General features: G+C 34.8%; 4 protein-coding genes and 1 non-coding gene across 7 annotated transcripts in view; 2 read left to right on the top strand and 3 right to left on the bottom strand.

Annotated features, from left to right (window-relative positions):
• The window catches only part of IYO (RPAP1-like, carboxy-terminal protein), a 10,387-nt gene extending 3,495 nt beyond the window's left edge, over positions 1-6,892 (bottom strand). The window contains exons 1-8 of one of the 2 annotated variants that reach the window (XM_012219106.4): positions 6,551-6,892; positions 4,983-6,108; positions 3,875-4,002; positions 3,375-3,562; positions 3,157-3,262; positions 2,817-3,077; positions 1,746-1,934; positions 1-1,609 (exon numbers count right to left, since the gene is read on the bottom strand). The exon at positions 1-1,609 is cut by the window's left edge and continues 710 nt beyond it. In XM_012219106.4, the coding sequence (XP_012074496.1) occupies positions 1-1,609; positions 1,746-1,934; positions 2,817-3,077; positions 3,157-3,262; positions 3,375-3,562; positions 3,875-4,002; positions 4,983-6,108; positions 6,551-6,778 (3,835 nt within the window). In that variant the 5' untranslated portion in view covers positions 6,779-6,892. Of the gene's footprint in view, positions 1,610-1,745; positions 1,935-2,816; positions 3,078-3,156; positions 3,263-3,374; positions 3,563-3,874; positions 4,003-4,982; positions 6,109-6,550 lie in introns of those variants that run through there. The other variant, XM_020680031.3, reaches the window with a different exon arrangement.
• Positions 6,893-10,771: 3,879 nt separating this feature from the next.
• On the top strand, positions 10,772-13,007 carry LOC149496117 (uncharacterized). Its single transcript, XM_089721280.1, has 5 exons — positions 10,772-10,804; positions 10,907-11,522; positions 11,650-11,930; positions 12,101-12,283; positions 12,591-13,007. The coding sequence occupies exons 1-5, from the start codon at positions 10,772-10,774 to the stop codon at positions 13,005-13,007; spliced, it is 1,530 nt and encodes a 509-aa protein (XP_089577406.1).
• A 3,601-nt stretch (positions 13,008-16,608) lies between these two features.
• LOC149496116 (uncharacterized) lies at positions 16,609-17,911 on the top strand. Its single transcript, XM_089721087.1, has 2 exons — positions 16,609-17,629; positions 17,865-17,911. The coding sequence occupies exons 1-2, from the start codon at positions 17,119-17,121 to the stop codon at positions 17,909-17,911; spliced, it is 558 nt and encodes a 185-aa protein (XP_089577213.1). The 5' UTR covers positions 16,609-17,118.
• A 5,560-nt stretch (positions 17,912-23,471) lies between these two features.
• On the bottom strand, positions 23,472-35,836 carry LOC105635958 (PH, RCC1 and FYVE domains-containing protein 1). Of its 2 annotated transcripts, XM_012219108.4 has the most exons (10): positions 35,698-35,836; positions 34,985-35,250; positions 32,768-32,854; positions 32,281-32,370; positions 31,325-31,405; positions 30,937-31,131; positions 28,715-30,847; positions 27,247-27,393; positions 24,467-24,843; positions 23,472-24,047 (listed from the first exon to the last, which is right to left on the bottom strand). In XM_012219108.4, exons 2-10 carry the CDS (start codon positions 35,051-35,053, stop codon positions 23,915-23,917), a joined length of 3,312 nt encoding a protein of 1,103 aa, XP_012074498.1. In that variant the 5' UTR covers positions 35,054-35,250; positions 35,698-35,836; the 3' UTR covers positions 23,472-23,914. The 2 variants fall into 2 exon arrangements, with proteins under 2 accessions (XP_012074498.1, XP_012074497.1); XM_012219107.4 differs by lacking the exon at positions 35,698-35,836 and having other exon boundaries at positions 34,985-35,564.
• Positions 35,837-53,477: 17,641 nt separating this feature from the next.
• On the bottom strand, positions 53,478-53,584 carry LOC119369838 (small nucleolar RNA R71). Its single transcript, XR_005177410.1, has one exon. It is a non-coding gene; the product is annotated as a small nucleolar RNA R71 (small nucleolar RNA).
• Positions 53,585-72,089: the final 18,505 nt, after the last annotated feature.

Genomic DNA, 72,089 nt, shown 5'->3' with positions numbered 1-72,089 from the left:
AGGAATGATCTTGATTTGTCATATTTGATGTATCCAAGTCCTCATGTATGGTGGCCAGAGAAACCCTTCCCTTTTTAAGACTTTTGTTCCCAGAAGAAATATTTTCATCTGTGGCTTTCAATTTCTTTTTGACAGACAACCATCTGTTTTTAAAGTGAGAAGCTAATATCTCACGGAGGTGCAAATAGTCCTCCTTTTTATATTCCCATCTAAATGGTTTCATCCTCAGATTGGATGGAAGAAAACGCTGCACACAGAAATCAAGATACTTGAGAACAGGTACTTGAAGCAAAATGTCTAACACATTCTCCATCACAATCCTATCCCTTGGCCCAACAATTAAGCATGCTCCCAACAAAGAATTAACTCTATGCATAGCAAAAGCCATCTCTTCATCTCTTGATAATTCTGTGATAGACACCATCTGAATAATTTCAAGCATGTAAATTAGTAATCTGGCGTCTGTTTGAGCCAACAAAACAGTCATTGACCAAAATCCTCCACCAGAGGCACCCCAGCCAACCCCCAGCCCTGGAGCAGGTCCTCCTCTACCAAAAACCTCAATGGACTGCACGGCATGCCACTCTGATCCCACGAACTTCATGAAAACATTGAGCACACATCTCCATTCAATCATAGAACTCTTCAATATTCCATCCTCAAGTATTTTCCCTTCTCTTGAGAAATTATAACCTTTGGATGGATGGCTATGGATTTCATTCATAGCCATGGTGATCAAGTTATCAATCGAAGTAATAACCCGGAGAAGTCCATGAAGGCAACACACAGAAGCTAATGATGATTCAAATTTACTATTCTGTCTCAAATGACAAAGTTCCTTAACAAATTTTCCGTCTCCTTGATCCTCTGTGCCATTGGAACTTAAAAACAGGTTTTTAATAATTTCAAGTCCTATCTTAGGAACAAACTCTGGCAACCATGGTACCTGCTTGCTACTTCCTTGGGGACTCATGGTTTTCTCTGCATTCACTCTTTCAAGCAATGTGGAAAGCATATGCATGACAGCTGAAAACACCCACAAGAATGAGCTATCTGACAAATCTTGGAAAGCAAGGCCACTCCTAATTCCATTTTCGCTCTCAAAGTGTTTAGAAACATAAGGGTCATTCCTAGATGCTATCCACTTCAAAGCCAAATCAACCATTGGAGTAACAAAACTCCAAGACCAGGTTTCTAGTTCTTCACCAGCAAAATCTGAGATTTGATTGCTTAGATGCTTTTGTGAATAGAAACTTGGAAGCCTTCTAGCCAAGGCCTCCAAAACAAGATATGCCTCCCGAGAGACACAAAAAAAATCACTAAGAACATTGTTCTCCAGAAGTTTGTTGAATGTAGGAGGATTCAACCACAAGCACAGGGCCGGAAAGATATCTGAAAAGTATGATACACAGAACCCATAATCAATGCAGGCCCTCCAAAAACGTAGTTGTTCAACCATTAAAGCAGATAAAAGTTTACAGCTTTCCTTTCCAGACTTCACCCAATGGTCAAGGGAGGAAGTGTACCGAAACAAATGCTGAATCATAGCCTGAAAAGACCCATTGTTTATGAATACCGAGCAATTGTTCCTGTCAGATTGAGCCAATACCTGTTTTACACAAAAGTAGAACACCAACATAAATTTTTCTTGGATAGAGTGCCAGAGCAGTTGACTAATGAAAAATAATAAGGAATAAATACCATTAGAAAGCAGTCTGGAAATATATGAGAAACTACCAGCTTACCTTCAAAAGTTTAACAGACTTTATCTTAATAGGATGAATTTCTGTAGCGTTAGCCATAGTGAATTTCCGAACAACTGTATCAACAAGTCCATGGCACTTCATAATTGCATTTGCACAAGTTGGGGAATGCCTTGTGATTGCGATAAGTATAGAAATTATGTATTCTTCTAAAGTTGCATTGTGGTCAGCCTGGAACCAAAGATATGAACATATATTAGAAAACTACAAATCCAACTGCAATAAGCACAATATCAGAACCCTTTCTAAGTGGAAATACGGGAACCCTTCCTTTTGGAACTAAAACATGTTTGCAATCATATCATACTTATCCAAAGTGATAAGGATGACAATATCATTTCATTCTTAGGTGAGTCATTACTGTCTCCTATAAATATCAACAAATTGAGATATCCAAGAAGCTGTTGCTTCCTCATTTTCTCCCCTAAATGATACAAAGAAAGACATGTCTAAAAAGTACATTGGAAGAACTTTTTTATAATATCTGTGCATCAATAATACCACATTCACATCCACCAAGTCCTCATGCAAATCCCCCAAAATAATTCACCTTTAACTATTTATCAAAAAATGGAAAGATGACACCAATTATATATTATTGTGATTATATATGAATCGAATTCTATAATCAAAATAAATGAACACTAAGATATCCATTTCTCCAAATTATATGTATTATGACCTCGAGTGAGTTACCCATCCCGGTGCCTACATCTTCAGAGTTTCCACACCTGATGCTCATACCATATTTTACGCGCATTCTTACGAGAGCCAACACGCCCAGAATACTACAATTATTCTTTTAATCTTTTTTCAAGTTGCAATTTTCCAAAATTATTTTGGCAATCTCATTCAAGTTTAACATCAATTGGCATGCAAGACCTGTATTGAAATGCATAAAAGGGGAGAAGTGAAGAAATTGTGCATCCAAATAAGTGTTAAGTTTTGTTTCAGATATCTCGGATGTTATTCAGGGATTATGAGAAAATCTCAAAACCCTTGCAGTTTACATGAGCAGATTTTCTTTCTTCAAGTCAATGCGATCATGCTTACCTCCAAAAGATACAGCATTCTTGGAAGGATTCCCATCCTAACCAAACCAGCAGCAAAATCTTGACTAGCAACAACAAGATCGTCCTGAATTGTATGTTCCCCTTCAGTCTCATCATCAATTACATCCTTGGTGGAAGTTAGAATGTTGGAAGGCTTTGCATTGTACTTCCAAAAGCCACCACGAAGGAAACCAACATTGGGCTCTGGTTTGCTTCTAAATACAGGGCCAGTGAAAATAACTTTCTCATAGACTGCTATTCTCTGGAAGTACAAGAAGTCAGACTAAATGCCAATTAATGCTATGATACAAGGAAAAGACTTCAGAAAAAAAAAACTTTACCTCTGAGATATCAAAGAAGTTTTCATTCAAATCACAACTCAGTGCACAATGGATAACTCTTGCACAAGCTAAAACGACAGAACTATGATTATCGTCGAGACACATCCTAAAAATCAACAGAGCATATGGTTAATTACACCTTTGATGTAAATAAAGGGAAAAAATCAGTCATGACCAAGAGGCAATGAGAATTGGCATTAGCAGTATTCAGAATTCACCTTAATGATAAAACAAGCTCAGGTTCAGGTCCAAGTGCATAAGCCCAAATAGCTTCCCAATCATTCAACTTGTCAACTAGATTAGCATTTTTTAGTGTACACCCAACTTGATTTTGTTGAATGTTGTATATTGCTTTATCAAGCACAGATGCAAGGAGATGCAATGCAAGGGCCCGTTGTCCTGGAATCTGTAACGAACAAAATGAGTACACAAGAGGACAACAAATATATAGCAAAAACAATAAACATTATGAGAGAGCTACGCTAAGACCTATTGCAAACAAAGGTAGGGTAGGTACAGAAAAAGAGGGAACAATTATTTCTTTACAACTCATGTCATCAAAAGGATCAGACAGAAGAAAAATATAGTTTATATTCTGTTTAACCAACAAAATATCCAACAACATAAATATATATCTCAATTTATGTGTAGAACCCAATCAAAATTTTATTTTACTTGATTGAAAGTAATTGAGGAACAAGGTACTATATTAACTTACTACACTTCTAGTGAGTTGAACAGCTTCTTTGATAGTGTAACCCACTGCAGCAGGGTCACCCTCAGTCCGCAGAAAGTCACGTTCAGAAACACTTACAGTACTATCCTTATTGCCGATGGATATATCACCTGAAACACAAACAAAAAAAGAGTCACATCTCTTGTCCCCCCTTGCATGACGTGATTGTGTCTAAAGTGCACAGCAAACAATAATGTTGGGTTTATAACCCACAGGACCAGGGGAGGTTATGATCAAATTAGCAGTTTAGGCTTTGTACAAAATTATTCCCCCTTTGGGCTCATCTTCACCAATGGGCTAAGCAATTTGATTGAGAACCAATTGACTTGTAAGTCTAATGCAAATAATAATAATGTGTAAGAAATTCAACAACTTTTGCTCAAGATGAAATGAGAATTTTGACAATGCTGTGAAACTTTGAAAAAAAAAAAAAAAAAAGGAAACCAAATAGTCATTATCACTTGGAAGCAAACACATTTTTGCATTCTTTTACAAACAGGCAGAAATGCAAGGAAAAGAACTGTCATATTACATCCTAAAAGCCAACAAATTGCAAGATTTTTCCAAAACATACAGCAATTCAGAAAGCACATAAAGAACTGTACTTCTAAACTCTCAATAAGCACTGTTCATTTAATTTGGGCAAGTATCATAAAAGTAAAGCCATAACAACTCCTCATACCACCTTTTGCTGCATATTAGTTCCTTCAGTAATAACAAAACTAAATTGAATACAAAAGAATTACATTACTTAAGGTTTTACCCTTAAAAAGAGCTTGATTAAATACATAAAATTGCATGTTCATTTCTGATTCTCATTCACTCGAAAAAGTGTCACTAGGTCAATGCTCAGTTATAAATACAACAAAGACACAAATCTATAAATGCATGACCAAATCTGACATTCAAGCGCCAAAAAACCTAATGACAGAAAAGAATTTGCCCATACAAGAAAGTTTTTATTTTTTTTCCTGGGCAAACAAGAAAGTTGGAATTTTAAAAATAAAACCAAAGAGTGAAAAAGCCCAACTAGAAACTATCATGGAAATAAGAACATACAAAAAAGCAACAGAATCACTTGAATGCTTACCAGTTTCTGTTTCAGCCGCAATAACATTCCCCTCTATAGAGAATCTTAATATCCGAACAGCCTCAACTCTGTCGCTCCAACTATTCCACATGGTGCCATCACTTAGACCTAAATCCTGCACTGAACCATTATTTGATCCATTCTTTTTATCCATTGACGTACTTATTTTCACAGTATCAGAATTATCATTCTTCACATGTGAAGAAACATTTGAGTATTTGGTTGTTTGATCTTCACGTAGAGTAGTACCAAGTTCACCATTAATGGCTTTATCTGACCTTGAGAGATTTCGTGGCTTCATTTTTTCTTGGCCCCGCTTTTTAAATAAGTTTATCAATGCAGGGTCCAGCTTCCCCATTATCTCAGCCTGTGCTTCTGCAATCTCTTCAGGTGACATACTCTTCAACCGCGCATGATTCTCAGCATCAATTTCACTTTCAAGAGACATGAATTCTTGTTCAATTCCAAAATTTTTTAAACTAGAACTAGAAACCATATTTGAAGTTTTACAAGTTCGCTTACTTGGCATCTCTGCTAATACAGGATCCACCTTCTTCATTTTCTCAAGTTGTACTTCAGTGACATCATTAATGGACAAGCTTTTGACAGATCCTTCTTCACTTTTGAAGACACTAGAGTTGGCATCTCTAATTTTCTCCTGAACATGTAATTGATGCGAGTTATTTATTTCCACATCAGCCACTGAAGTGAGAGACCCAACATCCATATCACTTGACATGGATTCCCCAATTTTGATTGGAGGCATAGAAGATTTGGAATCCCGCTCCCCATACATCTCCACTGGACTCTTATCAACAGGAGAGACATCACCTGATATGTTTTTCCTGCCCTGATTATCAACTGCTTCGCTATCTTGGCTTTGTTTTCCCGTCTTCTTCAACTGTCTCCCATTTCCTTCCAACTTATCAGTCTCCAACAGATTGTCACTTGGGATTATATCTCTCCACTGGCTAAGATCCAAGCCCCTTTTCTGCTTCCTCTGCACTGGGTTTGCAAAAGCTGATATCGGGTCAAAATCAGTTGAATCATTATCCCTATCATCCTCATCCCCATCATCTTCATTATTGTCATTAACAACATTTTTGCTACTGGTTGGACCCCAATGCTGTGAAATAGAATCAACACGTTAGTTCATAAACTTATGCTGCTAACCAAATTGTGTTCATCTAAAACAAAGCAAAAAGAAATCATTTACATTGATCATTCTACAGTTAGATGAAATGAAGATAAATTAATTAATTAACATTTGCAAGTCTATGTTCCATTATTACTTGACTTTCACCAGATGCTTGTATATCAATTACATAATTTTACTCTTTTCCAAAAAGTTCTATCAAATTACCGAAAGGCAAAATTTCACATTCATTAAACCCACGTTCTGAAATAGCTGTACATTTTCTAGCAGTCAAACAACAAAGTTACGATTTCTGAAACCAATAAAACTAATGCTAGTGCTTGAAATTTGATATTGACTTCCAATTGAAATGAATAACCCATTGATTATATGACAGTAAAAAGATAGAAAGAGAGAACATATAGTGTCTTACAGGTCCATGGGAGCGGTGCCGAGCCACTGGGAAAGGTAAAACGGTGACTTTAGGCGGCGGAACGGGAGCAACAGGCTTGTTTTGTGGGTTTTCTGAAATACCCTTTTCGATTATACTACCAATTAGACGGGAAGCATCGTCTCCACTGATTTTCAGTGCGTTGGCACCAAAAGACTTTGGTTTTGTGTCGTTTCTTTGAGAAGTAGTTTGTTTCTTCTTCTTCTCCATTTTCTTGCAATAGAAAGAAAACTGTAAGCTTGACTGTGTCGAAGAATGAAACTGAGTGAGAAAGAGAGAGGAGGGAAAGAAAGGAACCGAAAGGGTAGAGTTGTACCGGTCCAAATTACCCCTGAATTTAAGCTTAAGGGTCAATTCTACCGTCATGCTATAACTTTCCTCAATTAAACCCCGGCTTATTTTCACATGTCGTTCCTCAATTTAGAAGGTAATCATTTTATTGTTTTTTATCTTTCAATTTGTCACTTAAAATTGTTTAACTTCTATTCTTGTAACACTAAACTCCATTTAAAACTGTCTAACTTCTATTATTATAATACTAAACTCTCTTTGATCGTTTTCCAATAATGAATAAAGCTGAAAAGCTGACTTGGCTTGAATAAATAAAAAGCTTAGCCACGTAAGCTTTGACTATTGTCCTACCTTTTGATTTTTTTTTTTTTTTTTGTCAACTAATACATGGGTCACCAAAGAATGCTTCATCACTGGTGAACAGAAGGTTATTAATAACGGTTTTGCAGGAGGAAGAAAAAACCCCAATACATCAGCAACAGACTGAGAATCATTAGAAATTAGAGGTCAAAGAGAGATCGAGCGTGATTTTATCCAATGCACTAGCACTAACCTGCATATACCTCTCTGGCAACTCCTAGTAGCCTAATAAACCCACCTTGGACCAACGCATCTGCCATACCAAAACTTGCTACCACACCAATACTAACATCAAAGCCATCATACAACCCGATCCAATCCTTCATATAAAACCACGTCCAATAATTGGAGCAACCAATAAAGACACCATTAAAAGGGACGAGACCCACATTTATTCTAACGCAAGCATAAGATACATGTGCCAGAAAAACAAAAAAAGATAATCACCAACAAACAACAAAGAACCACCAACATTTTAGCAATGGTGAATATGCGATCAATGAGTAAAATAGGTTTATGAAAAATAATCAACGACAGTGCTTGCCTCAGGTCTGGAGTGTTCAGAGAGAGGACAAAAGGTAACTAGGGCAGTGGGTAAGCACAGTTTTGAAGATGAATTAAAGGTGAAAAAAATGGACAAAAAGAATGGAGGTAAGAGGGATTTTGATTTTGTAGTCATCAATTTGCAGAGATAGAGAGTGAGTAGGAGAGAGAGGAGAGTGATGGCAAGTTGGATAGGACTGTGATGGTGGTTAGGTGAGATAAAGATGGAGAGAGATATGAGATAAGGAGAAGAGGGAGAGGAGAGAGAAAGTAAAAGAAAATTTAAGAGAGATATTATGCTGATAAGGGTTATCTATTTTTTTTTTTTTACTCATTCTAGGTGCCACATCATTTGTATTTCATCGAAAAATGATCAAAGGGAGTTTTGTATTATAAAAATTTAAGTTGAGACAATTTTAAGTGACAAATTGAAGATGGGAGACGATAAAGTGATTACCCCCTAAATTGAGACACATGTTTAAAGTTTGTTTGGCAAAATTAACTGTTTTGGTAACTGTTATTAATGAATAAATGGTTGAGGATGATGATTCTGATTCTTCAAAATTAGAAGAAGGCAACTTTGATTCAAATTCGAATGAACAGATCGATGAGACTTGTCCAACAATCCATCTGCCTAAAACTGAGAAATAAAGATTGCAAAGGTCTTGGCTATGCGCTTATAGTCAACCTTTTAGGTAGAATAATGGGCTATAATTATTTGACAAAGAGAATTAAAGAATTATGGCAGTCAAAATCCTCTATTGACATTATTGCTTTGGAAAATAAGTATTACTTAGTTAAATTTAATATTCTAATGATTATGATCTAGTTTTATTTGGAGGAACTTGGATGATAGCTGATCATTACCTTTTCGTTCATTGCTGGTATGGGAATTTTGACCCTATTACTGCCTCGTCGGCATGGTTAACCGTTTTGATTCGTTTTCCTTGCCTCCTTACCGAGTGCTATGACATCAATTTTTAATGAGAGTTACAGCAAAACTTGGTACTCTGATTAGGATTGATACATATAGTAGCCCGGTTAATCGTGGCCGTTATGCTAGAATGTGTGTGGAAATTGATCTCACTAAGCCCCTTATTTTTAGATTTCATCTACATAATAAGATATGTACAGTGAAGTATGAGGGAATTCATCTTGTGTGTTTTCAATATGGTAAGTATGGCCATATCACAAAATAATTGCTCGAATTCCCACAGGAGGAGGTGGTGGCCTCGACGGCTAAAGTCAATGTTGTGTCAACTGGTGTTGTTGAAAATCCTAAACTCAACCAAATTCATAAAAATATGATTATTAATCTGACAATTGTGGAAATCTATGGAGTTTCGATATTGGTAAAGAAGGGTAGGTCGAGGAACAATCGCCAAAACTATAAGAAGCATAATCAGAGTGAAATTCATAATGGGCATCGAGATAGGTTGGATAAGGTAGGAAATAATGTTAGAAATAATGGGTCTCGTTTTGTGATTCTTCCAAAAAATCTACTAATTTGAAAGGGAATGAGGCAAATGAGATTAATTTTAATTTTAATGGGCCTCCAGTAAGGGTCGATCTATGCATATTTGACCAAATGTGATAAGGCTAGTTCATGTTAATAAAGTTTGAATTCTAAGAATAACATTCAACAAAGATCTCAGCGTATTCTAGTTTCCATGTGTGGTAAGGTTCCTATTAGTGCAAATACACAAGTTATATCACCTGCAATAATTCCTCTTGAATCATCTTTTTATTCTCAACAGACAGCTGCTGAGGTTGAGTATATGGTTATTTTAGGGGGCAAATAATGTTGAGGGGATTCGAATAGTGGTTTCTACAATGGAGAGGGTTATGAAGGATCCAAATTCGGATAATAACATTGAAATGCAGTAGGAGAATTTTAGTGATATAAATATACCCCATCAGCAGCCTCGAATATAGGAGATGTGGATTTCTTCTTTTATGGAGGATGATTGATGCTGTGCTAGATACTCTTTTGATGGATATCTCATTCAAAGACATTAAAGGATAGTTTGTTAGTGGATGTTCGAAATTCTTCTACTATAGAGGAAGGAGTTAATTGAGCTTTTTGCTCATTGTTTTCTTATGGCCTCTCGTTATAGGGTTCTCTCTATTTGATTTTATTAGTATGGAATTGCCAATGGGCTATTTTTTCAAATTTTCATTGAGCTTTCTTTGAGTATAACCATTTATTTGGACTTGAGATTTTTTACTTATTGTAGCCTAAAACTAGCGACTCACAAGCTAATTAGGGTCTGCTCTTGTCTTGGTTATGACCATTGGATTCTAGTAGAGGCCTTCAATTGGGTTGCTTAGATCCAAAAATATTTTTAATATCCAGCTACTAAAAACCTACACTCAATTCATTGTGTTGTCTTGTATAGTTTGTTTGTATTTTGTTAGCCTTATGTTAAGTGTAAAGGGTAGAATAGAAATTTACATATATTCCCTAGATATGAATAGAATTGTAACTATTGTTTTTTTGAGATTGAATGAAAATTTTCTCTATTCACACAAAACAACATGGTATCAGAGCATATTGCTGACCTTTCTTCAGATCATGGATAATAGAGAGAGAACCAGTTGGAGAGAAAAAAATCCTAGATTTAGGGTAAACCCATTGCGGCTTTAGGAGGGAAAGTGAAGTGCACCATCCACCCTAGGTGAAAGAAGGCATGTCGATCGGTCTGCCTTAAGATTCCAGCGACCGTCCAACGAGGTACGTGGTCCCACGCGCCACCGAAAGTTTTTGCCCTTAGTCCTACTCGCTGGTGTGTGGCAGCGCGTAACGGCATTTTCGGCCACCACTCTAGCAGCGATATACTCTAGCAGACTCGCCCTAGTCTTGTACCTCCACCTAGCATATTGTTCTGATTTGGTTCTCACTTTTTCAGGGTTGTCTCTCGTATTTTCTCATTATTTCAGACTGTTTTCTTTTTTTTTTTTTTTTGGTTTCAGGCTTGATTTTTGTGTTTTCTCTGGGTTTTTTTGACAATGGGTGATGGTTTAGTGATAGTTGATACTAAGGTTGTCCTTTCACATGACAACCCTTCATTGTAAATTAGCCCAGTAAAGCTCAATGGAACAAATTACCTTGCTTGGTCAAGGTCTTACTTATTGTTTATCAAGGGTAGAGAGTTACAAGGCTATATTACTGGTTCTAAAGTCACACCCGTACCCTTGAGTGACACTTATGATAGATGGTACTTTGAAAACTCATTAGTTATGTCTAGGATAATTAATTCCATGGAACCTAGGATTGTAAATGGGTATTTGTTATTGGATACCGCAACAAAAATTTGGAAAACCGTGACTAAGACTTATTCTCAGCATGGAAATTTTGCTCAAGTGTATAAGCTTCGCAATAAAGTCCATGACTTGAAGCAAGGGGAATTAATAGTTAACCAGTACTATGTTGCTTTGAATGACCTATGGCAACAGCTAGATTATTATGAGATGTATCATCCCAAGTGTGAAGAGGATATGGTTGGATACCAAAAGAAGGTTGAGACTGAGAGAGTCTATGAGCATCTTGCGGGATTGCATACTGAATATGACTCGATTAGGATCCTGATTTTAAGAAGGAGTTCTAAGATTTTATTAGAGGAAATGTACTTTTATGTTCAACAGGAGGAGAGTAGGAGAGGTGTGATGTTATCCGCCGGGTTGTTTGAGAGAGCTGGACTTATAGCTTCTCAATCTTTACAAACTACTTGTGCTTCATCTGAGGAGGATTCTTGGAGATGTAAGCATTATGGAAGTTGGGATACACTAAGGAATCATGCTGGAAGTTACATGGACAACCAATTGGTGGATGTGGTTGTGGCCGTGGGGTAAAAGGCTAAGTTCCTGTTGACATGTTGCACATCAAGCTGAGGTGGTTGCAGTTCCTAAAGTAGTTTCGGCATCCCCAACTGGAGGTTTATCTGCTAAAGAGGTACAAACCATAAGGGGTCTCCTGACAAAGCTTGACTCTTCATCCACTTCAGAAGCTTCCTCTAATTTTGTGCATTCAGATATGGCTCTTCTAACTGATTCTGTTGATGATTCATGGGTTATAGACTCAAGAGCAAACAAACATATGATAGGCTCATCTAGTAAAATTTTAGCGTATCCACCTTGTTCTAGTAAAGAAACTGTTCATATGCAAATGGTTCCTTTACATCTATTTCTATAATAGGTTCTATTTAATGCACTCCTAACATCCATTTAAATTTTGTTCTTCATATTCCCAGCTTCCTAGTAAATCTTTTATTTGTTAGTGCTATTACAAAGGCCTTTAATTGCAAAGTTGAGTTTTTTCCCACTCATTATGTTTTACAGGATAAAAAAACAGGGGAAATGATTGGTTTTGGTAGATTGCATGATGGCCTATATCTCCTTGAAAAGGGTAGCAATTGTCTGGCTCCAAAAGTTTTTCAAGCACAATTAAGTAGTAGTACTAGTCAAATAGTTATTATGTGGTATAGGCAGTTAGGACATCCTTCTTTTATTGTTCTTAAAAAGGTTATATCCTAACTTGTTTAGCCAATCTCATTTAGATTCCCTAGTTTGTGATGCTTATGAGCTTGCTAGACATGTAAGAAACACTTATATTTCCCATAATAAAAGAAGTTCTGTTCCTTTTATGACTATTCATTCTGATGTGTGGAGACCTACTTCTACTGTTTCATTATCTAAATATAGGTGGTTTGTTACCTTCATTGATTGTTGTACTTAATTAACCTGGGTTTATTTGTTGAAGACAAAGAGTAAAGTGTTTTTGTGTTTTCAATCCTTTCATAAAATGATCAGTACATAATTTGGTGTTAAGGTTAAAATTTTGAGAACTGATAATGGAATAGAGTATATGGAGAACATGTTTCAAGCATATCTAGATTCCAAAGGAATCATACATCAGACTAGTTGTGTGAATATGAGTGCTCAAAATGGGGTGCTTGAAAGGAAGAATAGACATTTGCTAGAAGTGACTAGATCTCTCCTGTTCACTATGAATGTGCTTAAAACTTATTGGGTAGATGTTGTTCTTTCTACAGCATATCTGATTAACAAAATGCCTCTTAGAACATTGAACTTTAAAAGTCCTATAGAAGCTCTACAGGGTCATATCTCATACATTGTTCCTCCAAAGGTCTTTGATTGTGTGTGCTTTGTTCATCACAGACATGGAGGAAAATTAGAACCTAGAGCCTTGAAATGTGTGTTTGTTGGTTATTTAGCTACACAATAAGGGTATAAATGTTACCATCTTCCATCTCGAAAATATTATGTGAGTATGGATGTAACCTTTAGAGAGTCTGAACCTTATTTTAGCCCCACTCCTCTTCAAGGGGAGATTAGGATGGAAGAAGAGGAAGTGGGAATAATTCCTATATTTGTATTTGTACCTAAACAATTTATAAACTTTGTTAATATTGATGAAGAAATACAAAATCTAGATGAATCACAACTAAGAGAGGATCATCAAGTTCAAAAAGAAGATAGACTAGATAGGCCAGATTTAAAGAAATACAATAGAAGGGAGAAAACTAGTGTCATTGTGCATGATTCCACTACTCAACCGTCTTCCTTGCAATTAGGTCCGAAAAATCAATATGGTGAGCTTCTTATAACTCCTCTTCTTACTTTTAGTATAACTCCTATAATACATAGTGCTGATTCTAATCATGTTGCTAATCATGTTATTGATGACACCAATATTCCTATTGCACTAAGGAAAGGTGTGAGATCATGTACTAAACATCCTATCTCTTAATTTGTTTTCTGTGCTTCTTTGTCTTCTTCCTATAAAGCCTTTATCTTGTTTGTTTCTTCTATTTCCATTCCACAGAATTGGCAAGAAGCGTATCAGGATCCAAAATGGAAGAAAGCAATAATGGACGAGATGAAAGCTTTGGCAAAAAGTGAAACTTGGGATCTTATTGCTTCTTTAGGAGAAAAGAAACTAGTGGGATGTAAGTGGTGTTTATAGTAAAGCATAGGGCAGATGGCACAATTGAAAGGCACAAGGCTAGGTTGGTAGCAAAAGGATATACACAGACTTATGGTGTTGATTACCAAGAGACCTTTGCTCTAGTTACAAAGATGAACATAATCAAAATCATATTGTCATGTGTTGTTAACCTAAACTGGGAATTACATCAATTTGATGTAAAGAATGCTTTTCTGTATGGAGATTTAGAAGATGAAGTCTACATGGACATTCCTCTGGGGTTTGAGTGTTAGAAAACCAAAGGAAAGATATGCATGTTGAAGAAGGATCTATATGGTCTCAAACAATCACCTAAGGTGGTTTGACAGACTCAATAAGGCCATGATTTCCTTTGGTTACACTCAGAATAATGTTGATCATACCTTGTTTATCAAGCACTGTAATGGTAAGATCACATTACTAGTTGTCTATGTTGATGATATGGTTGTAATAGGAGATGATGAAGTAGAAGTTGCTCACCTGAAGAAACTTCTAGCCCAAGAGTTTGAGATTAAGGATTTAGGGAGTCTGAGATACTTTCTTGGTATTGACGTTGCTAGATCTAATAAAGGGATTTTCATCTCTTAAAGGAAATACGTCCTAGATCTTTTAAAAGAAACTGGTATGCTAGGATATAAGCCAATTGATTCTCCAATTGAGGTCAATCACAGATTGTAAGTAGGAGTTGGGAAGACAGTTGATCTGAGCCAATATCAGAGGTTGGTGGTAGGTTGATTTATCTCTCACATGCTAGACCTGATATTGCATATATTGTTAGCCTTGTTAGTTAGTATAAGCATGACCCCTGTGACTCTCACCTTGAAGCTATCTTTTATATATTAAGGTATTTGAAGTCTACCCTTGGAATGGGCGTACTTTTTTTAAAGCATGGCCATCTCAAAACTGAGGTCTATACTAATGCAGATTGGGCTAGATCTCTAAATGACCGAAGATCGACTTTAGGCTATTACATCTTTATTAGAGGAAATTTGATCACTTGGAGGAGTAAAAAGCAGAAAGTAGTAGCTTTTTCAAGTGCAAAAGCTAATTATAGATCCATGGCACTAAGAGTTTTTGAAATCTTATGGGTGAAAAAGTTAATGGAAGAATTGAAACTTTCAAATTTGAAACCTCAACCTTGTTCTGTGATTACAAGGCTACTGTTAGCATTGCTCAGAATCCGGTTCAACATGATAGAACAAAGCACATAGAGATTGACATGCACTTTATAAAAGAGAAAATCAACCAAAGTGTCTTGAAGCTTACTCATGTGACTTCGAATAATCGACTAGCAGATATTTTCATTAAGAGGCTAAGTAGCAAAGTCTTCCACAACTTAATATGGAAGTTGGGTATTCTTAATATATATGCACCAACTTGAAGGGGAGTGTTGTCTTGTATAGTTTGTTTATATTCTATTAGCCTTATGTTAATTGTAAACGGTAGAATAGAAATTTACATATATTCCCTAGGTATAAATAGAGTTGTAGCTATTATTTATTTGAGATTGAAGGAAAATTTTCTCTATTCATACCAAAAATAACACATTGCCTGTAGGGTGATTACACGGTCAGGCAGTAGATGGAATGTTGCTTTTATGTATGCTAGTCCTCAAACTAATTTGTGGAAATTGCTCTAGTAGATCTTTCTTTGATGTCTATTGATTTAGCATATGAATGGCTTGTTGTTGGGATGGAAGCAATGCAAGTATTTTAGGATACCCGCCCCGCTTTGATCCATTTAAAGGGGATATGAATAGTTATAAATGGGTTTGGGACTGGTATAGATTGTGAAATTACTACCCATAATGGATACAGGTAGAGCACGGGTATAGGTCTTTGGGTGCCCACTATCCGTTATCTGCTATATTAAAATGGTTTGGCAGTAGGTACCCACAGATATCCTATCCATTATTAGTAAAAATTATATTTTAAATAAGTTTGGATTTTGATAGTTTAAGATTCGCGGGTACCCTATTAGTATAAGAGTACTTTAAATAGGTTTTGAACTGGTTCGGATAGTAAAAATTTAAATGGGTTGGATACGAGTACTTAAATGGATATTTAAGCAGATTTGGAACAGAAACAAATAATAAAATTTTAAAAAGATATGGGTAGAGGTAGCTTAAAATGGGTTCCATTCTTAGCTTATTGCAGGTAATTTCAATTCTTTATTTTAACCTACGGAATAAGTTGGATACTCTAATTTTAATTCGGCTGGTAGTAGGGATTTTTTTTATTGGATTTTTCAAAATGGTTTAGTGAATTTGGGCTTTGAGGGCTCTCCTTTTACTTAGTGTAGAGTTGAGGCTGCTCGTTCTCTTAAAATGGCTAGGCTTGATAGAGCGGTTTGCTCTTCTTCTTGGCATATTGCTTTTCTTGACGCCATGGTTTCTCACCTAGCTCGAATGGGGTTGTTAATGATCACAGCAGTAATAAGGTGTCTTTGTGTGATCAAGTTCGTATATCAGGACCTGTTGTGGAAAATATAGAGCAATAAGGTGTTTTTGGAGAGATAAGGTTGGTTAAATATTTTCCTATTCCTCTGCTAAATAAATTTGGTTGTTGGAGTCTTTGCTTAACTTGCTCTTTGACTTAGTTGGTAGTATTTACAGCCACTATATCTGGCTTTGATATATTGATTTAGTTGCTTCCGTTTTTTATAGGGATTTGATAGACTTGGCACTTCTATATAAGAGGAATGTTGTACATGATTTGTTTTTTAAGTGAAATAAAGTTCAAAACCTTAACAGCTACTGTTCTTCATTTCTTATTGTTCATAAATTCAGTTTTTTGTCTTGGTATCAGAGCCTAATCCAGGCTATCAAATGGCTCTTACAGCTCCCTCATCTCTTTCTCTCAATGTTGGCAATTTTGTTACTCTCAAATTAACCCAAACCAATTACCTACTTTGGCGTGAGCAAGTTCTAGCTCTTGCTGAAAGTCAAGAACTTTTGAATCATCTAACTGAAGAACCTCCAATTAATCCAGCTGGTTCTGACAAAGCCACAGATTAAGCTCTCCAAACCTTTGCAACTTGGCAAAAGGCAGATCGTTTGCTTCGAGGGTGGATAATTGGTACTCTCTCCGAAGAATCTCTTGGGCTTGTCATCGGACTCGACACGGCATATGCTGTGTGGGATGCTTTGAAAGATTCGTATGCTCAAGAATCTCAAGAGAGGGAGTTTACTCTTCGACAACAATTGACATATCTTCGCAAAGATGATAATGTCAGCATAAGCAATCATATTCGACAATTCAAGAACATTTGTGACAGTTTGGCTGCCATTGGTCGCCCAATTTCAAAAAAAGAAAAAATCTATAGTCTTTTAACAAGTCTAGGTCCGCAATATGAGACCTTTACAACCACAATGTTGAAACCTCCCAGACCCTCTTATACTGAGTTAATTTCGCAGCTTCAAAACCATGATCAGAGGTGGAATTGGTTTGCAAACTCTGAAAATTCCTCCTTAACAGTTCATACGCCTCATCTGGCATTTTATTCACAACAGAAGAAGGCTTCGCAGTTCGATGGATCTAACACGATATATGATTCTAAGAATTCTCGATCATCTTTTTCTTCTGCAGGTCGTGGATTTCAAGCACAAAATCAAACGAATTTTTCCGGCCAACCACGGCGATCTGCTCCACCAGGAAAAAGACGCATGACTGCGGTAGAACGTGAGCTGTACCAAAATGAAATCTATCAGATTTGCAATAAAAAGGGACATATCGCAAAAATATGTTGGTGGTTTCCTTCCTCATCAACGCAGTCCAGTGCTCTTCCTCAAGCATTAGCAACACTCACATTAGATAATACTGTAACTGATCACGATTGGACGTCTGACACCGGTGCTACAAATCATATGACTGGAAATGAAGGTATAGTGTCAAATTTACATAATTATGCAGGATGTGATTCGGTTATAATAGGTGATGGTTCTTCTATTCCTATAGCTGGTATTGGTAATGTGCAATTTGTAAAAATAATCATGTGCTACCATTATCTGAGGTTTTGTATGTTCCTCACTTAAAAAAGAATTTGCTCTCAGTAAGTAAATTAACCTCATAATTTCCTATAAATTGTGAATTTACTAATAATTCTTTTATTGTGAAGGAGCGGCAGACAGGTGCATTAATCATGCAGGGACCACAGAAGGGTGATTTGTATACAATTTCCAGCAATCCAGAGGCTAATTTTTCATTTCGGTTCAAGTCGTGTTGTGCTGATGTTTGGCACCAACGTCTTGGGCATCCACAAGTTTCTGCTTTACATAATTTGCATAATAAAGGACTTATTACTGTTAATGGTCCATTGAAAATAAATCGAGTGTGTGATAGTTGTCAACTGGGGAAACTCAGTAAATTTCCTTTTCAAAATAGTGTTAATTCTACTACTGCTCCTTTTGAAAAAATTCATTGTAACTTATGGGGTCCAGCTCCTGTGTTATCTATTGAAAAATTTAAATATTATGCTTGTCTTATCGATGATTACACTAAATATGTTTGGTTAATTCCATTGCGTGCAAAGTCTGACTTTTATTCGGCGTTTATTGCTTTTGAGAACTATGTGGAACGACAATATCATGTTGTTATAAAAATATTTCAATCGGATGGAGGAGGTGAATTTGTTAATTCTGCATTGGCTGCTCATTTTCTTAAAACTGGTATAATTCACCATATTTCATGTCCATACACACCAGAACAAACTGGTACAGTTGAACGCAGACATCGTATAATCCGAGAATTAGGAATGTCTATGTTGTTTCACTGTCGTGCTCCATTATCTTTTTGGCTTGATGCTTTTACTACTGCTGTTTTTTTTATTAATCGATTACCATCGTCATCAATTTCTTTTGATTCGCCATTTTTTAAGCTCCATAAGAAACATCCGAATTACTCTATATTACGGGTTTTTGGATGTAAATGTTTTCCTTATACTTGGGACACTAGAAAAAAAAAATTGATCCAAAGTCTGTTCTTTGTGTTTTTTCAGGTTACAGTGATAAATATAAGGGTTACAGGTGCTATCATGTTAAAAATCGCAAATATATTATCTCCAGGCATGTGGTGTTTGATGAGGAGTGCTTTCCCTGCAAATCCATCACTAATGAGGGTATATCTAACCATGCGACACAAGTGATTGATTCCTGGCTACCTTCGTCTGTTGATGAGCCACCACCCACAGAGCAAAGTTCCCCAGAGCCATTATCCCTAATTCCAGTTCCATATCCATTAATTGAGACACCATCCATTGTGGGTCCTACTGTTACGGTATCTGCGTCTGAAACTGACCAATCTTCTCCCTTGATAAATCTGACTTCACCTTTGCCATCCCCAGTTTCTGATTTTAATCCCAATTCGTCGGCTGATGTTCCCTCATCTCCACGAGTGACCCCTGCTGCTTCGATTGACTCTCCACAACAAATACCTTTGTCAGATGCGTTGCCTTCGACTTCACAATCACCTGCTCCTGCTTCATCTTCGCCAATGTCACATCCTGTTTTGTCTAATCCAGTGGCAGAGGAGGTGTCTGATGCAGATTATATTGTTCAAATTGCCCCAAGGCATTCCATGACCACTCGGTCTCAGTCTGGAATCGTTAAACCCAATCCCAGATATGCACTTGTGACTACAATGGATCCCTCGATCCCTAAAGAACCGCGTACAGTTCGGCAAGCTTTGGCGTACTCTGGTTGGAAACAAGCTATGGAGGACGAATTGACTGCTCTTCACGATAATGAAACCTGGACTTTGGTTCCTAGGCAACCAGGGATGAATGTAATAGGTTCCAAATGGGTGTTTAAGGCCAAGCTCAAGTCTGATGGTTCACTTGATCGATTGAAGGCTCGGTTAGTTGCGAAGGGGTATCATCAAGTTGACGGGCAAGATTTCACAGAGACATTTTCACCAGTTGTGAAACCAGGTACTATTCATCTAGTTCTTTCAATTGCTTTGGTTCGACAATGGCAAGTACGCCAACTTGATGTGAAAAATGCGTTTTTACACGGACATATATCTGAGGATCTGTATATGGCTCAACCACCAGGTATGCTTGATTCTCAATATCCATCATATGTGTGTAAACTTCAAAGAGCTTTATACGGTTTGAAACAAGCTCCGCGCGCTTGGTTTGACAGGTTGAGTGAGTTTTTAGTGTCGTTTGGATTTGCCTGTAGCTTAGCCGACCCATCTCTGTTTGTTTTTAATTCATCTCAAGGAACATTTGCACTGTTAATTTATGTTGATGATATGCTTTTAACTGGTTCTTCAACGTCTTTAATTGATGAGTTTGTTGAATTGTTGTGTCGGGAATTTGCCATGAAAGACCTAGGACGTTTGCATCATTTTTTAGGAATTGAGGTTACGCAAACAGCAGATGGTCTAATCCTAAATCAAATGCATTATGCTTTGACGTTACTTGAGCGGTTCGGAATGCTTGATAGTAAACCTATGGCTACACCTTTGGAAATTAAACCGCCTATTGAAAAGGCTGCTGCTTCTGTTGATTCTCATTTGTATCGTAGTATAGTTGTGCTCTTCAGTATTTGACATTAACATGCCCTGATATTGCTTTCAGTGTGAATTTTGTTTCTCAGTTTATGCAGGATCCAACAGTGGTGCACATGAAATTTGTTCATCGAATTCTAAGGTATGTTAAAGGGACTTTATCTTTTGGATTACATTTAACTTCCAATTCTTCCTTGATCTTGCAGGGGTTTGCTGATGCGGATTGGGCTGGTTGTCTAGTCACTAGGCGTTCCACAACCGGTTACTGCACGTTCCTTGGAAAAAATTTAATTTCTTGGTGTGCTAAGAAGCAACACACTGTCTTGCGTTCGAGTACCGAAGCTGAGTATAGAGCAATGGCTCATACTGCTGCAGAGCTCACCTGGCTTACATATATACTCCAAGATTTTTCGGTTTCTATGAAAGTACCTCCTACTCTTTATTGTAATAACATAAGTGCTCTTTATCTTACTATCAATCCCGTATTCCATACCCGAAGTAAGCATATTGAATTAGACTATCACTTTGTTCGAGAGCGAGTTGCGCAAGGTCTTCTGGTAACCAAATATATTCCTACAACTCAACAGGTTGCTGACATCTTCACCAAACCAATACACAAGTCTGCCTTGTCTATTTTTCGCAGCAAAATTTGCCTCCGACCCCGGCCAAGTTTGAGGGGGGATGTTAATGATCACAACAGTAATAAGGTGAGTTTGTGTGATCAAGTTCGTATATCAGGACCTGTTGTGGAAAATATGGAGCAATAAAGTGTTTTTGGAGAGATAAGGTTGGTTAAATATTTTCCTATTCCTCTGCTAAATAAATTTGGTTATTGGAGTCTTTGCTTCACTTGCTCTTTGACTTAGTTGGTAGTATTTACAGCCACTATATCTGGCTTTGATATATTGATTTAGTTGCTTCCGTTTTTTATAGGGATTTGATAGACTTGGCACTTCTATATAAGAGGAATGCTGTACATGATTTGTTTTTTAAGTGAAATAAAGTTCAAAACCTTAACAGCTACTGTTCTTCATTTCTTATTGTTCATAAATTCAGTTTTTTGTCTGGGGTCTGATCATGTTCCTTAGATGACTAATTTGCATAATTATTGGCCTGGTAATCCTTCTATGTTCAGATTCCAAGCGGCATGGTTATCCCATAAAGGAGTTTCGAATATTATTAGAAAAAACTGGAACCTTGTCAACTTGTTGTTAGCTGTTTGATGGAATTGGCAAGTAAGTTGCCATTGGAATAGAATTCCATTTAGTAATATTTTTTATCGAAAAAGGAGACTATGGGGAAAACTGAAAAGTGTTCGAATCAGGCTAGCTGCTTCTCGCACTCCTCATTTAGTAAGACTTGAAATAATATTGGTGGATGATAAAATAATTGAGACCATTGAATTAGCTTATCAACAGTACTTATACATATACTACTAAAAGAGCCTTTCTTTCTAATAATATAACTTTCAGCGAATTATGTGCTTCATGACCTAAGACAATTCTTTCACCAAACTTATCTTTTGAAATAATGTATTATTGACAAGATGAGTATAAATTTTTCTAAAGTAATTAAGCCTAATTTATTCCCTTAACTTATTTACTAGGTTTAAAAAGCTCAGATTTGAGCTTTTGGACCATTCAAGACACCAACTCTCACAAAATGGACAAAATAAACCTAATTAACCCGAAGTCAATGCGCGTGAACTTAACTACCGACATAAGGCGCTTGAATTTACCCATAAAGCGTGTCATCCTCTTCCTTGCTCCTTTTCCTTGCTCTTCATTCTCGTTCCTGTAATTCTGGTTCTGATCTTGTTTGTCAATGTCTTTACACCAAGCTGCTTTACTCCGGCTACCCTCTCACTCCAGTTTTCAATAGCTCTCTTCCTCTTCCTTCTCTTCTTTCTTTTTCCTTTTTTTCTCATTTTTATTTTTCTTTTATCTTCTTCACACGACTCATGATCTACTGTCTTGAGGAAACCAGTAACTCAGCCATCGCTTCGCTTGGTCGCTTGAACATCGTCATGCATCGCCAATGCATCACTGATTAGTTCAAGGCATGAGTATTGTTGTATAACGGTATTTTTGGGTAACATTTTCCATTGATTTTCGAGTAACACTGTTATTAGGTATTGTTGCTACTGGATTTCGATTTGGTTAAGAATTTCCAGTTGTTGAAATCTCAAATTCTCAAATGTATTTTCTTTGAATCTTTTATCTATTTTTTTTTTATTTTTTTTCCAATTGTTATAATCAGTTTCAAATGTAGGTTTGTTAGTTTCTTTATCAAAATTTCTACTGCAATTTTTTTATCAATTATGGTTAATTTTGTAGATGTTGTTTCATTTGCTTCTTCGCTGTACTCATCTGAATTTTTATCTAACGATAGTAGTCTGTGAAATGAAAACTTGCCACATATGTGAATTTGTGTAAAGCTTGCATTTGTTCTTTAAGGAGCCTGTTGAAGTGGTTTTGGTGAATTGCTGGTGCCAGGTTTGATATATATTTTTTTGCCGTTCTTGTTGGTTTAATGGTGGTAATATATATTTTTGCCTTTGATCACGTGAATTGAACGCGCCATAACTACCAGTCAGCAGGGGTTATTTACACCTTTTATTTATAAGTTGACTTATTAAATGGGCCAGAAGCTCAAATATGAGCTTTTTAAACCTACTAAATAAGTTGGACTAAATTGGGATTAATTCCTTTTCTAAACTGGTTAATCTTAAAGGACATTTTCAACCGAATCCTATATATAATATTAAATGATACATACTATATGAACAAAAACCGTTATTTGATGAATATTTCTCCATGATTCGAGTTTAAAAATTTTAAACAGAGTGCTTATGTGAAGCAACCCATAATTTTTATCTTTTTAATTTGTTATTTAAATTTTTCGTTTTCATTTCATAAGTTTTAATTAAAAAATAATTTTGATTTTCAAAACAATACATTAGATTTTGTAAATAATTTCAATTTGGCATTAAATTAATAAATAGTTTTTGAAATAAAATTATTTTATTGTCACTTCACAAAGAATCTTAAATATTAATAATAATAACAAAAAAGAAAAAAAAAAAAAAAAAAAAAAAAACACAGTACCTAAATGTTCATCCATGGCTAGGACATGGTTTGTAAGCTTCAGCTGAAAGGAGATAAATCTGAAGGTGCACTTTTACTATTAACGTACATGGCATTGACAGCTGATATCAACAAGCCTGAACTGAATTTATAAACCAAAGAAGATGAAAAATCTGTAATGCATTCGCTTTATGAATTTACATTGCAGCTGCTTTTAACAAGAGCCAGCAACCTACTAAGAATTTACATTTCTCACCCTCAACCCCCCACACACCGTACATATATATATAGGGAAAAATTTTAAAAAACCATGAAAAACATTAGAGAAAGGAAAAAAGGGTTAAAAAAATGAAAACACAATCAAACTTCTGTGGTTCACTCTCCTTGTATTGCTGTATTTGCTTCCTTAAACTCACTGAAGGATAGAATCCATATCTGATTGGGTTTGGTAAGCCAAACCTGATTGCGAAGATTGCCTTCCCAGTATGAGGAACTGAAAAATTAAAAAGAACATTGCATCTACAGGGATTTCTATATATATATAATAATACTATTTTATTTTTTCCATTTGCTAGTGAGCCAAATCCTCACTTCCCACACCAACACTTGACTTGTCAATCATGCGCACATTGTATTGTTCGTATACCCTTGCCCTATTCTCTGCCCACCATTGTTCTGCTTGCTTTTCACTGAACCGCTTTCGACTGCATTTATAAACATAATTTTTAAGGGAGAAAAGAAAAATCACCAGCACAAAAAATAGTCAAAATACCACAAACAGGTTGCACCGGGAAAAAAAAAAGGGGAGAACATGGATTGCTCCCTTGCATGTGCATCTCTTAGACCCAAACAAACATGTAGGAAAAGCTATATGTATAGTAAATTTTCCTCTTAGAAGATTCAGTTTTTCAACACAATCCCCTCAAAATTTTTTGGTCCTTGAATCAGATTGAAAACAAGTACTGTCTGCGTACTTGTCATACACAACGGAAGATAAACCTCATTTGAAGTCGATAAAGGAAGAAGATGAGCTTGCAGATGCATGGAATCAAGATATTATACTCCAGTATGTTAATAAACAATCAAATTTACCACAGAAATGTATCCTCTTAAAACAACGCACCTGAAGCGTACTCGTTTAAGATCCTTGACACCTCCTGGCAGGGAGGTAAGTGTTATATATACTCCTGGCTCATCTTGCTCTACCCATTCAGCCTCATTATGTAATTCACCTTCTTTCATTCTGTTTCCATTTCTACCTGCTGCTTCTAAATGGCCTTGCTTGTTATGAGCAGAATTACGGACGCTATTGATGTTAGAGCCATTAGATTGCAATTGGCTGGTTAATCCATTCGTGTCTAGTTCTTGGGATGTTATTTGCCCATTCAGACGATCAGCAGACAAATTAGGAACATCATTGGGTGCAGGAGTCAAGCCGAATGAAGGTGATTTGATATTTCGAGCTGCTCCTACTGGTAGCCTTTCAGCCATGTCTTTTAACTATTAAAAACAAAAACCGACCATCAGAGCAAACGGGAAATGTATTCAATAGGTAAAGGATATAACTTTAATGTATATTATTATATATAATATTATATGTTAAAGATAAAACTTAACTAAAGTACAGACGAAGAAGTCAACATTTGGTTCAGAAGTCAACTATAGTTGCAGTACTACCACATCAAATTGATAGAAGGAAAATAAAAGAATTCTAATCATTGCAAGATTGTAAGCTTGGTCAAAGACACGAAAAACATTTATGAAATCCACCCCATCTAAGCGCACTTCTCAATGTTTTAAGACTCAAGATCATTAAGTCCAAACACCAATGAATATTGCATATCTAAGTGACCTTCAGTGGAAAAAAAAAAGCTACTAGTCTAAGGAACAGTATACTTAGAATGAGTAATGCTTAGAACGAGGCTAAAGTAAAGACCAAACCAGACATAAGGCACTCTGATGCAGAAGCATCTAGGGAATTTTTTATGGTTTTCTTGTTTATCTAGAATCCCTAATTAAATAAGAAATTATTAATTAATTAGGAATAGAATTCAGTTTTCCTTCTTTATTTAGGATTTGTTTTCAGTCTAGAACTACTAGCTAATTAGGATTACTTTTAATCTAGGATTAGGATTTGTCCCAACTAGTATAAATATGACACCAATTATCAGATTATGTATTCTATGATTTTTATTTCAATTCAGAATTTTAATTCTAAGGTTTTCTTTAAAACCAATCTTGTTCCAACCACAATCAACCTATTCTAACCCTAATTGTTGAGAGTTAATTGCCCTATATTCTTCCCTTGCGTTACACTCTCCACGTGCATGCATATCCATCTAAAGCACATACGCAAAAATATAAAATTTAGCATGAAATAAATATCAAATTTAGTAGCCTATAAAATAGGAAAATTTTAAATAAAAAGCACTGGAAGAAGGAATTTGAAGTAACAAGAAACTTTAGACAGTTTTATATTCTCTCCTACTTCACTACAATGACAAAATCATAAAAAAAAAAAAAAAAAACCATCTTCACATGCACATGTGCATGCATGCATATCTAAAAGTATAAATGATTCATCAATTAATATGGATACTAAAGCGATGTACTCAAATTATGGAAAACCCAAAGTTTTTTCTCTCCTCGTCTCCATAGTCCATCAAACCTTAATTTTAGTTTGGGACTACCCCTATTAATTAGTTGTAGCATCCTATTTTTCACTTTTTCTTTTACTCCAGATCTTTTATTCGCTTTTAATAAACTCGAATCTACTTTCCTCTAACAGATCTGTTTTTTCCTTTGGTTTTTTGTTACTGTTGCTTTGTCTCAATATTTGGAGTTTTTTTTCCCCTTTTTTCTTGAGGGTCTAGTCTCTTCTTTCTGAGAGTTTAGCACTAAATAAATGTATGATATTCGATTTTATATGGTTGAAGAATTTTAATCTTGATTTGCATACATGTGTCTTCGATTAATGGAGCTTAGCAGTGTGACATGTTCCTCCATTGATGCTATTGACAGATGTTAACAAGAACTCATCTGTGTATGTCATACGCAACAAGTACTTGGAAAAGCAATCTAAATATAGAAGATCCAGAGAAGTTATTTTGTCGTCCAAATCAATTCAAGGACCAATTGCTACTATGAAAATTTATATTTGTTATAGGTTATATTCAAGCGAAAAATCTAATATTGTCTCTTTTAATTTTAGTTTTATTATTAAAAAGAATATGAATAATACTTTTGATTTGTTAAAAGATTAGCAAATTCTCTATTAATTATAATAGTAAGTTCTATGTATGATCTAATTGAGTATTTATAAATACTTGATATTATTATTAATGAATTATATTCTTCAAAAAAAAAAAAATAATAACTAAAGTGATTAGAAAAAAATCCATTACTTTTCTGTCGATTTATGGATGTTGCAGCATAAATTACTAACAAATGATGGTGGTCTCACTCATTATCATCGAAAATTTCTTTAGTTTTGCTTCAAATGCCCACAAACCCCACACATCGATAAGATAAAATACTTTATCAGAACAACCAGAGGCACATGCCATTCAAATCACTTTTTGAATGCAAAGCCCTCCAAGAGTAATTACATTAGAAGATTTGAATTCAATTTTAGAACCAGAAATTCCAAGTTTCATTCTCTTGCTGCAAGCTTGTATCCTCAACATGTAAGTTTCCTTTTCATCTAATTCATTTGCACTATGCATAATTGAAACAAATGTTCAGAGTAGGAAATCCACTCCACATTACAAAATGTTCAGAGTAGGAAATCCACTCCACATTACAAAATATTGAAAAATCAGACGAGCCAAATTTTAAAGGACCAAATAGAATATCAGCCAACCCACAATATCTTCATTCTAGTAAAAATAAAATTCAACTTACTTGGGCAGTCAGTGACTTGATGACTTCCTTTGCTGCTTTGCATTTAGCAGTCTCTTCTCCCGCAATTGCTATTGCTTCTTTCAGCTGTTTAGTTGTCCTTTCCAGCTCAACTTCCTGAAGCTGGGCTTTGCGAGTAAGGGTTTCCACCTGAGAGAAAAGCATTGATGAGTCATACAGAGGCAGAGAACCAAGAAAGTTATATATGCTAGTTAATGGTTGAAAAACTCAGGTTGCACTGCACTAAACAAAGAAATTCAGCTAAATATTTCAAATAAAGTTAACAGTTCCTACGAGATTTAAATAACATTTCTCTGAAATATTGCAACATGTATTGCTTTTGGTAAAAACAATTCAAGACCAAACTTTGTGCCAGATCTACACAACATGGCATGATATTAGCAGCCAATGAAATTAGATTCAGAAACTATAGCTAAACTGGTGAACTGCTTGCTTTGAGTCCAAGACATGACTGTGATCTTCAAATTAGTTATAATGAATGCCTAAACACTTGATCTTCAACTGGTGTTTAAGTTGTCTAGTTCTCTAGAAACTATTGGAGCTCCCATTTGATCTGCTGCTTCAAATAACAAAACCCAAAGTCCCAAACCCAACAGGACGTGATTAAACAAAAATATAAGCAAAATAAGCAACTACAAGTAATAGAAGCACTAAGGATGATACTCTTACATGTATCAAAATGCAATGTAACATCCCAATAAGTCTAGGTGATGATGCAGCCAACTAATTTCATTAGCAGTGCTTTTCTTCCTAATTTCATTAGCAATGCAACGAGGGTTTTTCTCTTTTTTATTTTTTTTTTCTCTCAACAAATCGATTCACTAAATAAAAATAAGAAAGCTTAAAGGTAATATATATATATATATATATACACACACACATATACATTGTTCTTTGCTCATTTGAATTGCTCATCTGAACAAACATTGCGCCAAAGAGAAAAGAAGGATTCTCATTAGTCCAACAGAAACCGCCACATCTTTGATACAACAACAACCCAAGCCTTAGTCCCAAACAAAACTTAGAAATTCTTTTGATTATTTCTTAATTTGACAAACACTGATGTAAATTAGTAATTTTCAATCAAAGAATAGCGCAGTCCGAGCTAGATAATTGAAAGTTCAACACATGGGGCCATTCCCCATACCCTTTGCATTCCAGGCAATTGCAATTCTGGGGTGGAGCTTTCATCTCAATTTTGCATTCTATAAGTTGTGCAGTAATTTAGCCATGGTGATTAATATATTCATAAGTAACAGGGTACTTCATATTTTCATACCACAGTCCACAATTAGTTATCCAGCAACTTCTTTTACTCATGTCTCCATCCTTTCATATCATTTACATGATGAATCATTGTTGACATGGGGAAAAAGGAATAAGGTAATGCCAATATTAAGTGGATTATACAGGCAGTTGATTGAAAGGAAGGAAAAAAAAAAGTACATACCTGTGCTCTCAATTTAACAACCTCTTGGCTGAGGTTCTCATTTGTTCTTTTAGCATCATCTACAACTATTTTTGGTGAGGTTAGTCCACCCAGAGTTGGGGTTGGTGTTGTTGAGCGAGGAGGGCTAGGTCGTCTTGATATTGGTGATGTTGCTCGAGAAACAATTCGTGATCCAGGAACAGAAGCTGAGAAAAATTTCTTGGATGAACCAAACATTGGATTAAAAGATTTAGAAATATTAAGTCCTCCCCATTGGGAGCCTCCACTAGGAACAGGGGAAACACGGCTACTGTTGAACTCCAGTTTCTTGTTTCTCTTGGTTCGGTTTTCTGCTTGCTTCAAGGATTCCATTGATGAAAACCTGGCAAGTTGTGCATGAGATCTAGAGTCTAACTTGTCATCTTTATCAATGAAATCATTAAACCCATGATTGATACTACCTCTCCTACTTACAGAGGAGTGAGATGAAGCATCAGTTTCAATAGCTTTTCTCAGTTTATTAAAGCAATTATCACAGACACGATAAGGTTTGTTTGGATTTGGTGCCATGGAAGCCTTAAGAGACTTTTTGCTGCTACATGAATGACAAAAAACTAGTCCACAATTATAACAGTTGTGCCGTTTTCTTTTGAAATTAAAAAGAAGGCGGCAGCCAGAACACATAGATTGATCAACACCAGAAACCCACTTGTGAAGGCAGATAACTGCAGTAAAATTAGTGCCACAAGCAATACTTTTTACTTGCTTGTCTTTCAAGGCTTCGACCAATGATGGGAAATTTCTATCCTCAGTATCCCCATGACCTAATCGTCCATTTGCTCCCTTGCCCCACGTATAAACTTCGGTTTTTGAAGTTAAAACTGCAACATGATAAGCACCACAAGCAATCTCCTCAACAAAACTCTTGGACAGCTTTCCTTCAACAAGGGTGGGCAGCTTTCCGTCAGCATGGGGGTTTCCTAACTGCCCATATACAGGACTGCCCATTGTGTAGACGTGGCCTTTGTTAGTAAGCGCTACTGTAAGACTATGTCCACATGCAACTTGGCAAAAGTTGGGTTCAACTAGAGCAGCAACACAAGTAGGCACTAGTTTTGCTTCCTTGTCACCATGGCCAAGTCGACCTTTATCTCCATCGCCCCAAGTAAACAGCTTTCCTGAAGAACAATTGCTAGAACTAGAATTTCCAACCATAACTTCCACAACTGCAGCAGTATGCCAAACGCCACAGGCTGCTCTTACTGTGCGGAGTCCTTTAAGGGACTCCACTTCCCTTGGTAGTGAAACACTTTTCCGATCTCCATGGCCCAAAACACCAAATGTGCCATCACCAAAAGTAAACAATTGCCCAGCAGAAGTTACAACTGCTGTATGCCAGGGTCCACAAGAGATATATGAAACATGTATGCCTTCTAAGGGTCCATTCACTCTTTTTGGTACCCAGTGGCTTACTTCATTTCCATGTCCAAGAAGACCAAAATTGTAAGTGCCATCACCCCATGTGTACAAATCACCAGAAAGTGTTACAGCACATGTATGGTACTCACCACATGCCACAAGTTCAATGTTTATATTGCTGAGGGCATCAATAAGCTTCGGATGCGAAACATCAGAGTCTACACCATGCCCAAGCCTGCCTCCTGATTCCTCTCCCCAAGAAAAAATCTCCCCTTGCTTAGTAACTAAGGCAGCATGTCGTCCACCACAGGCAATATTCTGGACATCAAGTACTACAGTAGATTCTAAAGCTTTAGGCAATAAAGAATCCATTTTCACACCCAAACCACTTCCAACTCTATGAGTTCCACCACCTAGGACGCCATCTCCTGTCCCTTCTCCCCAAATGAATACATCTCCTAGGGCATCACCATCATCATGACCAGAACCTTGGCTTGATGAGCTAACAGCACTAGATAGGCTAACTCTAAAGGCATCCATTGCCATCGCCTTCATATGACCATCTACACTATCTGAGCCTCCAGATGACAAAGAATGTACTGAAGCACTAGCAGAATCTGAGGGGAAAAATCCCTTGGGAGGAACAGCATATAATATCACATCAGAAAATGCCTTATCTAGACCATTTTTAGGGGGACTTTCATATGGACTATGAAGACGAAGATGATCTCCGTCCTGAATTGAAGGCAAAGAAAAGCCCTTAAATTTGCATTTAATCAGCTAATTCAATGGAGAAAGAAGACAGTTGTGAAAGAGAGTCATACCTTCTGCAAACTGTCATTGCTACCAAATGGAGAATTCAAAGGAGAACTTCTACGAGTGTATGTCCTAGGACTATTTGCTCCAGATGGAATTCCATCACTCCTTGATTCTGTTCTCCATTTTCGATGATGACTACGTGAAATTAATGCTTTTAAACCACTAAACCATACCTCAGCCTCATCTTTATCTTTGCAGATCTGATAAAGAATGATAAGACCATAAAATTAAAATGAACTCTGAAGCATAAAAGCTACAACTCTCATTTACGAACTACACCAATGCAGGGGCAAATATCATAGATGGAAAAATCATGGCAAAAGCAAATGAAAGAATATGCACAAAAAGAAAAAATATTATTGAAAGGAACGGCTACGAAGATGGCATCCTTACCAAATCCAGAGATCTGTCATTATATATAAGGGAAAAAGACTGGTATTCCTTCTCAGGTCGGGGATATCTTTGAAAGATTGGCTGGAAATATAAGGCCAAGTCTGATAAGTACATATTGAAAAAACTGAAGAAGACAATGTTATTACAAAATTCATAGTGCAATATCTGAAGCTTTAAAGCATTATATTACAAAAGCAAATGCAGTCGCAGACAATGACATTTACAATTAGCATAGCCTTAAAAAATTTGAGTGATTTTCATGATAGTGGGGCAGGTGATCCCAGCTTAAAAAGTTTCATGATAGCAGTGGACTGACTAGAAATTCAACAAATAAGATGAATAGATGATCATGAACTGAAACTAGTGGGGCAAAATAAATCCAAATTTTTACGATTGCAATGGTCAAAACTTTGAAAAACTATGCAGACTAAAATGCAAGAGAAATTACTTAAGGCAAATATAGTTCGGTTAAGACTGTAAAAAATCACCCTATGTCGACCCCTATCTAACTAGATCACCAACACGTGAAGGCCAAAATTAGTGAATAAAGAATGCTAGGTTGTTGCATTAACTAATTTTTCTTTTTGTTTCATGAGAAAAAAAAAAAAAAAAAAAAAAAAAAAAAAAAAAAAAAAAAAAAAAAAAAAAAAAAAAAACCATCATACTGAAGCGCTCAGAGTATACATCTATGTAAAATGTGAGTTATATTGGCTTGGCCATCCAGCTCCATATCAACTCAGACAAGCTTAAAAAAATTTATTCTAATTGACATGTGAAATTTACTCAACCATATAATCGTACATATGAGCTCTGTCAAGTGAGCTAATAATGTCATATGAGTGCCATAAATGACTTTTTACCATCACTTGTAGATGAGTGACAACAGCATATTGACATTGTAAAATCAACTTGAATTGCTATATACAAGCATATGACTTTCATGGTAAGATACTTACAGTCCGTTGCCCAGATATGATTCTAGATACATGGCTTAGTCTGAGATGTTTCTCCTCTTTCCCTGAGAACCATATCAAAACTGATTCATCCTGAAAGCAAAAAAAAGAGTTGCCATTTAGAACTTCAAATAGAAAGAGTCTAATTGAAAAACAAACCAATCAGGCAATCAAAATGAATGAAAATACAGCATTGAAGATTACATAAATTAATATCCTCAAATAATTAGAATACGAAATGAATTACATAAAATAAAATTGTAAAACAAAGATATGCAGCTGGCACATGTAAAGTAACACAAGCTCACTGCCCAATGGACTTGAAAGACTTGACTCATTCTAAATAATCCACTGCATACACAAAAGTCAATAACTTTTTCATATCATTTATCATTTTATCTCATAACAATTAAATCAAATAAAACAGAGTTCACTTCTTGGGGGGTATTTTGGTTTAATAATGATAATTTGGAAATTGAACAAAACTTACATTGGAAAGACGGAAAGGGCAAAACTTTGGCTTTCCCCTTCTCCCATACTTCAGCAAATAAGCCCCCTTCTTTAGAGCAGTGATGGCCTGTTGTAAAGATCATCCAAACCTAACTTAAGCACGTTCAGCACATTTGCTGGTGGCAAATTAATTCATAGCTTAAACACTAAAACATAAAAATAGCATAATGATAAATGAAGATGGATTGATAAAATCATGCCTATTTTTTTCTTTTTTTTTGGAAGGTAGTTTATTCACAAGAAATATCTGAAAAATATTTTATAATTCTTGTAACATAAGGGAACAGACTTAAAGCACAGTAAGATAAACTGACAAAATCTTAAAACAAATTCTAATACAGTACTTATTGGAAGATATACCATCCATCTAGTCTCCTTATCAGTGTCTCAGAGAACTCCAGCAGACTACTAAATTCAGGATTCAAGTGATCTAGACTCTGATTATGAAGAAAATACTGGATATATCTCCTTGCAGATCACACAGTTAATGCCTTAACAACTGTTCCGAGTGCTTAAAGGGTTGTTGGGCTAAAAGGAAAAGGAGGACTATGTATTAACCATTTTCTCTTATCTTTCCATTATTGCTTCATCATAGCATGTTTATGCATATAAAATCCTACAGCCAAGCATAGCCTAGCTCTTTTTTTTTCATATCATTTGAAACTCTATAGCATAACTCTATCAATAATTTACATTATACATGCTGTATCAAGTCCATTAAAGACCAAAATTGATGAATAATTAGCATCCACCATGAAAGAGACTACAGTACTCTACTGATTGATCATTTACCATTTCATTTATCATTTCAGATATCAGAAATAAAACGTTTGAGGTATAATATAGAGGGAAACAGTGAGATAAACCCACAGGAACATGTAAGTATGTCAAACTAAAATAATGTGTCTATGTAATTTTTTCGTAAAATAAATTTATAAATTCATAAATATTGTTTGTTAAAAAAATGTATCTTTTGTGAGGTATGCATATTTCCAATTCTCATTTGACCTTCCATTGGATAATGCAGTGACTTTCCGACTATCAATATTACAATTATTACAGAATTAAATAATATTACATAAAAAGAAACATGTTTCAGCGAGTTCTCCTCCCTTTCCCTAATTGTCTAGAGATGCCTATTTGAAGATGGTCCATTTGCTCCTTTTAAAAAGTCCATCACACACAATATTAAGGAACATCCAGCTACATGAAGAAATGAATCCACTTCACATTTGCCCTGACCATTTGAATGTTTCTGGAAATAGAAACCACAAGGGGAAGGAGTCTCATTGGATGAGATTGGAGGTAATGACAATGCTACAACCTTTAATGTTGGCAATCTCTTACACCCATATTCACATTGGATTAACCATCCTCTTTTCTTCTGCCTTCTCCATTGTATTTATCAAACAAAATTCTGTTGACACAAGAGCTATTACTATAACACCCCACCCAACCCAAAAAAAAAAAAAAAAAAAAAAAAAAAAAAATCTTGTAACCCCCATGTTAATGCTTTCCTTTACAATGACTTCATCTCTTACCAATCTCAGTGCCAATTCACAGTGCACCAACAATTTCTAGCTCCTTTAATCTTTCATCAAATTCTCATTGCATATGCACTTTTGCTTTCAAATCTGGAGAAAGATTTCCCCTCCAGAGAATAAGCTTAATGATATTACCAACACTTACCAATCCCCCTTCACATAAACCACTCTGATATCTGCAATCATACACTTTGGATATCCTATTACAATTGATTTAACTCTAGCCAAGCGTTTTAGAACAAAATCATTTAAAACAAAGCACATAGATTTGGCAAAGCAAGGAATCTTATCTAACCATGACCCAGTAGCAGCCCCAAAAGGAAAATATTTCAAATATAACTGAATTCCATTTGCATCAAGTATTTCATATTTCAGACATATCATATCATCAAATAAATTATTTAACCCCAAATTTAACACTATCAATTAACTTCAGCCAAAAAAGAACGCTACCTATACATATCCTCCAACAGTTATATTAGCATTTAAATACATCCAACAATATGCAGAATTTAAAAGATTCAAAAGTTATCAACAACAATCAAAATCAAAAAATTTTCCAAATATTAAAATTAGCTAACTGAAGCATAAAAATCATTTAGTAACTTAAAATGTAAAAGAACATTGCTCATAAGCAGAAAAAAAAAAAATACCTGCTCGATGTCTCTTTCAACTGGCCCAGTCCTACTAAGATCCGCGGCCATTCTATCCGTTCGCGACATCACGAACAAAACAATAATCTACTCACCATTTTCAAGAAAACCAGACCCTTCTATTCACAATCAACACATTTAATACCCTTTTCAAACCCTAGCAAATCCACACTTGTGACCACCACAAAGATCACTGAAGTCCAACTAGTTCAATTGCAGCCAATTGACACCCAGCTAAAATCAACAGACAGCTCCTGAACTGAACACTGACCAAATAATCAAGAGCAAAGTAAAGTTCCAGTGATTTTGGAGCTGGAAAAAATGTAATTGTTTGGGTAGCCAGAAAGTGAAAGAAAATCCAGCAAACAAAACTGTATGATCTATCTGATTTCCAGTTGTCAAGTACAGAGAAGACAGAGAAAGCGTTTTAACTATGCAAGTCGAAGGAGAGAGACAATTATATTATAATAATAATAATAAGGGTATAAAAATGGAGGTAAGCCAGTGTATGGCTGAGTGAGAGAGAAGTAAATCAGAGATAGAAAAAGAGAATATAATAGGATTTTGTCAAAAAAGAAAAGGGAAAAGGAGAAATAATAAAAAAAAAAGTTAGAGAAGGAGAAGAAGGGGAAAAGAAAAAGAAAAAAAAAAAGGAAATTTTCTTAATTTTTCTTTTTCAGTTAATTTGATAATTGCATACGGATAATACTTACTGGTTAATGGTTATTACTGTTTTCGTTAAGCTCCCTGTTTGGTTTCTGAAAAACTGGTTAGAGAGAGGAAAGAGATTGGAGTGACAGAGTGAGTTCACTTTCTTTGATTTCTCTTTCTTTCCTTTTCTGTTGTTTTCTTTTTCTTTTTCTTTTTCTTTTTACAATATCAATTATTGATTATTTATACTTTCTAATTTTGGTGCAAATGAGTAATATACACTCTGTATTTTTTTTTATTTTTTTTAATAGATACTTTGACATAAAATTTGTTGCATTATATTATTTTTTTCAGAATATAATTTTTTTTTGTTAATTTGTAAAGTAAATTGTGTACATCACTGTCTAATTTGCATGATTCTTTATATTTTAAATTAATACATTTTCACTTTTCTTTTATAGTTAGTAGAACAGCTTTTCTATTTGGTTTGTTCCATTTGATTGAAACATTGTCCTTTAAAAAATTTTTATTTTGAAGGAAGATTACTCTACATGAAAAAATATAGATGTTGTTTGTGAAATTTATGGATTTTAAAATTCTATCATTTGATTGGAAAATAAAATCCAAAAAAAATTAAAAGTTTGTTTTAAAATAAAGCTAAACAATTTAAATTTTATTATTAAACAAAAACTATGTATTACCACAAAAATATTAGTTTGTAGTCTATTTTTTTGATTGAATAAAAAAATCTGATAAGTACATGAAATGTCCAAATTGATCCAAATAACCTAATAAAATAAATTACAATTAGAAGCAATATAATAAATATAATCCAATTTTATTGTTGAAGTAATAAAAAATTTAAATCAAATGAAGCTTCCATTTGTTTCTGAAAAAAAATTATTTATAAAATATTTTTAAAATATTCTAATATTCAACGTGCTTAGAAAAATAAATCAATAGAAAGTTAGTAAAAAAAAAAATAGTGTCCCTTATTGAATAAAATATTTAAATTCCATTACTCAAAATTCATTAATTTAAATAACCTCAAAAAATACATTTTAACTACAAATATACTAATTATTATATTTTTCAAGCATTTCATCTTTAATTTTTATGTCTAAACTAATAAAAAAAAAAAGTGAACCATGCAAAGGCTCTATTTATTTATGGAAATGTTTTCGAGAATATGTTTTGAATTTTCTGATATTTTGAATCCTAATAAAAAAAAATCATTTTAAAAGAATATAACTACTATTTTTAAAATTAAAAAGCAATTTTTGAATATTGATAAATTTATTGTAACCTTACAAACTTATTGGAATTCGTCGACGGAGCTCTATTCCCAGCAGCTGATTCCGCTGGTTTTGGGGCTCTCTTTGAAGATGTTGAAGGCTCTTTCACCTTGGCTATTTCCAGTTACCAAGAGAGAATAGGAGACCCTCTCTTCGCGAAACTCTAGCCTTTAGACAATGCTTGACCTTTGCTCAAGACAATCTTCCACTTAATGGCTATCTTTTTTTGGACTGCTAGTCAGTATTTTTTACTTTAAACTCTTCTAGAGTTGATAATTCTGATTTTGATTTAGTTATTGTTGATTGTAAATATATTTTAGTTCATTTATTTACTCTTAATGGCTATCTTCTAGGCATGATATTAAAATCACGTGGATTAGGAGGCAAGAGAATAAGGGAGCTCATTTATTTGCTTGAACTTCCATTAATCATTCTCACTTTCATATTTGGGACTCAATCCCAAACTTTTTGTTTAATCATTATTCTTCAAGGTAATATAAGCTCAATCTTATTCCTTTTCAAAAAACAAAAATGTATATATATATATATATATATATATATATATATATATTAACTAAATCACTAGTTATTGATAGTGACAATTACTTATCATCATAAATTAAGACTAATCACCGATCGCTACTATCCACCAACTACTGAAACAATTTATTATTTTTATTCATTTTTCTTACATTTAATAATAGATTTTAGAATTGTAACGCCCCAAAATTTTCGAATATCAAAATGATATTATTTGATCGGGATATGAATGGTGCTACAGAGAGGGGGATAATATTTTATTTAGATCCGAGAAAGATATTGAGTATAATTAACTATGAATGGATAGTGATTTACCGATCTATGAATAGTACGACCGGTCTGTGAATAGTACTATCGGTCCGGGAGTCGGTATTATTTTGGTCCGGAAAAATTACTATCTATGTGTCAAAGTTTATTTAATATTTTTAGAGTATGCAAACATGAATTTTTATGGGTAGAAAATAAGTAATGAATATTTTTGGAGAATTTAGAGAATTAGTGAATAGTGAATTATGGTGTTATATTAAGTAAGGAAATTTAAGGAATTATTTTTAAGGATTAAATTTGAGAATTTTATGGAGATAAATAATATTTTGAAGGAATTTAATTTGAGATTATTTGTAGCCATTAGATGAGATTACTTTTGACTTAATCTTAGCCATCCAATTGTGGAAAAAGACTAAACTACCCTTTAGTTGCTTTATAAGTCAACTTCTCAATTATTGAGCAACACTTTTTCTTTTCTTCTTCTTCTCCTACTCCATTTCCAACGCCAACTTTCTCTCTTCTTCTCTTCTTTGTTTTTTCTTCACTTCTACTCACTAAATCCACCAAATTTACACCATTAAACTTGATTTAAGTAAGTAATCCTAGAGAATTAAGGTTGAGAAGTGGTTCTTGGTGACTAATTTCAAGAAATTTGGAGATTCTCTACTTGAGCTAAAGGTTGGGGAAACCTTCTATCAAGGTGTAAGGCAAAGCTAAGGCTTGAGAGACTTTAATCCAAGCTTGTTTTAAGGTTAGTGTTTATAAACACAGTTACCTTACTCAAATTTTTGATTTTGTGCCTTTATGCTAGCATGTGTATATTTTGGGATTTTGTATGAAATGATTGATTTGTTGAATTTTGGTTGCAATAATATGCTCTTGGGTGATGTTTGATGAGTACTTATTATGTGATAGACATTTCTACCTTGTACCTTTGTTGTTCATGTTCTTTTCATGGTTGAAGAAAGCTGAATTTGGGAAAAACGAGTTATTGAGTGAGATTAAGGACCATTTTTCTATCCTTTATAATTTCCATTTGTGTTTGAGTCCTCATAAAAGTTGTAGGTCTACTTCTTAGCTTTCCAACCCATCCCCTTGTGTCCAATTTGGAGATACATAGCTCAACTTATGGCTGAAATACCTAAACTGACTCTGTTGTATCGGGCCACATGCATCACTGAATTGAGTGCCCATTTTGACCACTATAATGACAAGATTAGATTCTAAGTTCTTCATGAAAGTTGTTGCCCTGTGTCTTGAGACTTCCCTGGTTCTAGATTGGTTTAATTTGAGTGTTTGGTTAAGTAGGAATTCAATAAACATTGGACTTGGTTCTGCTGAATCAGGTCTGGTCTGCTGGTCTGTGTTCCTAGCTTGTGTTTGCTATCTTACAGATTGATCTACTCTATGGTTCCTTCATATTATTTGTAGCATTTTGTCTTAGCTTTCGAATGAATCTAATTTCATTCAATTTGGAGACCTATAACTCAAGTTATGTCTTAAAAACCCAACAAAGGTCAAGGTTATTTTAATGCTGGAAATTTCCTATGCCTTGAATCATAGGTTTATTTGGATAAATGTATGTATGAATCATGTGTGATGAGGTTCTCTTGATTATTTGTATGTTTGAGGATTGATTTGACCAAAATAAGATATAAGGTTGAAAAATGTTATTGTAGATATGTTTAAATGGATATAAATGGGCAAAATTGTTGGAAATAATGCATGATGAGGATAGAAATGGATACCTTGGTGCATAAGAGTTATGTTAGTATGCTTGGTTGGAGAAGGAAATTCCTCCCCTTGGTTTTCATTAAGAGGTAGGGTGGTAAGGCTTACTTAATTTTTTTTTTTTTTTGTATGGTATGCTATCTATATATATATGACATAAGTATGATTATTTTGATAATTTTCATATGTTTAGAGTTTTAAAAAAAATGGGTATTTAAGGTGTATGTGCTTTGAATTTTAAATAAGGAAAGTATGATTTTATATGATAAGAAGTTTCTTATGATAAATTTCATTATGACTTTAAGAAAGTTTTAAAAGAAAAGGAATTTATGAGAAATATCCTATATTAAGTAATTATGTTGAAGTATGAAGTTTTCATGAGTCACTTAAGTTCAAAAGTAAGCTTACATGTACGATTTCATATGATAAGAAATTTTCTATGTGAAGTAAGAAATTTTCATGAGTTAGTTATGTTCTAAAGTAAGCTTATATTATGAATTTAAGAAGACTAAAGAATAAGACAAGTTTTATGAGAAGTATTATGAATTAAGAATGATTTTGATTTGAGCTCTACTATGCATGATTGAAATGTGGAATGATGAGATTGATTTGGTTATATGAAGCTATGATCATATGCTAGGGTTATCCGCCCTTATAAATAGGCGGACGCGCTTATTTGTGTGATGGGGGTTGCGCTTTCATAGGCCACAATTGTGTGATGGGGGTGGCACTAACATAGGCCACGATCAAATTTTCATGAGGCTATGACTATATGCTAGGGTTATCAGCCCTTATAAATAGGCGGACGCGCTTATTTGTGTGATGAGGGTGGCGCTTTCATAGGCCACGATTGTGTGATGGGGGTGGCGCTAACATAGGCCACGATCAAATGTACTTATATTCATTCTGTATTAGTACGAGCCTTAACTAAGAATGAAATGTTATTTTTGCTATAAGAGAATGAAGACATATTTATATTTATAATCTTCTTATTGCTTTCAAAGTGTTTGAATTAAATTAAGGTGATTTCGGTATTTATATAATTGAGTAGTTTAAAGCACTTGCGAGACTTGCTTTGGCTATTCTTGTTATTTTAATTGTTGGTTATTTAGCACCACTGAGTCTTCTACTCAGCGCGTTGATTTTTATCACGCGCAGGTTAGGAGCAGAGGATGTTTGTCAAGACCCGAGAAGTAGCATCAGAGTAGATATACCATTTTGGGTAGGCTATTTTGTAAATGGTGATTAGAGTCGGGGCGATTGAGTGGTATCAGAGCATAGGTTTAGGCGATTCTAGGTTTATGTTTGATTTAAGGAAGATAAGTAATTAAGTGAAGATATATGTTATATATGTTTGATAAGTAATTTGACTCTGTAGCGGATCTTCTATGAATTGGTATTGGAGATAGAATGTGGATAAATGTTTTGGATCATGAAAGTAATATGACCTACTATTGGAGAGTACTGTAATAATATGTAAAGGTTGACATTAATGATTTTTTTTTAATGGTATCCCTTCGGATAGTTTGACGGAGTTACTTTTTGGAGAAATTTTTTTTTTTAAAAAAGCTAAGGATAGATCTTTGAGAGATGTGATGATTTTCCTGAGGCATTAAAGGATTTGTTTCCTCCTCTCCTTTGAGTCGGTAGGATTTCCATGTGCTTTGAATATCTTTGAGATTTGATTTGAAACTTGTGAATTTTGACTTTGGAATTGATTTACATTTATAACATAAATGGTATGAATGTGTGATAAAGAAAGTTTATTTAGCTTAAATTTTTAAGAAAAGTATCTTTTTTTTTTTTACTTTGCTATTGAATGATTGATTTTCGTTATGAAGTTTTTCCTTCCTTGATATTTGGATATAAGAAGATTTGATTTTCAAGTGTAATTTTACAAAGATTTTGAAAGATGAAAATATTGTTCTGGAAATGAAAATGAATTTACATATGTAGATTATTCATGTGTTTATGAAGTGTGTTGACTTGTGAATTTGTATGTACATAGATAACACTTGCATGAGATCTAGGCATGTGATGTGTATACATGAAGCATGAACATATGTACATATATACCCAGTGAAAGATATGTTGGTAATGAGTTGCTAGAATTACCAAGTAAATGAACTATATGATTTGAACTTGAGCATATTGGATTTTAAATGATTGAAGTGTGTGCTAGTATATGAATTTTGATGAGATTTGCATGGATTTTTGGCTAGAGTATGTAGTATTATTGCACAAGTGTAATTTATGAGACCTAATCGATATATACTTTGAGGTCGTTCACTTGGAATGTGAGAAATGATTAATATTTATAGGAGATGATAATATTTTGTGGAGTAAAAGTATGCTCAGTTTCTCATAAGCCATTTATGAATTATATATGGATTTTGTGGATAATATGGATTGTTATGATGATAAGAAAAAAAAATAAATTATTGTTTTTAGTAAGAATTAAATTGTTTTAATCCTTATGTGGAAATTTTGGAGCTCGTATAATTGTGGCACCTTATGGTGTAGCATAGAATAATTAGGCATTGAATTCTATGATATTGTCTTTTGATATGTAAAGAACCTATTGACTTCTAGATGCTATATGTATTATAAGCAGAGATATTGGATTAATGTGAGATGCTATGATGTTAGAAAAGTGAATGATTTCTTTAAGAAAATTTAAGATGATTATGCTATATAAATGTCATGTCATGAGGGTTAAGAGAATTGGTTAATGACAATGAGAATCAAAATATGGTTTGTTCAATTATTAAATTGATATTTAAATTAGTGAGCTGGATAAATATTAATGAATATGGTTATGTCAGCATTTTAAGATTAAGAAAAGAACACCTATAAAAGTTGAAAGGAATATGACTTGACATGACCTATAAGAGACTTAAAATTTGGGTTATTATTAATTGTATTAATTGGTAATTTTTGATTAATTAAGAAACCAGTTACTTCTAAGAATTAATGAAAATGGAGGTAATAAGTATCAAGCTATAGACTTGTACATTTTGGGATTCTATAAGTTAAGTGTGAATTGATAAGAATAATGATTTGAGGTGATCTTATCATGCTTAAATAGAACTGGTTTCTATGCCAAAATAATCAAATATATATAAGTAATCATTGTTAAGATGGAAGGATGTAGTGTGATATTAAAGGAGTTGTTTACTAGACATGAAAGGTTTATGGGGTTACATGAAATCACTATAATCTTAGGAATATAATATAACTTGATAAATTTCGGTTGGTGTTATAGGTCAAGCCTTGTTAAATAAATGAGCAAGTGGGTATAGTGTACATATGGAGCATTTTCACAAGCTATATTAAAATCATCTTGTTGCATTCATGTGTGTAGACTTCACTCTTGCATTTAAGTGGGTGCTACCATATGAATCTAAGTATTATGATATATATATGTATATTCATTTGTGAGTTAATGCATGTTATCTGTGATTTGGTTATGTGGGTTTAAGTATTAAACCGTAAAGCATAACCCTTGATTTTTGCATATGGTCCCTGAATTGCATATTAGAGGGAATGAAAGATGTTATGTAGTGATTCTATTGAAGAGTAAAGAGGAATTTTGAAGGATCTATATAGTTTGGCTGAATGATGAGATGATGATATGGTTATTAAATTAGAAATCTTGATTATCAATTTGGATGATTATGTCTGTATGTAAATCATTTGTTGTGGAGAACTCTTCATAGATCCTAAGGATATTAAGTATTAATCTTTTTGAGAAGAATTTATAGGAGACAAAAGGGAATTATAAGATTTTTAGTATTTGATTCAATTCAATTTCGAGGATGAAATTTTCTTAAGAGGGGTAGAGCTATAATGCCCCAAAATTTTCGAATCTCAAAATGATATTATTTGATCGGGATATGAATGGTGCTACAGAGAGGGGGATAATATTTTATTTAGATCCGAGAAAGATATTAAGTATAATTAACTATGAATGGATAGTGATTTACCGGTCTATGAATAGTACGATCGGTCTGTGAATAGTACTATCGGTCCGAGAGTCGGTATTATTTTGGTCCGAAAAAATTACTATCTATGTGTCAAAGTTTATTTAATATTTTTAGAGTATGCATACATGAATTTTTATGGGTAGAAAATAAGTAATGAATATTTTTGGAGAATTTAGAGAATTAGTGAATAGTGAATTATGGTGTTATATTAAGTAAGGAAATTTGAGGAATTATTTTTAAGGATTAAATTTGAGAATTTTAAGGAGATAAATAATATTTTGAAGGAAGTTAATTGGAGATTATTTGTAGCCATTGGATGAGATTACTTTTGACTTAATCTTAGCCATCCAATTGTGGGAAAAGACTAAACTACCCTTTAGTTGCTTTATAAGTCAACTTCTCAATTATTGAGCAACACTTTTTCTTTTCTTCTTCTTCTCCTACTCCATTTCCAACGCCAACTTTCTCTCTTCTTCTCTTCTTTGTTTTTTCTTCACTTCTACTCACTAAATCCACCAAATTTACACCATTAAACTTGATTTAAGTAAGTAATCCTAGAGAATTAAGGTTAAGAAGTGATTTTTGGTGACTAATTTTAAGAAATTTGGAGATTCTCTACTTGAGCCAAAGGTTGGGGAAACCTTCTATCAAGGTGTAAGGCAAAGCTAAGGCTTGAGAGACTTTAATCCAAGCTTGTTTTAAGGTTAGTGTTTATAAACACACTTACCTTACTCAAATTTTTGATTTTGTGCCTTTATGCTAGCATGTGTATATTTTGGGATTTTGTATGAAATGATTGATTTGTTGAATTTTGGTTGCAATAATATGCTCTTGGGTGATGTTTGATGAGTACTTATTATGTGGTAGACATTTCTACCTTGTACCTTTGTTGTTCGTGTTCTTTTCATGGTTGAAGAAAGCTGAATTTGGGAAAAACGGGTTATTGAGTGAGATTAAGGACCATTTTTCGATCCTTTATAGTTTCCATTTTGTGGGTCCCGAATGTGTATGGCACAACCCAAGAGGGGGGTGAATTGGGTTTTCTAAAAACTGAAATAAATTTTAGAAATTCTAAACAAGAATTAGAATTCTAAGTGCAGCGAAAAAACACACAAAACTTTGTGAGAGTAGAATATGGATTAGAATCTCCTCACAATGTTCTAATTTTAGATATAGAAAGTCTGTGCAAAGTGTAGCTATTGATTAGAACAGCTTCACACTGACTTGTACAATATCAGAGCTTCTTTATGAAGGAAAGTTATTGAACTCAGAACTTCCTCATAAAGTTTGCAAGACCATATAACACTACGTGAAAGATAGTTATTAGAACTTCTTCACAGAGTCTTAATCAGATGTTAAAGTAACTTTATGATGAAGAGTTATCAGGATTAGAACATCGTCATAAAGTTTAGAAAACAAAATAGAAACCCAAACAGTGAATTATACTGGAAATAGAACAACAGTTAGAACATTGCATATTCACTATATTAGAATACCAGAGTTTTAACGTTTAGAATAGATGAAACTTATTGTCGTTTTAGAACATCTGAATATTAACAATTTCAGCGTTTCTAAAAATTAAACAAGAGTGTGAAAGAGACAGTATCAACCAAACTTCAGACATAAAGAGATCAACACCGAGAGTTATAGTGGTTCGGCACTAACTCGCCTACATCCACTCCCCAAGACGCATCTTGAGATCCTCCACTAAGTTATCTCTTTTAAAGGGTAAGAGACAAACCAACAGTACAAGGCAAATAGATCAACAACCTAGATCTACCCTTTTGTCCCACTAGATTTTCCAAAGGTTCTAGTTAACCTCAACCCTTTCTGTTTTTGGTAGAGTACAGAAAACTCAATTCAAGACATTGCTATCCCACACATGGAGAAGGTCGCTTGATAACCTCTATCTCAATAGCTTCTAACCTAAGCTATTACACTCAAAAGTTTAACAAAATAAAGAGCCTGTCTACTGTAGAATACAGATTCTAAATAGACAGAAAGAAACGCCTATATAAGCACAGGAAAAACAGTTTTATCAGATTAGAAGATCGATTAGGACACAGAACTGTTTTTCAAAATGTAACTGTAAAAATTCTTTTCTTCTTTAAATATGAAAACGTTAAGGTATAGAGATGAAAAGAAAATGGGGGTAGAGTAAGTTTTGAGAGAAAAAGATTCGTTCAATGAGAGAGAGTGCTCTTAAAACAATTACTCTTACTTCACCAAATGTTTAAGGCGTGAGTGTTCCTTTATATATAGGAAACAAGGGAGCTGTCACCTTTTGGAAAGAGATTGAAAACAGAATATCTTCTTTCCTTATTTTAGAAGATGTGAGAATCTTTGTTACCAAAAATTATTTCATCTTTTTTGGTAAGAGAATAAAACCCGATTTTCACTTTCCTTTAGAAAAGATTTTTGACAGCATTTATTTTGGAAAGAATTTATTTGCGGAAAGATGCACTTACCAAAACCGAAAGAGATTTCCCTTTCATTTTAAGGTAAGCGAATAACTTTGAAACACTTTAGATCTTTCAAAATATATTTCTGAAAGAGTAAATGATTTTATTACCAAAAACATTAGAGAAGAAAATCTCTTTAGTTTTTAGGAAAAATAAATCTTTTCGATTTAAAGGAATATTTTCGAAAATAAATTATTTTGAAGAAAACTAATTTTTCCGAAAAAATATTTTTGAGAGAGAAAACGATTTTTGTGCTCATATATAACCTTTCTCTCTATCCTACAAAGTTTCCTAAAAGCCTAGATGACTAGGATCTTCGAAATCTTCACTCTCAATGTAGGACTTGCCTTGTATAATTTCTTTCCAAAGATATTCTGCATAAAATAAAATTAGCACAAATAATATAATTTAAATTTATTTGTTTTGTAATAATCATCAAAATCCGAGATAAGCATTTTGACCCTTGAGCCAACACATTTGTGTCTAAGTCCTTCATAAAAGTTGTAGGTCTACTTCTTAGCTTTCCAACCCATCCTCTTGTGTCCAATTTGGAGATACATAGCTCAACTTATGGCTGGAATACCTAAACTGACTCTGTTGTATCGGGCCACATGCATCACTGAATTGAGTGCCCATTTTGACCACTATAATGACAAGATTAGGTTCTGAGTTCTTCATGAAAGTTGTTGCCCTGTGTCTTGAGACTTCCCTGGTTCTAGATTGGTTTAATTTGAGTGTTTGGTTAAGTAGGAATTCAATAAACATTGGACTTGGTTTTGCTGAATCAGGTTTGGTCTGCTGGTCTGTGTTCCTAGCTTGTGTTTGCTATCTTACAGATTGATCTAGTCTATGGTTCCTTCATATTATTTGTAGCATTTTGTCTTAGCTTTCGAATGAATCTAATTTCATTCAATTTGGAGACCTATAACTCAAGTTATGTCTTAAAAACCCAACAAAGGTCAAGGTTATTTTAATGCTGGAAATTTCTTATGCCTTGAATCATAGGTTTATTTGGATAAATGTATGTATGAATCATGTGTGATGAGGTTCTCTTGGTTATTTGTATGTTTGAGGATTGATTTGACTAAAATAAGATATAAGGTTGAAAAATGTTATTGTAGATATGTTTAAATGGATATAAATGGGCAAAATTGTTGGAAATAATGCATGATGAGGATAGAAATGGATACCTTTGTCCATAAGAGTTATGTTAGTATGCTTGGTTGGAGAATGAAATTCCTCCCCTTGGTTTTCATTAAGAGGTAGGGTGGTAAGGCTTACTTAATTATTTTTTTTTTTTTGTATGGTATGCTATCTATATATATATGACATAAGTATGATTATTTTAATAATTTTCATATGTTTAGAGTTTTAAAAAAAAAAGGGTATTTCAAATGTTTTAGATTTTATTTTTCGAACCATCGCGATTGTTTTCTTTAGTCTAAGGTGATTATTTTTCGTTCCTTTGCATTGCTTTTGTTTATTTTATTTGGTTTTCTTTTTAATAATTTGTAAATTTATAGTCATTTGAAATAAAATTTTGATATAGTCTCTCTCAAATATGTCACAGTTGATTGATTTTTAGTGTTTTTTTTTTGGTATCCTCTCAGTGGATTTTATGTTTTGATTTATTAGTTTTCTCCTTTCATGAAGTTGTTCCTCATAATTAAGGAGTTTTTATATTGACCTTTTTATTTCTTTTTTATTGGCAATTCAAAATACAAGATTGACGTGTTGGTTGCACGTGGTTGGAGACTTCAAATAAGTTTTACTAATGGAATCTGGTAATACGGCTTATTCCTCCATAGAGTTTAATATAGTAGACTCTTCTATGGATATCAGTTGTAGCAAGTTTCTAAAAGAACAAAGTGCAAAACAATACTGTAAAAAGTTTTTTTATTTTCCTATTTGAAAATGGACCAGCTTTACCTGAAAAATTAATTTCTTCTACCAAAATCATCTCTAAATAGAAGATTACAATTTTCTATATTTGTATTTCTTCTTCCCATGAAAATATTATGATATACTAAAGTCATTTTCTTTACTGAGGAATTGACAAATTTCTCAAAAAAAAAAAAATTTACATATTTCTCACGTTGGCTAACTTTTTATATCAATATTTTTATTGCAGTTTCTTTTAATTTTTTTCCAACTATTTAATGACTATATTTTTATTTTCCTTTTTTCATTTTTTCAACCCAAATCAGTCAAACCTTATTTACTTTACTTTTCTTATTTGGTTTAGTAGGTAACGCAGTCTCAACCTCTAACTTTTTTTTTTTTTTTTTTATGCAAACTCCATCTTTTAACATTTATGAGTGATATTCATTAGATTTTTCAACTAAATTTATTGTCTCCATATATGTCTTCAACTTAATTGTATATTCCACTTAATTAATTATTTGATTGTGATGAAACACATCATGCTATTAAATATATACATATAAGTGTGAATGTATTTACAGTTAAATACATTAGTTGTTTGTTCTTACAATTTCACGAAGTATAAATATAAATATGATGTTTGAACTTTTAACAATTTTTATTTTGGTATATGAATGGAAAATTTTCTTAATCCAATATCTAACTATTAAAAATTTTCCAATTAAGTGTTTATTACTTGCGTGGCTAGTTGAAATTGTCATTAGGACGACCAGAACCCGAGAAATAATAGTAAATACATTGATTAATTTCAAAATAATTGAGTTTTATAAACTAACGTGCATGGCACGAGATCTAGAGTTTAAAATTACTAAGTTGCTCCTTTTTTCATCTCACCTTCTAATTTGTTGCATTTTCTTCAAACTCGATTCCATCTCCAATAAGCAATTGTATCCTCTCGCTCTCTTTCTCAAAAAAATTCAATTGCCTCTCTCACTCATCTTTAACCAAATACACCAAAATCTATTTTGCATTGGATGTTGATGTATTTTTTCTAATTAACTATTTGCTTATCATGATTCATTTATTTAATCTCATTGAAATAATAATCTTCTTTACAATCTCTCTATTGCATTCGATAAACTCTCTCTCTCTCTCTTAATGTAAGATTCACATGATCATACACCCATACATGATATGTAAAAGTGAATGGATTGAATACCTACCTCTTGTAGTGTAGCAGATGAATAACCTCTTGCCTTGCGTTATCGGTTTGCTGACCATAGAAGCAATTACGAATTAACGAATTGTTCCTATTATCCACAGTCTAAAAGTCTTTGTTGTCTTCACGATATCAATGACAGAACAGTCAGATTACGAGAGAGTTTTTTTCTATTAGCGATAGTGGAGAACGTGTTCTCCTACTCTTTTGTTTTAGTTGGATGACTACAAGTTAGTGTAATCCTACTAAAATTCAAACTCTCTTATTATAACCAACCATGATCATATTTAAACTTATTTAAATACTATAAATAATTAGACATATTAATTATTAATAATGGACCAAGTTAAAAAGCTAGTCATCAGTGTACCTATACGTGTCCATTAATTCCAACATCTCCCACTCGCATATGACAAGAGTTGACCCGTTCATAGCTAGGACATTCATACTCGGTAGATAGACTATGCGATCAACATATTTTGAGAGTTCTTTACTATAAACTTGTTAGAGATATATAGCATCTTGATAGGAAAAAGCCCTTCAAAGTAGAAAAGTATGTGCTACTCCAGATTATTTATCACATTTATTGTTACCATTGGTCTCATTATTTTATATTCACAATTACATCAACTCATAAACATAATTGGTCGGCTTGTGAACACAAAACTTAAATATGACCGTAAAATAATCTTCAGTTCAAATTAATTCTCTCGATCATAATTCAACTCGTCTTTCTAGAAATGTCCCATATAATCGCATCAATCATGATTTTCTAGCAATGCTCTAAGACACCAATCACCGAATTGCATCTCAAGAATCAGTCAAAGTAGTAAGTGTACTAGTTTAGAGAACTATCATTCTCAAAGAGTCTCACATAACTAACAGTTGAGATCACTTACCTCGGTAACTCATTTGGTTGTCATTTCGTATATGTGGTATGACGCAGATGTCATAGTGTTATTCTTTCTCCTTTCACACTGAGCACACGTTTACTAAAATAAAGATTTAGTTTTCAACACTATGCAGATGGTATAGTTTAGACACACTCAATGTCTAACTTAAGTTCACTAGTCTACTAAATAACTTAAGAACTCACAGCTAACGACTAAGACAGATTTCAATATACTTACAGATAATTATAGCTATCATAACTTCATCGTATTAAGTATATTTCATTTCTCTAAATGAGTCGATTTGTTAGCTTTTAAGCACAAACTCTTCTAATTATCACTCAAACAAATCTGCTTGAAAATAGTCTTACCTTTATTTATCACATAGATAAACAAAGATGATTACCTATGTGATGAGGTCAATCATATATCTGCTTAATATGCTTTTAACAAATCAATAACAGTAAATATATAAAAAATATTCATTCTCATGTATGTATAAAATAATTAACATGTCTTATTATTAACAAAAAAAATAGGTGAAAAAAGGTCATAAAGCTCAAAAAATAATAAAAAATACATTTAACATATACGCTGTCCTTGAGATTTTGTATGTCATCTGAATACATCTCTAGGCACAGATTTGGTCAATGGATCTGTCACCATTTTACGCGTAGATATGTGTTTCATGTTCACCTCTTTGCATGTAATCATGTCTTTCATAAAATTATATTTTATATCAATATGTTTAGTCTTGTAATGAAATTTTGGATCCTTAGTGTAAGCTATTGCTGCTTGACTATTACACTTAATTACAACTGTTTCATTGGTAGCACTAATACACAAATGTTTCAAAAATCTCGTCAACTAGATTACTTCTTGTGCTGCAGCCAAAAATGCTACAAATTTAGCTTCCATTGTGGATAATGCTATACATGATTGTTTCTTTCGACTCCAAGATATGGCACCATTGTTGAATAAGAAAATAAATCCAAGAGTGGATTTTCTCTCATCTGTATCTCCTGCCCAATCAGCATCTATATAGCTTCTCAATTGCAGATTACCACCTTGAAATATAATGAATAGTCTGCAGTATCTTTAAGACACCTAAATATCCTTTTAACTGTTCTCCAAGGTGCTGAACTTGGATTGGATTTATATCTGCTTACCATCCCAATGACAAAATAAATATTAGGTGATAGTTTTATTTTTATAGTATTTTTAATATAGTTTTTATTAGAATTGTTAGTTTTTTTTTTTTAATTACTTTATTTAGTTTTTATTTTAGTTTTATTTATGTTTTTTGTGTAAAGCTTCCTTGAATCATAATTCACTTGATCTTAAGGAAATTTGTAAGGTTTTGGCATAGAAAAGAGCAAAATAAAGCAAAACACTCAGGCTCTAGCACGCCCTGCTCGTGCACATCATCACGCCCGTGCTGGATTCAAGGAAAATCAAGTGGAGACTTAGATTCTAGCACGCCCAAGCCGTGCTATATGGCACGCCCGTGCCAAAAGAGGACATCAACCTAAAGGCGTGTTTGCCTAAGCACGGCCCGTGCTGCATTTCACCATGGAGACTCAGAGCCTAGCACACCCTAACTGTACTATGTGGCACGCCCATGCCACAAATCCTTATCTAGGCGTACCCCTGAGCACGACCCATGCTGAACCCTCCATAGAATCAAGTTTCAGCATGCCCAGACCGTGCCTCACAGCATGTCCGTGTTAAAAATAGTCCTATTTTGAGTCGAAAATGCCAGCCAGTCTCTATCACTTACATGGGCCCACCTGAGATATTTTCCTAACCTGCAAATCAAGTTCTAATCCTATTTAGGCACATGGAAGAGTCCTAATTGAGAAGAAATTCAAAGCCTAAACAGTTTCCTATTTTCAAAAAGATTTCTTACTTGATGAGGACTCTATTTCCTAAACGAAATCGGATTTTCTCCCAGGAAGTCTATATAAAGAGAGGAGCCATTCATTGTAGAGACATCTCCAGTTTTGATAATTTTTGTTCTATTGTTCTTCTCTCTATCCAAGACTTCAACTGTTCAAGATTTGTGCCAAGGTTTAAGGAAGCCGTCCATAATTAATTGTTAACTAGTTTTTATCTCTAAACTCTTAATCTTATTTTATTCTTTCATTATTCTGATTGATTATGAAATTTTATTAAGTATTATTGAGTTTTATTTAATTACTATATCGAACAAAACTCTCATACTAGGGATTTGATGTAGATTAATTTCTTTTCCAATTTATAAAATTATATTTATTTTTCTTTGTTCAAAGTATAATTTATTATTAAACTTAATGCTTCCAGGCAGAGTTTCTCCCCTGGATTAATTTATTTCATTAATCACTATCAGGAGAAGGGTTCTTGATATGAAAAAAGGTAATAAATTACATGAGAATAATAACTTGATGCGGAAGCTATATGGTTTGACTCATGGGGGTTTTCATAAGTTAATGACCTTAGGTTATGAATTTAAAAAAGAACTTAATGGTTTAATTCATGTTTGATTGTACTATTGGAAGATAGGTAATTAGACCGGGTTAAAATAGCTAACAATACATCGGGAGAGCTTGTTAGTGATTTTAGGGTTATTTCCTCTACTTGAACAATTAAAATTGATTAATGAACTAATAAAATAAATTGGATAGAATTAAGTGAAGTCAAAATCCCTTCTAGCCTCTAAGCCTTGATTTCTTTTAATCAAAATTGCTTTGCTTGATTTCTTTTTATTCTCTTTTATTTGTTGAATTTAAAATAACTCCCCTTATTACCGTTTAAATAATAGTAGGTTAACATAATTTTGATACTTGGTATACAATCTCTGTGGACATGATACTTTATTCATTCTATATTACTTGTTGTGATTTCGTACACTTGCAAAAATCACTGTCAAGTTTTTGGTGCCGTTGTCGGGGATTGACGTTACCAATATCAATACTAGCTATCCTATTATTAATTTAGACATTTGTTTTTGTTTATTATTTATTTAATTTAATTTTTATGGAAGATTATTTCAGGTGTTTATGCAAGACGATCAGGTAGAACTGAGCCGTTGATCTTTGATCTAGAAATCGAAAAAATTTGTCGTAGGAACAATGCTGCTAGAAGAGCATGTGAGAACAAACCAAAACAGCAAGCAAACATGGATGATGAAGTTAACACTCAGGACGGACCTCAACCTCATGTCCGCACCTTGCGAGATTACACTACACCTTCTCTCAATGGAACAACCTCGAGTATCACTAGACCTAGGGTGGAAGCTAACAATTTTGAAATTTAACCTGCAATTATCCAAATGCTTTCCACCTCAATTCAATATGGAGGTTTACCTAGTGAAGATCCTAATGCCCATATCACAAATTTCCTAGAGATTTGCCATACTCTTAAACAAAATGGAGTTTTTGAGGATGCCATAAAATTAAGACCCTTTCCTTTCACTCTTAAGGACAAAGCACAATCCTGGTTACAATCATGCCCTGCTGGAAGTTTTACAACATGGGAAGAATTAGCCCAAAAATTTTTAGCAAAATTCTTCCCATCTTCAAAGACCACAAAACTGCGCAATGAGATAATGACCTTTGTCCACCATGATCAAGAGAGTTTGTATGAAGCTTGGGAGAGATTCAAGGACTTATTGAGAAAGTGCCTACATCACAGGTTGCCTAATTGGTTACAGGTACAAATTTTTTATAATGCATTATCTCCTAAGATTAAGATTACTCTAGATGCAGCTGCAGGTGGATATTTTGAAAGAAAAGAAATTGATGAGGCATATGACTGGATAGAAGAGATGGCAAGCAATAACCATTATCAAAGCAACTCCAAAAGGAAGAAGACTGCAAGAGTTTATAAGATTGATGCCATTACCGCACTCAATGCCATAGTAGACAATATGGTAAGGAAGTTGGACTTATTAACTACTAACTCGGTTAATTCTATTGTGCAACCTTGTGACAGGTGTGATGGACAGCATGGGATTGGAGAATGCATGTTAGATTCTTTAAATCCATAAATTTCGAAGCAAGTAAACTATGTGATGAATCAAGGAAGGAAGAATTACCCATACTCTAACTCTTATGATAACAGGTTGAGAAATCACCCTAATTTTTTGTATGGGAATCCAAACAATGCCTTGAACGCACCATTAGGTTTTCTACCTCAAGAGAAAAAGTCTTATGATGATCTCCTTATTGCCCTCTCTAAATTGCACATGGACTTCATGAACGAAACCTGAGAAAACAACAAAATCCAACAATCTGCGATAAGGAACTTGGAGATTCAACTAGGACAGTTTGCAAACATGATGGCCTCTCCAACCCAAGGTACGTTGCCTAATAATACTTAAAAAATCATAAGGAATAGGTACAAGCTATCACCTTGAGGAATGGCAAATAGTTGGAGGATCCACCCAAGATGGAGAAGGAGAAGAAGGAGCAGAAAAAAGTCCCCATCATTGACCTAGAAGAGAAAGAGGAAGTACAACCCTATGTTCCACGTGTTCCTTTCCCACAAAAGTTAAAGAAAACACAAGATGACAAGAGTTTCCTCAAATTTCTTGGTGTCTTCAAAAAGCTTCAAATAAACAGTGACATGATAAACATATTATCCTAAGGAATCTAAAGGTAGGCTAATAGGTATTACTCTATGACTCTAGACTCCATTTTTTTTTTCAAGAAAATTGCGCTCTAGGTGGTCTGGACCATTCACAACCAAGGAAATTTTTCCACATGAAGCAGTTGAAATAGTCAATGGAAACAGGAGTTTCAAGGTTAATGCTCAACGGTTAAAGGTTTACCAAAGTGGATACTTCAATCCAGTCAAAATCGATATAAGCCTTGTTTAATTTTTACCTTATAGGGTCTAGTGCATCCAGCTTAACGACGTTAAACAAAAGCGCTTGTGGGAGACAACCCATATTCTTTTCTTTAACCTTCTTATTTTAGTTTATTTTTGTTATAGTTTTCCTAATTTTTTACCATGTTTGTTCTTCTGTTTTCAGTCAAATTCTTTCAGGTAAAAGTTGAGGTATAGGCTCTAGCACGCCCTTGTCGTGCTCATCAGCACGCTCGTGATTCAAAAAGGGGAAATTGCTTCGAGGGTCAGACTCTAGCATTCCCTGACCGTGCTCTGAAGCATGCCCATGTTTTAAAAGTAAAGATCGGTCGTGCAAGTCAGAGGCTAGCACGCCCTAGTCGTGCTCCTGAGCACTCTCGTGCATCAAAAAGGCAAAAAATTGCTTGAAGGTCAGAGGCTAGCATGCCTCAGTCGTGCTCCTCGGCACACCTGTGCTAGGTAAGACAAATTTTTCTATTGCAAGTCAGAGGCTAGCACACCTTGACCGTGCTCCACAGCACGCCCATGCTCTAAAAAGGTGTAGATCAGTCTTGTAAGTTAGAGTCTAGCACGCCCAAGCCGTGCTCCTCAGCACGCCTGTGCCAAGTAAGAAAAAAAATTTCTTTTGCATGTCAGAGACTAGCACGCCCGTGCCAACCACCGCCTCAAAGACTCAGCAGCGAGCACGCCTTGACCGTGTCGAGTGGCACGCCCGTGCCACGTTCCAGATTTGCGTGTTTAAAACGTGCCTTTTCGGATACTGCAAACCTCCTTCTATTTAAAGCGCATGCCCTAACCACAATTTCATCTCTTCTCTCTTCTTCTTAGCATGCCCTAGTCGCCCCTTTCCTTCTTCTCCATTTTTCTCTCCTTTTCTCTCAAACCAAAAGCTTAGCAAACCAATTTTCTTCTCTTTTCTCTTTCTTTCACCATGCCTCCAAGGTACAAACGCAGCAGACCTGCATCTTCAATGGTTACAAGAAATTAGCCAATCGCCTGTCCTTCAACCGTCTCTCTTCCACCCGTTCCTCCTCCTACAGCTTAAGTTCCTCCTCCATTTGAAATCAACTCACCAGAATAACAGGAAAGGTACAATAAACTCTCTCTTCGCCCTATTCTGCCAAATCATTTTATTGATGAATCTACTTTAGGACCAGTAGGGCTTAGAGATGCTGTTTTAGAACTCCTTAAGCGTATTGGGTGGGAATAGTTTATTACCATGAATGACCTTGTTTATGCGCCTATGACTTTAGAATTTTTGAGTTCATATTCTACCCTTATTCGTCTGTTGCCTTTTGAATTTCCTAGCAAAATTAAATTCAGGCTTTTTGGGAGAAATTATGAACTTTCAGTTAATGAGGTTAGTCACATCTTTGGTTTCCCAACTGAGAATGTCCTTAATCAAATACATAAGGATTTTAGAGATCGAACCACATGGACAATACTGACTGGAGAAGATAACTACAATCCTAGGTTTTCAAAAGCGTCAAAATTAAGAAACCCAACTTTGAGGTATATTAATAAATTCTTAGCCAACACTATTTTTGGGCGATGCGAGAGTGTTGGAGTGTTGAGTCTAAATGAATTATATTTTATATGGGCGATCAATCAGGGGATTTTTCTCAATGTTGGTTACTGGTTATGCTTACGATGGGCTAGAGTTGCACGAGCAGATAAAAGAGCTATTATGATGGGGTGTTTTGTGACCCGAATTGCATCTTATTTGAGAGTTTGGAACCCTACTAGGCCAGTATATGATAGTGTTGAAGGAGGAAAGGGCACTAGGCTAGATTTAGATGTGATAATGCATATGAAGTTGGTAGAAAAGATAGGAGATTCATTTCATATTGTGGGATCCTTAGAAGACAGTTGTAATGAGGAGGAGGACGAGGATGCTGGTGACACTAATATGGAGGAGGGTAATCCCAATCCTTTCCCTAGTTTTGATACTTCTTCTGGTGCAGGTACTTCTGGAGCTGGTCTTTCTTTTCAAGGATCATCAAACTTGTCCAATGATGAAGTTCTTGCACATATGATGTCCTGAATGGACATGTTTGATACTCGCCTTAATGGAATGGAGTTCATGATTGTTGACCGTTTCCAAGTCATAAAGATTATGCATGAGAGCCTCGACTCTCGTATAGACACCATGCAAGGCCAATATCAGGGAATTGCTAGTCAACTCCAAATAGTGATTCAATTGCTGCAGCCACATCCACCTCCACCACCTGAAGATTGATTATTTTTGGTTCTTTTTCTTTTGCTTTTTTATTTTTATTTTTGTTTATTTATTTACTTGTATTCAGTATTTTGGACATTATGTTTTTCTTGTTTTTAGTGTTTCTTTTTCATAGCTTTGATAAATTCTAACACCCGGCTCTTATCATATCTTTTCCTTCAATCTTATTGTATTTTTCAATACAATGACAGTAATGGTTCCTCCACTTTCTTATTATTTTGTCACATTATTGATAATATGATAAGTTTGGGGAATTACTTTAAAGCTCATTGGGGACAACGTGCTAGATTAAGTTAGGGGAGGGAACTAAAATTTTAATTTTCTTTTGTTTCATTAGTTTAATATGGTTGGAATAATTATGAGCAAGTTTAAAAATTATCATAATTCATTAACTTGCAATGAATTTAATTGTTCTTCAAAGTTAATTATTTTTAGCTTAAGTTTTAATTTTTGATTTAACATGATTCTTTGGTTTAACTATTTATTTGTTAGATTATAAACACTAATTTTTTGTGAATTCTATCATATATAGATGTGTTTTAATAAAAATTTATTTAACCTTGGCATTCTTAGAACAAATTAGAATTTCCTTTGAGCAAAATTTTAAATGCTTACATTTAGAAAGAGATGATTTAGGTTTGTTGAACTTCATACTTAGCCCAAACCACCTAAGTTAAAGTATGGCCTTTGCAACCAATTTGAAGCCTATAAACCATAAAATTTTCTTGTTCACCTTTTTTTTTAAACCTAGCCATTAAACCAATTTCAATTCTTACCTTGAGTGTAATAATGTATAATTGAAGGATTTGATTTTTATTAAAGCATAGCAACACAAAGGGAGAAAATTACATTAATACTAGCAAGTGAAGCAAGTAGAAAAACTCAAAGAGAAACACCCCATAAAAGAAGCAAACAATCAAGAATCCAAGTTTGGGGAATTAAGTAAGGAAGAAATTATCAAAAGTGTTATGAAGAGACCTTGCCAAAAGTATCTCTAATTTTGAGCTAGTGAAGAACTTCAAGTTAATCTCCCTTACAAATAAAAATTTGTGTTTAATATAAATGAAAATTTTGATATTTTGCATTCTTTGTACTTTTGTCTACCATGTTATCCTTTTTCTTTGTTCAGTTATGATTATATCCCTAAAAACCCATTACAACCTAAAATATAGACCTTTTGATCTTTTAAATTGTATGCATTTCAATTGTGGAGAAGGGATGACTAATTTTGCTTATGGGAATGTTGAACTTATATTATTAAACATCTTATTTAAAGGTTAAATACTTTTTGTAGAAATTCATATTCTATTTGTCATAGGTTGAATAATTATTGGTGTTGAAAATCTTATTAACTTATGTTTAAATTAGGGAATATGTTTTACTGAAAATTGAATCTTTGCTAGAATATAATTAGCATAGGAAACACTTGATTTATTCTCATGTTAATGATTTTTGATACTTTTGAAATTGTGAATAATTATCCCCAACCATATTAAGTTAGCTTTGTTAGTTTGTTTAGCTTGTATTCTTCTTTAGTTATTAGTTTTGTTGCTTGAGGACAAGCAATGGTTTAAGTTTGGGGAATTTTGATAGTGTTATTTTTATAGTATTTTTAATATAGTTTTTATTAGGATATTTATTTTTTTAATTACTTTATTTAGTTTTTATTTTAGTTTATTTATTTTTTTGTGTAAAGCTTCCTTGAATCATAATTCACTTGATCTTAAGGAAATTTGTAGGGTTTTGGCACAGAAAAGAGCAAAATAAAGCAAAACACTCAGGCTCTAGCACGCCCTGCCCGTGAACATCATCACGCCCGTGCTGGATTCAAGGAAAATCAAGTGGAGACTCAGACTCTAGCATGCCCAAGCCGTGCTATATCATACGCAAATGCCATAAGAGGACATCAACCCAAAGGCGTGTTTGCCTAAGCACGGCCTGTGCTGCATTTCATCATAGAGACTCAGAGCCTAGCATGCCCTAGCAGTGCTATGTGCACGCTCATGCCACAAATCCTTATCTAGGCGTGCCCCTGAGCACGGCCCTTGCTGAACCCTCCGTAGAATCAAGTTTTGGCACGCCTAGACCGTGCCTCAAAGCATGCCCGTGCTAAAAACCAAGTGTTGTTTTGAGTCGAAAACGCCAGCCAGTCTCTATCACTTACATGGGCCCACCTGAGATATTTTCTTGACGTGCAAATCAAGTTCTAATCCTATTTAGGCGCATGGAAGAGTCCTAATTAAGAAGAAATTCAAAGCCTAAACAGTTTCCTATTTCCAAAAAGATTTCTTACTTAATGAGGACTCTATTTCCTAAACGAAGTCGGATTTTTTACCAGGAAGTCTATATAAAGAGAGGAGCCATTCATTGTAGAGACATCTCCAATTTTGATAATTTTTGTTCTATTGTTCTTCTCTCTCTCTTCATGACTTCAAGTGTTCAAGATTTGTGCCAAGATTCAAGGAAGCCATCCAAAATTAATTGTTGACTAGTTTTTTATCTCTAAATTCTTAACCTTGTTTTATTCTTTTATTATTTTGATTGATTATGAAATTTTTATCAGAACTAAACTCTCATTCTAGAGATTTGATGTAGCTTAATTTCTTTTCCAATTTATAATATTAGATATGTTTTTCTTTGTTCAAAGTATAATTTATTATTAAACTTAATGCTTCCAGGTAGAGTTTCTCCCCTGGATTGATTTATTTCATTAATCACTATCGGGAGAAGGGTTCTTGATATATAAAAAGGTAACAAATTACATGAGAATAATAACTTGATACGGAAGCTATATGGTTTGACTCATGGGGGTTTTCATTGGTTAATGACCTTAGGTTATGAATTCACAAAACAAACCATAAAACTTAATGATTTAATTCATGTTTGCTTGCACTATTGGAAGATAGGTAATTAGACCGGGTTAAAATAGCTAACAATACATCGGGAGAGCTTGTTAGTGATTTTAGGGTTGTTTCCCCTACTTGGACAATTAAAATTGATTAATGAACTAATAAAATAAATTGGATAGAATTAAGTGAAGTAAAAATCCCTAGTAGCCTTTAAACTTTGATTTCTTTTAATCAAAATTGCTTTGCTTGATTTCTTTTGATTCTCTTTTATTTGTTGAATTTAAAATAACTCCCCTTATTACCGTTTAAATAATAGTACGTTAACATAATTTTAGTACTTGGTATACAATCTCTATGGACACGATACTCTACTCATTCTATATTACTTGTTGCGATTTTGTAAACTTGCGAAAATCACTCAATGTTGTAATTTTAGATCAATTTACCACAATTGCCAAAATTAACCTTATAAAAGTAAACCTCACAACAGGAAAAAAGTTTCTTTATAGTCAATTCCTTCTTGTTATGTATACCCCTTTACAATGAGATGAGTCTTATACCTCTCAATGTTGCCATCAGCTTTACGCTTGATTTTGAGAACCCACTTATTTCCAATAGCTTATGCCCTTGCGAAAGATCTACCATTTGCCAAACCTGGTTTGAGATTATAGACTCCATCTTCCATTGCTTTTATCCATTTATCCTTGGTAAGAAATGAGAATGTCTACTTAACACTCTTTAGTTCCTCATCATCTTGTGGTGTAACTATTAAAACCTCATTAATGCTTTCGACCTCAAAACATCAGCAAGGAATGTTTTCATGATTATTATGTCTTAATTGAGATTCTTGGAGACCATTTTCATCAAGATCCATAAGGCTCCCACTCAAACTAGGATCCACTTATATCCTGGTGGGACTTGGATCTTTACTCCCATTTGGACTAAGATCACTCTCATTCGGGCCTATTGGTGGGTATGTGTTATTCACCAATATCCTCCCACTCAAAGGAGGTGATCCAACCGAACCTTGATCTAAGGTCTCAAAAAGAAAAAGGGTATGTTTTAGTTCATTCTATTTAGGAAAATCGTTCTCTAAGAACATAACATCTTGTGATTCAAATTCAGTTATATCTCCATTTTCATGCTCACCTATGAAAACATACCCTTTTGATTGTTCAGAATATCTCACGAAGATACTCTTTTTACCTCTCAAGCCTAATTTTCCATGTTTATAAGAAGTATCATGAACATAGGCAGCATATCCCCAAGGTTTTAGGATGCTTAATTCAGGCACTCTACCTGTCCATAGCTTATATAGAGTGGAAGTGACTGATTTTGAGGGTGTATGGTTAAGCACATACATTTTTGCTAGCAAAGCATCACCCCAAGAGGTGATAGGCAAGTTTGCTTGAGTCATCATTGATCTAACCATTTTAAGAAGCATTTGATTTCTTTTTTTCGCTATACCATTTTGTTGCGATGTCCTTGGAATAGTCAACTAATGTTCTGTTCCTTTTTCATCACATAATTGTCTGAACTGATTAGACAAATATTTCCAACAATGGTCAGTTCTTAATGCTTTTTTCTTGTCTAATTGCTTCCCAACCAAGTTGATATAATTCTTAAAGAATTTTAAATCTTCAAACTTATGTGAAATCAGGTAGACAACCAAAACGTGTATATTCATTTATAAAGGTGTTGAAATGATAGTCTTCTTGCCTTGCCTTCACATCCATTCGACTATAAACATCATAATGAACTAGTTGCAATGGTATGGTGGCTTTAGTTCCTTTTCCAAATAGTTTTCTTGTTGTTTTTCCTGCTAGACAATATTCACAGGTAGACATTTCTACCTTATTTATATTAGCTAAAAGATCTACCTTTGTTAAATGATCCATTCTTAGTTGACCAATATGACCAAGTCTAGTATGTGATTTCGTACAACCCCCGAGCGACCCGAAAAACGTTCCCTTTTTGTTTTGATGGAAAATGATATTATTATGAAAAGTGGTGACAAACATTTTATTGGATACGATGCCAATAAATCGGTCATATAAAATATTTTTGAGTTGCCACCCATTTTTTCGGCAATGAGACCGTTTCCAATTTTATTTTATAAAAATGACTCCATTTTAAGCCCAATTCTATTTAAGGCCAAATTATTAAAAAGACTGGTCAGGCACAACAATGTGATTTTAGGTAAGGGAATTGGGTACGTCGGCCCGTTGGAAGCCGACGCCGGGAAAATTCGGCCTCTTTTAACCTACGGTTTCTAATTTATTTTAGTTAGAAAAGCCAAATTATTTATTAAAACCCAACCCAAGTGAATCGAGTTCTTAATGGAAAATTATTTAATCATCCCAATCAAATCTAATTATCACATAATAACCATTCAAATCAAAGTAATTAAACCAAACAAATAAAAGACCCGCTCTTGCCTTATGGTTAAAGGCGGGCAACAAACCGAACCTTAAATACATTCTACCCGATTTAAAATTAAACCTATAAACCCAAAAACCCAAAAATCATGCATATTTATTATTTAACACTAAAAATCACATTTTTATTATTATTTTCTATTTAATTCTAAACATGCAAATTATTAATAAATTAACAAATTTAATTTCATTTTTAATTTAAGCAAAAATTGTAAAATTCATACAAATAAACACATAAAATCACATTTTAGTATTCTAAGCTTAATTAAACTGTGATCTGTTCATAATTGGGCATTTTCAGATTTATTGAAGAAATGAACTCTGGAAGCTTAGAACAGTTGTGTCACACAGCTAACAGTTGCATCACCCAGCTATTCCTGGATGAACAGTTGCGTGACGCGGCTGTTCCTGATGAACAGTTGCGTGATGCAGCTGTTCTGGCCCAAGCTCGTTTTCAAATGCTTTATTTAGATCATTTTTTATTTAAATGTGATTTAAGGACATATAAAACGGCCAAATGTGAACAGAATACAATTTAAAGAAGCTTAAATTACTAAAACCACAAAAAAGTATGTAAAAAATACAAAAAATGTTAAAGAAATTACCTAATCCTCAGATTGAGGATTGTGAATGGATCAAATGTCTTAAACAAGTGATAGTTAAGATCTCCCAGAAGCTTAGTTTCTAAGGCTTCAAGTGTTCTTTGTTTATCTTTTGTTATTTTCTCTCTTTTTATGGTTTGATTCACATAAAATTGATATCTAATGGCAATTTTCCTTCAAATCAACTCACAAGAGTTTCTGGAGGAGAATGTGGCCGCAGGGTGTGTTTTTTAGGGTTTCCGAATCGTCCTCTTTGATGTGAGAAAGAGATCTATTTATAGAGGTAGGTTAGGACACAACTGCGTGACGCAACTCATTTTCATAGTTGTGTGACGCAGCTTGCTTCATAGCTGCGTGACGCAGCTATGACTAAGCCAACTATTCGACTTCATTTTTAATTTAAATCCTTGGATTAAAAGACTTCTAGATAACATTAACCCATTCATTTTGCATCCTCGTTTCCTCATCGGATCAGGCGAGGGCATAAAGACACGCGTCAACAGTTTGCCCCCCCCACTTTAGCATTAATTGCATAAACAATTAATGTTAAAGTGGTCTACTGACGCGCCTTCAATCTTGGGTTGGATGGTATGTCTGTCTTGATCATCTAGTCACGTCCAAGCTCAGTTTGATCGGCTTTATGGGTTCCCGTCGGATCTTTAATCATCTCCAAAGTGCGGTTTGATTGGCTTTGAAGTGACCTCCGAAGCTCGGTTTGATTTGCTCGAAGGATTTTGTTGAATTGACCTGAAGGCTCCAGTCAGACTACATCAGCGTTCTAAGCATCGGCAGTCATCTGGCCACGTCCAGGGTTCTGTTGAGAAGGGCAATTTCTGTGTACAAATAGATCTCGCCTTGTCGACTTGAAGGCTCTAGTCGGACTACATCAGCGTTCTAAGCATCGGCAGTCATCTGGCCACGTTCAAGGTTCATCTCCAAAGTTCGATTTGATTGGCTTTGAAGTGACCTCCGAAGCTCGATTTGATTGGCTCAGAGGATTTTGTTGAAAAGACCTGAAGGCTCCAATTGGACTACATTAGTGTTCTAAGCATCGGCAGTCATCTGGCCACGTTCAAGGTTCTGTTGAGATCATCTGGCCACGAACAAAGCTCAGTCTAATCGGCTTTGTTGGCTCCAGTCGGATCTGTGATCATCTTCAAAGCTCGGTCTAATTGGCTTTGAAGTTACCTCCGAAGCTCGGTCTAATTGGCTCGAAGGATTTGAATTGACCTGAAGGCTCCAGTCGGACTACATCAGCGTTCTAAGCATCGGCAGTCATTTGGCCACATCCAAGGTTCTGTTGAGATCATCTGGCCACGAACAAAGCTTAGTTTAATCGGCTTTGTTGGCTCCAGTTGGATCTGTGATCATCTTCAAAGCTCAGTTTAATCGGCTTTGTTGTTCACCTCCTCAGCTCAGTTTAATCGGGTTTAGAGAGTTTGGTATAGTGATTGTCTTGATCAGCTTCGCAATGCACCATCACTAATCAAGAAAAGGATCCAAACAGCTTCGCAATACACCATCACTGCTTGGTGGGATCTAACGGCTTCGAGAAACAATCACCGGTTGGCCTGAAAATTTTTCAAGAGAAAAGAGCAATTTTTGTGTACAAACAGATCTCGCCTTCGTTAGATGTTGGAGCATCACATGCCCTCATGCATTAGTAACCATAAACTTTGAAATTTGAAATCTTGCATCAAAGCAAAAGAGTATATTTTTGCCCCCAGTCTGGAATTCCATCTCGAGCTCAAAAATATTGTCTTTCAAGCAAACCTTGAAAACTTTACTTTTTATCTATTGCAAAAAAAGTTTGAAATTTTAACAAAAATTTTGTTAAATTTTAGCAAAAATTGCTAAATTTTCTAGTCTCAAATTTTCAGGTATACTTTTCCTGATGCGGTGTTGAAAGAAAACTTACCTGAAGGTAATTTGGTGAATGTGATGAGTTTGCCCCCTGTGCGGTGAGTAGATGGAATTATTTGCAGTATACGAGCCGCACACTGACTCCAAATTGCCGAAATAAGCCAACTTGGGCTTTGATGGATTCTTGACGGACTTGGGCGCTTTATTCGAATGCCAAATGCTCATCTGTTGTATCTCCGGATGCTTCCACCGCTATTTTTTCTATTTGATTCCTATTTTCTGCACTTAGAGACAGCGAAAGACAACAAATCTTTTCTTTCGAAATTATTTGCTTGATTAGCATTTGGGCTTCCTGCGCTTCGATTAAGAAGTGAAAGCACATTAAAGTGGATTTTTTTTTTAACTATGGACAGAAACTTACATTATTGACAAACAATGGGGTGATCATTTTATCACCTGCAATATTTAGACAGATAAAATATGTAACTCCCTCATGTATGCATGAACCTATTTAAGTGCTAGGGATTTTATTCATGTTTTTTCTTTATCGATCCTTCCAAGGAAACCACCGAGAAAATAGCATTTGACCTCCTGATCGCCATCTAAAAGAATCCAACACTCCGGCAGGATCAACAACCAAACATCTTCAAAACAAATGAACAAATGCTGACCATATAGGCAGAGAGGAAGGTCTTGTAATCAACGATCATACACCCGAAACAATAGGGAAGAAAAATTTGAAAATCAAGCTCTTTATTGATCTTACCTTCTTTTAACATCATTCAGAAGTAAAGAGAAAATACTTTAATACAATAGTCGTTCATTCTAACTACTCATTCGCCTATTCTCCTTCTAGTCAGGTTGATGGCATTGAGTAACCGGTCGCAAGTATGTCACGAATGCATGGCATAGATTTCGCATTTAAACTAAGCACCTGCATTAATCTCAAAATTTCTTTTTTTTTTAACTCTAACTTTTGCCTTGGCCGTCCTTTACGGGTTTTCCACCTAGCGAGCTTATTTCTTACCTAGGTCGCCCTTTCGGGTTTTCAACCTAGCCCCTTCTTTTTTCTTTTTTCTTTTTTTAAATGATCAAAATCATCATTTCGGACATAGAACCTTTTCATCTGGTCTTGATTAATGATCCGATTAAAAGGCTTCCCTTTCGTAGTGACCAATTCAGCGGCACCTTTGGCCAACAGTTTCTGAATTCTAAACGGTCCATGCCAGTTGGGTCTGAATTTCCCTCCAAGTTGACTCTGGGATTCGTGGTCTAACAGTCTGACCAACACTAAATCTCTATTTTTCAAAGCCCTTGGATGTACCCGCTTATTGCATAAACAAGCAATCCTTCTCCTTCTTCTTTTTTTTTTTTTTATTTCATCATCATTTTTTTTCATTCATTTCATTCTTTCTTTATTTTTAGTTTTTTTATTTTATTTTTTTAATGGAATATCATCCCATTCTTACAGCACCGTCGATCAGAACATTTATATGTGGAAGTGAGAAGTCATCTTTGGGCGATGCTTTGTTTAAATCCCTGTAGTCGACATAGACTCTCAATCTTCCATCCTTCTTAAGCTCAGGGACTATGCTTGCTAACCACTCAAGGTAATGCACTACCTCCAAGAAACCTGCATCTAGCTGCTTCTGAACTTTAGCCTTGATCTTATCTTGCCACTCTAGTTTGACCCATCTTCTTTTCTGTCTCATTGGCTTAATATTCAGATCGGTAGGGGTGAAATGCTCTTCAATTAACTTGTTGATCCCCGGCCTATCAGCATAACTCCGGGCAAAGACTTTTGAATTCCTCTTGAGACATTCTTGGAGATCCTTTCTGAGCTCAATCTTAAAGTCTGATCCAATTTCGATTATTTTGGGATTTTCGGCGGTGCTTAGGTTAAGTGCAAAATGATGTAATGCATTTATGCCAAATATGCATGTGGTGTAATCAATGCCATGAACATAACAATCAGGAGAAACAAGAAAATAAGTAATCAAAATTCACTCCCATTGATTGAAATAGTAAAGGAAATCCATCCATATTGTTCTCAAAGCAACATTCAGAAAAACAAAAAAAAAAACAAGATTAAGAGCTTGTTCAATACACTCGTCACAGCTAACTTTAATGGTTTTCGGGCGTCGAGTTACTATGCTCAGAAGGCTTGGTGATCTTCCCACTATCTATCAAATATTGTATATCATGTCTGAGCCTGAAGCAATCATCAGTAGAATGGCCTTTGCATTGATGGTACTCACAACCCCGGTCCACAAACCTACCTCGGATAGGCCTAGATGGATCAGTTGGTAATTTTGATAGCACACCATTCTTGATGCAGGACCTCATAACCGTGCTTAAAGGTCTACCTAGATCGGTGAATTCCTTTCTCATTCTCTCATTGACAGCTCCAACTATATTGCTACTCCCCGACTGGTTTGTAGCAGCATTATCAGCATTTCTATTCTGTTCACCATAAGAAGACTGGTAATTACCAAACCCCCGGCTTTTCTTTTTCTCTTCATTGTAGAGCTCTTCAATATTTAACCCAGCCCTTTGTACCAAAGAAAAGTTGGTGAGAGGTTGAGCCAACATCCTCTCCTTAAAGTAAGGCAATAAGCTTCGACTAAAAATCTTGATCAGCTCTTGATCCTTTGGCCTTGTCTAGACCATGAACAACTTTATCCTCCATCTTCTGTAATAATCGGAGAACCTGTCATCCTTCTACTGCTTTAGGCTTTCCAAATCACGAAGACCAAACTCATCACTGTCATCTGTTTTAAAGTGCTTGAGAAAAGCAGTCTGAAGCTCGACCCAATCTCTCTGTGTCTCCACATCCAAACCGTCATACTATCTTCTATAGCTTTTGTGCAATGTTTGAGGAAAAGCCCGTAACACATCCTCTTCATCATATCGATTCATCTGGGCAACGCGAATGAACTCAGACAAATGAGACCTTGGGTCGCTATCCCCTTCGAATAAGGTATGCTTAAAGGTCTTGGCAGAAGTAGAACTTGTGGGCTTCAAGACATATTCAGTCACGTGAAAATTGGTGACTGGATCTTTTTCTTTCGAAACAGACATCTTCTCCACCTTATCCTTTAATTCTGCTAGCTGTTTTATCAGATCGCTCTCAACCGGAGCAGCATTATCAGCTGATGCTTGGCTACCCAAGGTGTGTTTTGGAGCCTCCCTTTCCTCAACTACAGGGGAAGCCGGTTGATTACTTGAAGAAGGAGGAACCTGATTATGTGCCCTCTATTGAGCAAAAGCAGCGGCTATTATATCAGTTATAGCCCTTAACTGGGCCGGAGAAAAACCAGTCTCATTCGCACTATTGTCAGCCATCTCAACTACAACCGGATCTAAATCAGAAACCGAATGAGACGAACATGAACTGACAACAGAACTAACCGGAGCACGCTCGGGGATTGGGGACACTCTGACCAGATGTTGACCAGGCTGTCGGTGCCAAACTCTCGAAGTGATTTCCCGGGACGGATCAATTTTGGCTGACAGATAAAAGGACCTGAGTTAAAGGAGGCTCTGCATGTATGCATGAAGAATAGAGGCACATAGGATGAGAAATGCAAGTCTAATGTGCTAATAACCGGTATGGAAATAAGATCTCGGTTTCGACGAGTGGACCTAAAATGCGGTATGAATAACATAGCAATAATTTACTTTGTACTTCAACATTTCCGGCATTATCCGTCGTCGACCGTTCCTTTTGGATTTTACAGTCGGCTATTTTCTCTCGAGTCCCTAATTTTTGCCTTGGAATGAAAGGATTTCCAAGCGGGATATTTCTTATTTTTTTGTTTTTTTGTCCTTACTTTTTGCCTTGGAACAGATGGTCCCAAGCAGGATCTTGTTTTGATTAGTTACAAATTTTGCAATCTCACGCTTACTTCCAGATAATGCGAGAAATGTGAAAATACAAAGGAATCGCAACCCCCTTATAACTCCCTTTACTTTTGGGTATTAATTCACCATAAACGATTGCATTATGTTATTCAAAACGAATTAGAGGTCCACACTCAAAATCAAGGTCAAATGTCTATACCGAAAATTAGCCCTTATTAATGCATGGCTGAAACGAAAAGTATCACGTGATGCATGAATGTCACAGCACATGAACAGTTTATAACACGCAGGGGAACGGGAGTTGGGAAATGCATGCCTTCCAACCTTATCTCTCCCGCACAACCAGCAGGGGGTTTTGAGATTGGCGAAACAAACTCTCGGAAAGAATGCGACAGAACAACAGCAAACAGACTCAGGTTTTCCTTATGGGGAAGTGACTAAGGCTTTCAACTACATGCATGGGCTTTGGTCCATTGAGCTTACAAAGTCTGGGTTCCGCAAACAGGATTCAGGCTTTCATGTGGGCCTACTCCTTTTGACGCACCTTTTAAGGTACTAGGCTTGCGGTTGGTAAAATTGCTAATTCTCGGGTGGATGTGCCTAAAACGCAAGGTTTAGGCTGGATCCACCTTCAAAGTTAACAATGATATCGAAGGATAATTTGGGTAGAAAGTGGTGAGAAGAGAGAAATGCAGTATGAATGCAAGAACTTAGAAAAAATAAAGGAAAGCAAATAAATAAACAAGGATGATTAAAGAATTTTCCAACGGCTTTCTAACCAATTTTATTTCCAATTTTAGAAAACGTAGGTTTAGAGTTAATTCCTAATTGCAACCGACTAGTTATTAAAAAATAACCGGGGATTAGTGGGTGCATCCCCAGCGGAGTCGCCAATCTGTTTTCGTACCGCCCCCCGAGCGACACGAAAAACGTTCCCTTTTTATTTTGATGGAAAATGATATTATTATGAAAAGTGGTGACAAAACATTTTATTGGATACAATGCCAATAAATCGGTCTTATAAAACATTTTTGAGTCGCCACCCATTTTTTCGGCAATGGGACCGTTTCCAATTTTATTTTATAAAAATGACTCCATTTTAAACCCAATTCTATTTAAGGCCAAATTATTAAAAAGACTGGTCAGGCGCAACAATGCGATTCTGGGTAAGGGAATTGCGTACGCTGGCCTGTTGGAAGCCGACGCCCGGAAAATCCAACTTCTTTTAACCTACGGTTTCTAATTTATTTTAGTTAGAAAAGCCAAATTATTTATTTAAACCCAACCCAAGTGAATCGAGTTCTTATATGGAAAACTATTTAATCGTCCCAATCAAATCTAATTATCACATAATAACCATTCAAATCAAAGTAATTAAACCAAACAAATAAAAGACCCGCTCTTGCCTTATGGTTAAAGGCGGGCAACAAACCAAACCTTAAATATATTCTACTAGATTTAAAATTAAACCTATAAACCCAAAAACCCAAAAATCATGCATATTTATTATTTAACACTAAAAATCACATTATTATTATTATTTTCTATTTAATTCTAAACATGCAAATTATTAATAAATCAACCAATTTAATTTCATTTTTAATTTAAGCAGAAATTGTAAAATTCATACAAATAAACACATAAAATCACATTTTAGTATTCTAAGCTTAATTAAACTATGATCTGTTCATAATTGGGCATTTTCAGATTTATTGAAGAAATGAACTCTGGAAGCTTAGAACAGTTGTGTCACACAGCTAATAGTTGCGTCACCCAGCTGTTCCTGGATAAACAGTTGCGTCACGCATCTGTTCTTGTATGAACAGTTGCGTGAAGCAGCTGTTCTGGCCCAAGCTCGTTTTCAAACGCTTTATTTAGATCATTTTTTATTTAAATGTGATTTAAGGACATATAAAAAGGCCAAATATGAACAGAATACAATTTAAAGAAGCTTAAATTACTAAAACCACAAAAAGTATGTAAAAAATACAAAAAAAAAATGTTAAAGAAATTACCTAATCCTCAGATTGAGGATTGTGAATGGATCAAATGTCTTAAACAAGTGATAGTTAAGATCTCCCAGAAGCTTAGTTTCCAAGGGTTCAAGTGTTCTTTGTTTATCTTTTGTTATTTTCTCTCTTTTTATGGTTTGATTCACCTAAAATTGATATCTAATGGCAATTTTCCTTCAAATCAACTCACAAGAGTTTCTGGAGGAGAATGTGGCCGCAGTGTGTGTTTTTTAGGGTTTCCGAATCGTCCTCTTTGATGTGAGAAAGAGATATATTTATAGAGGTAGGTCAGGACACAGCTGCGTGATGCAGCTGTAGCTGCGTGACGTAGCTCATTTTCATAGCTGCGTGACGCAGCTTTTAGCTATGTGATGCAGCTTGCTTCATAGCTGCGTGACGCAGCTATGACTCAGCCAACTATTCAACTTCATTTTTAATTTAAATCCTTGGATTAAAAGACTTCTAGATAACATTAAGCCATTCATTTTGCATCCTCGTTTCCTCATCGGATCAGGCGAGGGCATAAAGACACGCGTCAACAGTATGTCATATATTCACATCATTCTCATAATTTTGTGAATTTATAAAAGGGAAAAACTAACATTGGAATTCGTACTTTGAACAATATCCAAAATAAGAAAATTATCCAAAATATAACCAAAACCATAAAATGTTGTCCCCAAACATAAACGTACTGAATTATCATGAAAATACTCATTGAACCCTAGTCTAAGCAAAATAATAATTAAAATCATATTTTGTTGAATCTTTAGAGCACACAAGATGTCATGCAGGAGTAAGGTCTGTCCACCACAAAAAACTAATTTGCATGTGCCAACTCCCTTCACTTCAATGCATGCATTATTTTCTACATAGATCAATCTTGTTCCAGCAGATAAATGACCAAAACCCATGAAGGCTCCTGGATCCCTCGTCACATGGTCTGTTGCTCCTTAATCTACAATTCACAAAGGATGGTACGCTATTAGCAAAACAGAACCAACAATAGAAATTTCACTCACACATGAGTAAATGGATAATACCTTCTTAGGCGCAGTGTAGTCCTTTGCATAGTGGCCCTTATTACCATAGTTGAAACATTTTACCCTCGCAATGTTTTTCTTCTTAGCATGCTTATTTTTCTCAATTATATTCGCTTAGTCCTTTTTGCCCTTTGAACCTATTTTTCCTTGCCTTTTGCATTACCTCACTTACGCTTTGGTCCTATAGTCCCATGTGAACTAGATCCAATCACATGTGCCACTGCACTTGATTGCACAGCGTTAAGCCGATTAGCTTCAAGTTCTAAGTGTCATGAAGCATCATTAAATGTGTTGATTGTTTCATTATGCGTTATACGCATCCTCATATGCTCCTAACTTTCAGGCAAGGAACAAATAACATCTTGGATCTTTTGTTCCTTAGTCTATACATGACCAGCATCATGTAACTCACTTATCATATT

This window comes from Jatropha curcas, chromosome 5 (genome assembly GCF_041381405.1).
Source record: "Jatropha curcas cultivar XTBG-Jc1 chromosome 5, XTBG_Jcur_1.0, whole genome shotgun sequence".
NCBI classification, from domain to species: domain Eukaryota; kingdom Viridiplantae; phylum Streptophyta; class Magnoliopsida; order Malpighiales; family Euphorbiaceae; genus Jatropha; species Jatropha curcas.
Note: the sequence above shows the minus strand (reverse complement) of the source record. Positions and strands in the feature narration are given on the sequence as shown.

Coding starts and splice junctions, on each gene's coding strand:
- LOC105635958 (XM_012219108.4), bottom strand. CDS start 35,053: ATGTCGCGAACGGATAGAATGGCCGCGGATCTTAGTAGGACTGGGCCA. Junction 32,371..32,767: donor GCCCTTTCCGTCTTTCCAAT/GTAAGTTTTGTT, acceptor TTTTGCTTTCAG/GATGAATCAGTTTTGATATG. Junction 31,132..31,324: donor ATGACAGATCTCTGGATTTG/GTAAGGATGCCA, acceptor ATTCTTTATCAG/ATCTGCAAAGATAAAGATGA.
- LOC149496116 (XM_089721087.1), top strand. CDS start 17,119: ATGTTGAAACCTCCCAGACCCTCTTATACTGAGTTAATTTCGCAGCTT. Junction 17,630..17,864: donor TCATATGACTGGAAATGAAG/GTATAGTGTCAA, acceptor TTTATTGTGAAG/GAGCGGCAGACAGGTGCATT.
- LOC149496117 (XM_089721280.1), top strand. CDS start 10,772: ATGGGTGATGGTTTAGTGATAGTTGATACTAAG. Junction 10,805..10,906: donor TAGTGATAGTTGATACTAAG/GTTGTCCTTTCA, acceptor TTGTTTATCAAG/GGTAGAGAGTTACAAGGCTA. Junction 11,523..11,649: donor TGAGGAGGATTCTTGGAGAT/GTAAGCATTATG, acceptor TTGCACATCAAG/CTGAGGTGGTTGCAGTTCCT.